Source organism: Gastrolobium bilobum, unplaced genomic scaffold (assembly GCF_033153095.1).
Source record: "Gastrolobium bilobum isolate Gb01-03AN ecotype WA unplaced genomic scaffold, APGP_CSIRO_Gbil_v1 utg1863, whole genome shotgun sequence".
NCBI lineage: Eukaryota > Viridiplantae > Streptophyta > Magnoliopsida > Fabales > Fabaceae > Gastrolobium > Gastrolobium bilobum.
Genome location: NW_026898976.1, coordinates 585,586 through 657,674, shown reverse-complemented (window position 1 = coordinate 657,674; position 72,089 = coordinate 585,586). Strand labels below are relative to the sequence as shown.

The following is a 72,089-nucleotide window of genomic DNA, read 5'->3' as shown; positions in this document are numbered from 1 at the left end:
TGACTGGGAATGACTTAAGACTGTGACTGAGATCAGGAGCTTTCTGGGTCTTGCTGCTTATTATCGCAGGTTTATTGAGGGGTTTTCTGCTATGGTATTGTCGTTGACCCGATTAACACGAAAGGATACTCCTTTTGTATGGACCCAGGAATGTGAAGACTGTTTTCTAAAACTTAAAGAGAAGTTGACTACTGCTACGGTGTTGATTCTTCCAGATCCGGAGGAGGAATTTGAATTATATTGCGATGCTTCTAAGAAAGGTTTGGGTAGTGTACTAATGCAGAAAAGAAAAGTGGTTGCTTATGCATCCAGGCAGTTGAAGCCTCATGAAGAAAATTATCCCACTTATGACTTGGAGCTTGCTGCTATTGTATTTGCCTTGAAAATCTGGAGGCATTTTCTGTATGGGATGAAATTTGCTGTGTTCAGTGATCACAAGAGCTTGAAATATTTGTTTGATCAGAAGGAGCTGAACATAAGACAACAGAGATGGGTGGAATTATTAAAGGATTATGATTTTGAGCTGAAATACCATCCAGGTAAAGCTAATGTTGTGGTAGACGCCTTGAGTAGAAAATTTGTCAGTGTGTCGAATCTGATGATGTGGGACAATGAAGTAATTGAAAAGTTCAGAGACTTGTGGATAACTGACTTCTTTGCAGGTAGAACTTGTGATATTGAATTGTTGCGAATTGAAAATGAATTGCATGAGAAGATTAAAGAAACTCAGATATGGAACAACATTATCAAATATTTGAAAGGGCAGAGTGGTATATCTTTGAATGAACAAGGATTGTTATTATATCAGGGCAGGATTTTTGTGCCCAAAGAGTTAGCATAGGAGGTAATGGTTGAGGCCCATAAGGGTCAGTATTCTATCCACTCAGGTGCCACAAAAATGTATCAAGATCTGAAAGCTAAGTTCTGGTGGCCTGGGATGAAAAAGGATGTTACTGAGTACATGTCAAGGTGTTTGGTTTGTCAGAAAGTCAAGATAGAACATCAGAAACCTTCTGATTTACTTCAGCCGCTGGATATACCAGAGTGGAAATGGGAGAGCATCTCGATCGATTTTGTTGTTGGTTTGCCTCGGACTTAGGCTGGTTACGATTCAATTTGGGTCATAGTGGACGGGCTTACGAAGTCTGCACATTTTCTGCCAGTGCGAGTGAATTTCTCTACGGAGAAATTAGGAAAATTATATGTAAAGGAGATTGTAAGGCTCCGCGGGATACCGGTTAGCATTGTCAGGGATCGGGACCCGAAATTTACTTCTCGCTTTTGGGGAGCCTTGCAGCAGGCTTTTGGCACTCAGATCAGGCTGAGCACTGCGTATCACCTGCAGACTGATGGTCAGACTGAGAGGACCATACAGACACTTGAGGATATGCTGAGAGCTTGCACACTCGAGCAAGGTAATGCTTGGGATAGATACTTGTCATTGGTGGAATTTTCTTATAATAACAGTTTTCGTTCCAGTCTGGGCATGGCACCGTATGAGGCATTGTATGGACAGAGATGTCGTACTCCTACTTATTGGACTGAGGTAGGTGATAAAGAGAGATTTGGGCCGAATTTTGTGCAAGAAACTACAACACAGATTAAAATGATCAGAGAAAAACTTAAACAGGCACAGAATCAGCAGAAACGTTACTATGATAATAGACACAGACCGCTGGAATTTGAAGAAGGTGATCATGTATTTGTGCGGTTATCTCTGGTTATGGGTGTTGGCCGTGCATTGGGTGTGAGGAAGCTGAGTCCTCAGTTTATTGGGCCGTATCATATAATGAAAAGAGTGGGATTAGTGGCCTATCAGCTTTCCTTGCTCCCATAGTTTTCGAATATGCATGATGTTTTCCATGTATCGCAGCTGAGGCGTTATGTTCCGGATGAATCACATGTGGTGATACCAGATGATATTGAGATTCGGGAGAATTTGAAGACTCATGTTGGTCCTATTGATCTCCTCGACCGCAGTGAGAAGAGGCTGAGAAGTAAGAATATTCCAATGCTAAAAATTCAATGGGAAGGACGTAAACCTGAGGAGGCTACTTGGGAACGGGAGTATGAGATTCTCTCACTGTATCCTAAGTTAGCAGACATGTATGAATTAATTTTGCGGACAAAACTTCAAAAAGGAGGGGTGAATATAACACCTCACATTTCTAAATTATATATTAATATATTAAACATGGATTAAAGGGGAGGATTAGTGAAAATCCTGAAAATTAGGTTAAAATACAAAGGAAGGGTAAAACGGTAATTAGCCAAACACGTAACCCTAGGAAGGTGAATTAAGTAGGAGGTCTCAAATGATAAAAATAACCCTGGAAATGGATTCAGAACAAAAAAAATGAGAGATTAGGCAAGTTTCAGAAAATTCTGTGAATAGTGTTTTTACCGGTAAAAATACTGCGATACAGTTGCACCGTAAAATGTGCCGATTGAGTTTTGAGCTCTAGGTTAGGATATAAGTTATAAATGGTGTATAGGACTAGGAAATATGATTTCTGGTGACATTTTACGGAAATTAGTGAGTTTGGAGAAGAATGCCTACGGCGCGTGTAACAGCTTAAAACTGCAATTTCTCCGAACGACCAGAAAACTCCGGATTCATCTGATCAAGGTTAATTAAAGGACAATGGTTAATGTTGAAAATTAGAGTTTCAAAATAGGTTATGAAATTATGGACGTTTAGTGAAATCGGAGGGAGTTTTGAATTATTTTGAAATCGCGTGAGGTGGCGGTGGGGCCCACCTCACTTAAACCACTTAAGCCCACATGTGTATGACTATTCATCATCACTCTCTTTTCTCTTTCTCTCTCCAAGGGCCGCAGGTTTCACCATGAAAGAGGGGGGAAGAACTTGGTTTGAATCTTGGCAATCTAGCCACCGATTTCAGCGAAGTTTGTCATCAAACTTCAAGTAAACGAGGATCTGGACTCAACCATACCATCAATTAGCCTTGAAACTCACTAGATTGGGAGGAATAGGGCAAAATCAGCCACAAGATTTGAGAGGATTTTTGTGATTTTGGAGTTGTTTGCTCAAGTCATTGCTTGGGGATCAATTGGAGGAGTCTTGTGACTTGATTGTGGGTAAGTTTCAACACCTTTCATGGATTGATTTGATGAATTTAATTTCATGAAAACCTAGGGCTTGCATGCTTGATTTATGGAGTTAGAGAGCTCAAAATGAGATTGTATATGAGATGAAAGTGACTTAGAATAATGTTTTAGAGTGATAAATGCAATAAAATTATTGGGAAAAATTGATGATAACTTAGTAGATTTTGAGTGTGATGCCATGAACTTGTGAAATTTGAAAGGTGATGTGATTGTGTAATTGAGTTGTTGTATGGTTGTATGAGTTAATAATAGGATTGTATGATGTGTGGAGTGGTTGGATTGAAATGAATAATCCTTGGTGTAGGCCTATGTACAATTCGGCCATTTAGGGGTATGTAGGGAGTGATGATGCAAAAATTGTGTAATTGATATTGTGTAGTGTTGAATGGTATTTTGAGGTGTTGATGGTGAATGTATGCATGGAAAATAAATGGAAAAATATTTGGATTGTGTGGAATTTGAAATTGAACCTAGAGTGGAATAAATGGTAAAATGATGTTAGGATGGTGTAAAATGAAAAGTGGCACCTAAAATGACATTGTGGTAGCCCTAGGATGATAAAGAAAAATGAAAAGAAAATAAAGAAAAATAATTGTGTGTTAACACTATAATGGCCGAACCTCACTTGGTAGGGGAGGAAAATTGACGTTTTGCGACTTTGGTGGGTTTACCGTGTTTTGATGATCCGTATATGGTCATTGTAGGTTACCTCCTGCGGATTTGAACCCTGAACCGTGAGCTCGGTGGGTTGCCCTTGGTCCCGGACCAAAAAGGATTGTGGTAAGTATTTTGAACCATGCATTTATGCTTGATAATTGGCATGTAACAAGTGAATGGAAATTAAATTGGGAATGTCTTATGTGTAGGCATTTCTGTTTGTACCTAGCTCGAGGAAGTATTGCATTGGAGCTACGTGAAGAAGATTAATAAGGTAATCCCTTGGTACTGGGGGTTTGATCTCCGTGTGTGTTCCACCATGCCCGTTGAGGGTAATGGTAGAAAATGTATGTAAATAATATAGGATAACATGATCATGCATATTGTATGTGTTGTGGTACATAGGATGTACCGTGTCTCTGGCCAGTAGACTGTTTGCCTTCGGGCGTTACGGACTTCCACTGGATAGGTCTCCGTGAGGGAGTTCCAGTTGACCTGGGGTCATGGTGTGTGATCCGTAGAGGAGCACACTAGGAAGTCTCGGGTGGTTATAGATGGAGGGTGCATTGGTTGATGTTCTGGGAACACGCCTTGGTTTGAAACCCGTAGGCTTATGAGGCCAATAGGATGGATGTTGCGTGGTTTTGGCATTGACCATAGTTTCGTTGTATTTTGTATCCTTATGCTTCCCTACTTCTCTAAATCCCTTGCTTTATCCCGTTTTCAGATATTATGTTATGTTATTTATATGCATCAAAGTGAGCCATTGGGCGAAGTATTCGCCAGAACCTCTGGGTTACTGAGATATATTCGTATATCTCACCCCTCTTTGGGGACTTTATTTCAGGAGGTAGCAGTGGTGTTGGGGCGACGAGCAAAATTCCCGTAGGTTGAGCAGGAGGACTTTTACCTATTTCGCATTTTGTTGGCCACTGGGCCTAGGCTAGACTTAGGTCATGAACAATGCATATGATTAGGATTATTGTTATCTTTTTGTTCATGATGTATTTTGTCTAAGTTTAGTCTTTGATTATCATGTTTTATTTTGGAGCATTTATTTTGTATACTTGAAGGAGAATTGTAATTTGTCTATTTGAGAAGTTGTAAATTGTAATATGGAGAATTGATGTAACAATGAAGTATGTAATATGATGAAATAGGCCTATTCTAGGATGTGAATGATGATTTATGATTTAAAGAATGCATGCAATTGGACCTTTGTGATTGAAATTAGTTAACTTGGAAAAGTAAGCATTGGTTATGTATTTTGAGCAAATTGGATATAAACTGTGAAGGGTTGTAAGAGCACCAAAGCATTGCTGGTCCTTGTGTGCCACCCATGATTATTAGGTACAATTTGAGGTTAGAGAACACATTTGCAAATTTAGGATTTATTGGAAAAATAAAGGAAACACTAGCGAATTTTCTAGAAATTGGCAGAATTTAGGTAAACTTTGGGAGAGCATATCTCCCTCCGCAAAAGTCTGATAGGGACTTTCCATACGCTGTTTTAAATCTTGAGATGTCCTCTATCTTGTGTCAAAGTTTGAGAAAATTCTGGGTTGGACGTCGACCTGTAGAAGGTAGAGAGCACAGACTGCTCAATTGGCCACTGCACTTGTGGCTGATCTGGAGCGAGTTTGGGAAATTTATTCCTGCTTTGTTTCTTGGTCAAATTAGGTGTATGATATGTCAAATCGAAGCTTGAGGTGTCTAGTCTACTGTATAAAACTTTGAGAGAAATTGGTTTAGTGGATTGTCCAGAATAATATATTTAGTGAAGACTGTTTGGAGCCAGTTTGAGGGTGGCTGGCAGATTAACTTGTCCAACTTCAAACGGCGATATTCGGAGCAAACAAGAACTTTATGACTCGTGTGATAGCTTCCTAGAAAGGTAATTAAGTCTAGAGTAATATAATAAAAGATGAGAGGCTTGTAGAATGCGGTTTTTCCGCAAAAATTCAAAGACCAAACCATGTTCGGATAGGTAGAAAACGTAAAAGTGAGATTTTAGCTAAGTGGGTTTATGGGAACCCCTTAGTCACTTGAGAGAAGTAATGTATGATATAAGAGTAGTATAAATAATTATTCCCCAAAGAGTTTATAGTTACGGTCACAACTTTTATTTATTACGCTTTATTATTGTTTTAAATACTCGCGTAATAAAACGGAAAAAGTTTACTCGCATTTTTATAAATGAATTGCTGTGATTGTAACTGCGCTTAATATCATAATTAATGTTAACAATACCGGTGTACAACGGGCTATTACAGGTTTAACTAATGCACCCAGCACCTTTATGAGGTTGATGAATCATGTTTTGCGTGCATTCCTTGGAAAATTTGTGGTTGTATATTTTGATGACATTCTGATTTATAGAAAAATCTTGAATGAGCATGTTGAGCATTTAAAACTTGTTTTGAATATTTTGAGGAAAGAGAAGTTGTTTGCTAATATAAAAAAATGTTCTTTTTGTACTAACACGCTTGTGTTCCGTGGTTTTGCTGTTAGTTCTAAAGGGATAGAGGTGAATGAAAAAAAGGTAAAGGAAATTCAAGATTGGCCTAGCCCTACTTGTGTGAGTGAAGTTCGAAGTTTTCATGGGCTGACTAGTTTTCGTAGACGGTTTGTGAAGAACTTTAGTAGCCTAGCAGCACCATTAACTGAGGTTATTAAGAAAGTATTTTTTGAACCAGGAGATTGGGTTTGGTTACATATGAGAAAGGAAATATTTCCAGCCCAAAGACGATCCAAACTGCTTCCAAGGGGTGATGGACCATTTCAAGTGATTGAGAGGATAAATGATAACGCCTACAAGCTTCACCTTCCAGGTGAGTACAATGTTAGTGCAACCTTTAATGTTTCTGATTTATCTCCTTTTGATGTAGGTGCAGATTTAAGGACAAATCCTTTTGAAGAGGGAGGTAATGATATGAATAAGGAGACAACACCTAGTGATCCATTGCAATTGCCAAATGGGCCAATAACAAGATCAAGGGCCAAGAAGTTTAAAGAAGCCCTTAGTGGGTTGATCCAGCAAATGTGGGCTAATCATGAAGACATCAAGTCCAAATTTATTCATGATCAGAATTTAGTTAATGCCATCAATGTAAGGGAGGTTGAGTGGAATGAGTAGAAATTTTCAATGTCAATTAATGCTTAGTGGGGCTGATAGCATTTTCTTAGTGGGGTTGATTCACATTTCCAAAGTCATTAATGTTTAGTGGGTTGATTAGAGTCTTTTCCTTTTTTCAAGTTGTCAACTTTAAATTAGTGTCTTTTTATTTGCTATTCTTTTCCTATTCTTGGAGGGATGTTCCAAGTATAAATAAGGGAGAAAATAACTCTTGTAATCAGATTTTGAAGTTATAATATAATTGAGAGATTTCTTCTCTTTTGTTCTTATCTGGAACTCTGAACTTATCAAAAAGCTTGTTCTTGTGGCGTCCAAACTAGACTTATCACTCACTTTCTTTTTTCTTGAGTGTGACATCTTTATCCTTCTTATACCTTTGGTTCTTATCTTCCATAGATAACGGGTCAAGGTTTTTTGTATTTCTTGTTTTAAATTTCTGATTGTAGAAATAATCCTAACTAAATTGGTATTGGGTCTCACATTCTTGGTGGGGTTCATATCGCTAAGGAGATCAGTGTAGACCTTTGTAAAATATCTCTAAGTCATAAATTAAGTAACCAATGCTTGTGGTCTTGGAAAAAACCTCAATGTTATAAATGGCAAAAGATAAAATTAAAATGAATGTTTCAAATTAGTATATTTGCTAATTGCCTTATATCTTTGAAATAGGTTGTGATTTTACAAAGGCTTATGGTTGTTGTAACATCCCGTGTATACCAGATTGTTATCATATTAAAATATTAAGCGCAACTTAATTAAATGCGGAAGCTAAAATATATTAAGCTTGCAACATGCAAGATCACTTTTTCTTTATTAACATAGTAATGTAAAATCCATCTATATCCTTGTGTAATTGCAAAACCACACATAAATTCCTAAAGTGCCTCAATATCATAAAGAAATACTAATTCATTAAGCTACATCGCATAGTAATGACCAACGTCCATATCTCATAGCATATACAAAACATACATGTCCAACAAAATACAAATATCAAATGAGGCATGGACAACCCATGCTCACAAACAAATACAACATAAGCATAATAGTCATATCTCAAGTACACTAATCATGTCCAAATGATATAAATAAAGCATGTATATAAATCAACTCTGCTCCGGTCTCTTACCTCGGGAAGCATCCATCTCATGGATGCCTACACCTGAAAATGTACCCCACACGATGTGAGATCTCTAAACAAAAATCTCGGTAAGCAAGGGTTCTCGAAGAGTCCCTCCGCCCCAAGCTCACTCGGTATAACAGCTCAAATATAACAGTTCAACAACAATAGCATAATCACATGATGCAACAACATATATATCATGCATGTGTGCTAACAAGTCTACTGGCCAGAGAACAATATGATTTACACATGTCTGCTACATACAAAAGAAGTATAAGGCTCTTGCCTCATATCGACACTCAGGGAATACAGTCTTGTGCAGCTCCACACTACACTCATGTATTAGCCATCTTGTGTGTAATACACCACATAACATACATATATAAGAGTGCATCATTTCATCATCTCAAATAACAGATAAGCATATATACCATATAAAACTACCATCTGCCTCTTAGAGTATAGTGGAACAAATGGGGATTAACCCTGGGAACACGAAACTTACTTGTCAAGTAGTATAATCAAGCTCAAGATACAAACAACAGCTCACAGATCACAAAACAGCAAAATCATAGTCTGTTTTATGCCAAAAATATTATTAATTTAAATATCCTAAAATTTCAAGTCAAATGGACTATGTTTTCTTTTTCGTTTAGTGGCTGCAGGCTTCTCCCAAAGCACCCAAGCACCAAACTGCGTTTAACTCTTTTTAAAACATTAATTGCAACAAACTGAATTTGGAGTTGTATAACTCCGGTTATATTTTTCGCAAATTTTCTACCACAAACTGAATTTCCAACAATAGGGTCGCGACTTCAAACATAAACTGCGATCCATCCACTCATCCAATGAATCTGAAAATTTACAGGGTTGTAGCCCTATGTGTTAGCTTCATGTAGGTCTAAATGTCACTCAATTTGGAGCTCTATAGCTCGAGATATTGCGATTTTACTCAACTAGGATGTTTCTGTCTCGCGAAGTATTCGATTACTACATTTTTCCAGAAAGTATTCGAATACTGCCCAAAAAATATTCGAATACTTCTTCGACATAATGCAGAAAAATGAGTTTTTAAGGTATAATGACTTTTAATGATCTCCCAAACTTTTTTAGTCATTTAATTAACATAACAACTCGTTCAAAACACAAAAACAACTTCAAGACTCAACCTTTAACCTAAATCATACTTTCTATCATGAAGAACAAAGTAAAGATCATTCTATTCACATGAAACACAAGATGAATGTTTGATGTATACCTTAGGCCCACCAAAACAGAGAAAGAAGAGGACTTTAAATGCTTAAACTCCACTCTCTACCACATCCAAGTGATGTGCACGAATTTGGGTCATCAAGGCTGGTTCTTTCTTTCACATAGGCTTCAAAACAAGGTGTGGTGATACCCCAACTCCTCCCAAAATGAGATGGAACCTTTCAAATCCCCTAAGGCAGCAACCAAGGTGCTATTTTTCTCCCCACAATTTGAACTTCGTGATGTTTATAAGATGAGGGTTGAAGGAATGATGGTTTGTGGGTGTTTGATGTTTTCCTCAAGAGATGAGTCCCACTAACCCAATTGAGCATTAATACACTTAAAACACCCGGTATTAGTTATATTACTTCCATTTATTATTTTTCTATCAAACTTCATATTCTTAACCTAGACATTTTTCTAAGAATTATAATATTTTTACATTACTTTTTTGAGACATTTTATGGGTACGCACTTTCTAATGCGAAATAGCAGATATTAGTTCTGACTTCACTGCTTACTATTTTCATCTCAACTTTGATATTCTTGACCTAGATATTTTTCTAGGAATATTTATATTTTTATTATAATTTTTCGGAATACTTCACCGGTACGCATTTATATCGCGAAGGAAAATCGGTATCTGCACTTTTCATCAGAAAAGATACTTAAGCATTATTCAACCTTCTAGATAATAATTTTACCATAATTATGCATAATCTTTTTTAACTGCATGCTCCGACATCGATAATGTTATTTATTTTTAATTATTTAGCGATGCGGGTTCTTACAGTCATCCCTCCCACCTTTTAATAATTTTGTCCGCAAAATTAGAGACATACATGTCCCTAAATTCGGGATATCATCGGAGAAGCTCGTACTCTCACTCCAAGTGTATAATATCCCTCACCATGAGATTTAATTAATTGCATGTAATTAGGCAATTAGTTTTATATTAGTAGGTTGAATTAGGTAAAATATCAAATTAAATAAATTGGGGTCACTTTGAGGTAAAAAGTGCAGTCAGTGAAAATTATGGGGTAAAAATGGGTGTAGACAAAAGTACCCAAAATATAAAAGTAAAAGTAGAAATATTCCTAGAAAAATATTCCAGACCTTTGAGTAAAGTTTGAAAGAGAATGGAGTTAAATAGATATATGAGCTTATACTCAGTTGAAATAACTAACTTAAGTTAAGTGTGAAAACACAAAGCAAACCACTCATTTCTTCATCTTCTTCGTGGAGCAAGGGAGGGAGAGGAGGAAACCAATTTTGAAGAAACTCAAAATCTTAACTTTCCTATTTCTCATCCAAATCAACTCGTTCTAAAGCCAAAGTCACTTCAAATCTTCTCCTCTTTCTTAACCCTAACTTAGTTTTGAGTGGGATCCATTGTGGAGTGAGATATTCTTGGTGGGAAGGGCGAAAATCTTGATGTTGGTGGATCTAGAGGTGAAGCATTGCCTCCTTGTTGCTTGGTTATCCTTCCTTGAACCCTTGTGGCGGTATTGTGGTAAGCATTTTCACCTTTGTTGGTGTTTTGAGGATATTCATATTTAGGGTTCCATTTATGAAAATGTGATTTAAGATTGGGTTGTTTGAGTTTGATTGAAGCTTATTTCCTTTACAAATATTGTTAGTGATGATAAAAAAAAGGGTAGAAATGAGTATAGATTGTTATTCAAGTTATGTTCAAAATCTTGGAAAAATACATGCTTGAAGTGTTGATTTTCTAGTAGTTGTAACGCACTACCAAAATGAAAAATGGGTTCTATAAGTGCCTCGTAACGCTCTGGAGAGCGTTAAAATGCGCTATCCGAAAGCAGCACAAACACGGTTTAGTAAAAATTGAATAACTTGAGCTACGGTGCTCCAAATTGAGCGCGGTTTGAACCCATGTGAAGATAACGAAGAGATCTATAACATAGTAGGAGATGAGAACTATAAAATAAGTACATAATTTCTATAGTAATAAAATAAATGAAGATATTGAGTAATGAATTGAATAAAATGAGTATTAAGTCTTGTTGGTCCAAAAGGACTATTTGGCACGCTGTAATAGAAAATTATGGATTAATAAAATAAGAATATGATGTTAAGCCTAGTTTTATTTATTCCGCAACTTCATTCAGTTATAGTCACGAAATTGGTTATTATAAATTCGATTTTCCAAATGAAGGATAAACATATTTACAAAAGAAAAATTTATCCGAGCTTTTAATTGAACCAATGTGATTGTAACCGCGCTTAATATCATAAAGCAATGTTAACAGTTCCGGGTGTACAATGAGGTGTTACATTTTATGGTATGAGAGCAGTTTCTCAGGGAAACTTGTGGATTATTGTTATGTCTGCTTGGTGTTTAATGCTTTATAGTTGTCTTGGTACTCTTTATGATTATTGCATCTGTGACCACTGAGTGTGAGCCTGATCAACTCATTTCTTTGTGTAACATGTGTAGTGTCATGACGAGGAACCAGAACAACTCTGAGGCATCGAATGTCAATGCTCAGCCAGATCTATTTTGGCTGCTTTAGTTAGGCCCCAAAGTGGTCGTGGGGCAATAGGTGGACAGTCTGATCCTGTGGCGGATACTCTGGCAGCTGTGCAAAGGGAGTTAACTGCTAGTCATCAAGCTAATGAGAACTTGATGAAGACTAATGAAGATGCATGGAATGCTATGACTGTGGTGATGAATGAGTTGATGTAACATCCCGCGAATGTAGGAATTTGGATAAATTTCAGTCAGGAACATGGGAGCATGGCTATAATTTGAATTGTCTACATATTGTAGGGTGGACTTACATTACATTAAGAAAATGATTTTAACTAAAATTATGGGTATATATATATATATATATATATATATATATATATATATATATATATATATATTAAGAGTGTGAAACCCTCCTGAAAAGGATAGAATTAATTTAATCATAGCATATAAGAATTTGGACTATTATTTAGTAATGACATGAAATAATAATTAGAAGCCTACATGAAGCAACACTCATTAGGAAATTAAATTGGACCCTATCCACCTCTCTAGGTGTCGGCCCAAATATTTTGGGAGGAAGGTCAAGTTAGCCCAAAACTATTAATTAATCCCTAGCCTATCTCAATGAAATCTGAATACATGTGTGTTCATTGGTCAAAATTAGAATGCATGTGTACTCATCTTAATATATACAAAGCAGAACCAAACTTTAGAAACTTTGCTGACGTGTCACTTCCTCCTTAATTCTCAGCTTTGTGTTCACACTGGAGATAGTTTGAAAAGTTACTTCTTTTAGAAATATTTTTTATTTCGTAAATAAAAAAATTCTACAAAGGAGGGAGAGTTTTTTTTAAATCATTATAAAATACTTGGTGGCAAACAGCTGTATTAATGATGTTCTCAATTCAAAATTCCAAATTGAAATTTGAAATGGGTGGGAAGTGTATTAATTGAAATTGAAATCAGTCACCTAACAATTAAGTTCCCTTCACTATTTTCTGCATTGGTAACGGTGAAGTGTATTCTACAAGCTAAATTTTTTTTAAATAAATAAATTACGACTTTGCCTATAAATAGGGAAGTGTTGCTTCTTTTTTTTGTCTTGCTTGCATTTTTTTTTTGTTCATGTGTGTAGGGATTGTTCTATTGGTATAATTTTCTGTTTCTTTATGAAGAAACCTTATGAATTCATTTTCATAAATTTTATACTAACTGATTTATTCATTTTTCAGGATGGAAGGATTCATAATACTGCCACCACATCTCATTGTTCCGTTTGGATTTGTGAATCTAAACTTTTTTTTATTGAATAATGTTCGAAGCTTTGCGTTCAAAGATTTTCGTGGATAGATCTGCATCTGTTATGGCTTTAAAGTGAAAACAGTTAAAAGGTAAAATCATAGGATATTTTTCTTAGATCTGATCTACATATCTACATCTGTTATGGTTTTTTTATTTTCCCACTTCTCTCTCATTTTTCTTTCGATTCTTCCAATTCATCTCTTGCAATCAATCTTGAACCTGAGATGGATCGGTATTTTGTTTATCTTTTGTTAGAGCAGGTTGGTCATGGAAGTAGATTTGATGATCATTTGTTCAGTAAACGAGCTTGGAAGCATATGTCCTCAATGTTCAATGCAAGGAAACAAGTGAACAATTGTCGTCCTTACGATGGGTTCACTTTCAACTATTATACTATTTAAAAGCGCATGTGGAGTTTGCAGATCTTCAGAGAAGAGCTAAACTTGTTGTTGTAAGCTGTGAAAGACTGAAGAAGATATGGGTTATCCTCTTTTGATTTTTCAATTTTGAAGCTTCCCATTTTTTCTTTTTCTTTTTCTTCTATTTGAATATGCATCACACAATTGTGGCTCCATAATAACGAAAAAGATATATTATTATATATTCTTTCCCTTTCTTATTTATTTTTTTATTTTTTATTTTATGTATGACTTTTATTATGTATCCTTTGTATATCCTTCTTATTTTCTTTTTATTTCTCTAGCGAAATTAAATGTGAATAAATTATTGAAATTAAATGTCTACGTTAATAAATGTCTATGTAAATGATAAATCATATTTCGCAATCATTCTTGGCTTTATAATGTCCGATGATTTTATCTAGCTTTCATTTGACGTATAATAAAAACTAAGTAAATGTCTACGTTAATAAAAAGTTTAATTTGACTTATAATAGCCTACCAAAAAAAAAAATTGACTTATAATATTCTTGGCGTTGTTATTGCGATTCAGGAAGAGTCTTAAAGTATGCATGTCATTTTGCGATTCAGGCAGAGAAGTACTGTTAGTTCTCTTTTGGTTTGTATTCTTTTTTCAATTTAATACATTTTTAGTATTAATAACAAAAACATTAATAATGTTTTTATAATTCTAAATAGTTAGTGCGAAAATCAGCATTAATTAGTGGTAGACAGGTGCATTAATATCCCACTTCTTTTTTAGAATTCAAAATTCAAAATTGTATAGGTGGGGAAAGAGTTTAACGTCTTTTAGTGAGAGATAGCTGTATTAAATTTCTATTATTTTCTAATAGAATTGTTAACTCTCATTTTAAAAAATATTTAATGCTTTTTTGCATATTTATAAAAAAACCAAAAGATCGCAAGAAAAGAGTTCAACATTAATTAGTGGCAGACATATGCATTAATATCCCACTTTTTTTTTGAAATTTCAAAATTTGAAATTGATATAGGTGGGAAAAGAATTTAACATCTTTTAGTGAGAGACAACTATTAAATTTTTATTATTTTCTACATGGGAATTGTTAACCCTCATTTTAAAAATCATTTAATGCTTTTTTTATATTTATCGAAAAACCAAAAGACCCAAAGAAAAGAGTTCAACATTAATTAGTGGCAGACAGGTTCATTAATATTCTCTTTTTTTTTTTGAAATTTCGAGATTTGAAGTTGATATAGGTGGGAAAAGAATTTAACATCTTTTAGTGGGAGACAACTGTATTAAATTTCTTCTATTTTTTACATGCAAATTGTTAACCCTCATTTTAAAAAATATTTAAAGTTTTTTTCTATATTTTTCGAAAAATCAAAAGACCCAAAAAAAAGGGGCTAATCGGGTATAATTACAATCTGTTCGAAGTTATAAAAACTGCACGAAACGTCATTTTAAAAAAGGACTTTTACATTACGCTAAAGTCCAATCTGTTGACCTACATGCTAATAGTTACGGGTAAGTGAAACGTCATTTTAAATGGCATTTAAGTAGGTAAAGATAACATATATGAAAATTTAATGTACAGATCTAATGAATATGTAAAGACATAAATCAAACAATTTTAATAGTTATAAATGTCATTTATTATCATTGCCACCTAAAACGTAATTGTCGTCGCCACTATAAATGGTTTTTCTGATTCTTGAACTGAAATGACACACTGTAATTGCTCAACACATTCAATGGGATCTTAAATTGCAAAATAAAGGCTAAACAGTTTAAATTAAATAAATATATAATTATTTACAAAAAAATAAAAATAAATAAATATATAATTTACTCTAAAAATCGAATTAAAATAAATTAAAATTTAAGTGAACCATTTGTTGGTGGCAGACAACTCATTCGATGTCCCACTGCTTTTTACATTGAAATTTTCAAATTAATAATAACTCATTATTTTCTGAAAATATTTATTTTAAATTTTGAATTTCATTTAAATTTCAATTTTGAATTTGAATTTTGAATTTTAAACTTTGTAGTGGTGGGAAAACATTTGGATAATTATTGGTGGCAGCTCATTTATTATACCATTACTTTCTACATGGATTTATGCCTAAGGTTTGGATGAGAATATGACATTTACACTATATAGGGATTGTGATATTTCTGTAATTCTTTAGAAAGCACTTTTAAGTTTGCACTTTTACATTTAATAATGAGTTGCCAATTCAATGAATAAAAATGGAAAATTGTTTATGCATATATGAATGGAATCCTAATAAATATAGGAGTTGCCAATGCTCATAATGATAAGATGGAAAATGAGAAATAATTATACGAGATATAGAATTTTAAAACAGATAATGAAAAACAATCATACGATATAGAATTTTAAAACAGAAGAATGAAAAATAATTTATTTAATTCAAAATTCTAAAATAGATATTTAATTCTTTTTTAAAATATTTAAACTAAATAGTTAATGCAAAAAGAGTTCAGCATTAAATAGTGGCAGGCAGGTGCATTAATATCCCATTTCTTTTTTAAAATTCGAAATTTGAAGTTGATATAGGTGAGAAAAGAATTTAACATCTTTTAATGGGAGACAACTGTATTAAATTCCCACTATTTTCTACATGGGAATTGTTAACCCTCATTTTAAAAAACATTGAATGTATTTTTTTTCATATTTATCGAAAAATCAAAAGACCCAAAGAAAAGAGTTCAACAATAGTTAGTGGCAGACAGATGCATTAATATCCCACTCCTTTTTTAAATTTCGAAATTTGAAATTGATATTGGTGGAAAAAGAATTTAACATCTTTTAATGGGAGACAACTTAAATCTAATTTTAATTTTTGTAAATACAAATTTGTAAAATTTCAAATACAAACGACGCAAATCCTTGCAAAAAATAATTATTTACATAAAATGCTGATAGTTAAAGGTTGCAAACTGGACTTGGCCCAGAGGGCCTGCCCGCCCCGCCTGCCAACACATTTTTATAATTAAATTAAAATTTCACTATTCTTCTTTTATAATTAAATTCCTAATAAGGTTACCAAAAAAAAAAAATCATAATTCATATTTCAATGAGGATGTAAATACAAATTTATAAAATTTCAAATATTAATGACACAAATCCTTACAAAAAATGACCATTTATTATTTATTGTGAATAAGAGCCTTTTTGTGAATAAATATAAAAACTTATTACATGCTAATAGTTATATGTAGCAAACTGGGTTCGGCCGGAGGGCCGGCCTACCAAACATTTTTATAATTAAATTAAAATTTCATTCTTTTTCTTTTATAATTAAATTATTAAATCTGATTTTAATTTTTGTAAATACAAATTTGTAAAGTTTCAAATACAAACGACGCAAATCCTTGCAAAAAATAATTATTTACATAAAATGCTGATGGTTAAAGGTTGCAAACTGGATTTGGCCCAGAGTGCCTGCCCGCCCTGCCTGCCAACACATTTTTATAATTAAATTAAAATTCCACTATTCTTCTTTTATAATTAAATTCTTAATTCATATTTCAATTTTTGTAAATACAAATTTATAAAATTCTAAATATTAACGACAAATTCTTACAAAAAAATAACTATTTATTATTTTTTGTGAATAAGAGCCTTTTTGTGAATAAATATAAAAACCTATTACATGCTAATAGTTATAGGTGGCAAACTGGGTTCGGCCCGGAAGACCGACCTACCAAACATTTTCATAATTAAATTAAAATTGCATCCTTCTTCTTTTATAATTAAATTCTTAAATGTGATTTTAATTTTTGTAAATACAAATTTGTATAATTTCAAATACAAACGGCGCAAATCCTTGCAAAATGACACTGAATTAATAGTGTTTTCTTATTATAGGTACAAACTGATCTTTTAATCCCATATTTGCTTTGTCTGTTTGTTACCTTGATTTTATTAGTGCTGTTATAGTTAGCAATAAGTTGTATGCATTTTTCTTTTTTTACTCATCCTCATTTTAACAGAGTCTACTGTGGCGTATTTATTTTTTACATAACTCATCGAGTAGATAACTGTATTTGATTTGCATAATATTGATCACTTTGGATAGCAGATTTTTGTTTATGATTGATATTTACAAAATTCTGTGTCAATGCTGTAATTTTTTCTACCTGAAATTTGTAAGTATAAGGTTTGCAGTGCAATTAACCAACCACGGCGGACAATAAATATTTTGTTCTTTTTCCCCCGAGCATCACACGGGTAATTCACTAGTTTATTTCAAAATTAAATCTATTATGTTCAACCAAATATTCTGATTTAATTTTCTAAAAATCTTTCTTCTCCTTATATTTAATACTTTATATTTATTTTTATCTTTATATAATTATAATTTCTCATATTTAATGCTTTCACATTAAATATAATAAACCATAACCATACAAAAGTGAAAATAAATATAACCATTAAATTAACATAATCGATCTAACAGTAAAACAAACTAGTAGTGACATTGATAATAACATTAATCGGTAATAATAATATTCTATCTCATAAAAAATTATCAACTTTTTAACTTACCTTCTTACGCTTATAAGGTAAAAAAAGAGAGAGAAAGCAACAAATGCAATGCAGTATATAATAAAGAGAAGTTGCAAGGGAACGGAATGAGATTGTAATATGTTACAACGAACCATGAAATCAAAACTTGAGTAGCTGAGAATACATCAGGCGACCAAGCAGTAAGCTTGTTCAACCAAAATCTTCGGGATCTTAAAAGTTCTCGAAACTGCTCTAGTATATAATCCATTATGAAGCACCAACCTTCTGAGCTTTATTTGGGCGATCTACGGCAGATTCGTTCTGTCTAGCGCGTGCATGTTTCCTTCCTCTACCATGCCTTCCTCCCCTGCAAAGAGATTATATAATTGATATTCTTAGCTCCAACCCTATCCCCGCGGCTAACAAAACAAGGGAAATCCGAAAAGAGAAAGGAAAAAAAGTATTAGTCAAGTAAAATTCAAGGCATCCTTGAATCAAGCTACTTACCTTCCTCCGTTACTCTTATATCCTCGGCGCTTATCATGATTACCGCGAAGCAGGCTCCAGTATTCTCTTTCGGCCTCACCTGAGATCATGACAAACAAGAGTAACTCTCAGCTTAACCAATCAAATTATCACTGTCAGCAGGTACCACTTCAGTACTAATCTCAGTAACTACGCTCTCTAAATCCCCTCGCCCAAAGGCCCCCACCTTTTATCTCCCTTCCCAAAGGTGCAAAAAATACTAAAAAAATGTCCAGAATAGGATTCTTAAAAACTGTTCCAGCTTATGTAATGAGTAATCACTGAATACTGATAACGGAAATTTAAAATAACTTTGTAGAAGTAGCTTTGCTCATCCAAAGCAAGTTTTCCCCATTTAATTAGAGAAAAGCTTATATCTTTAGAAACTGATGATGAGAAACAATGTTTTAAGACTACAAATGAAATCCAAACAAAAATTAGATAAATGTTTTTTTTTTAATGAAGGGGAACTAACCAGACACTGGATCTAGGGTAGCAATATAATTCTTCACAACCAAACCACCCTTTTCTGAAAGAACTGCAGCAGCACGAGCTTTCTGAGCAGCTTCAGATTCTTCAAACCGGATGTATCCTGACTCTTCTCCAATCTTGAAATCAATGTACTGAACAGGAAAACAAGAAAATTTAATCAATTCAAAAAGCTTATTGCCAATTATTAGTTGCACGGGACCAGGGTCTAGCCTGCCTCCGGGTATTGAAACAAAACTTAAGAGACAAAAGTTCCTTCTAAAAGCATGGAGGGAAAAGGTATGAATTGTAATAGACAGCTGTAAAACCTTAAACAAACTTCATCAAAAGGCATAAAGTCCCACCAGCTGGAGGAAGGTGTAAAGAACTTTGGGATACACCACCCCAAAAGCTAGCTCAAAGGGTGGGAGTGCCCAAAGCCTTATAAAGACCACATTATATATCTCAACACGCCCCCTCACACAAGAGCCCTTTGGGCTTGAAGGGTGGACAATGCAACAGGCTCAGCCTACCTGTGCTAAGAAACTCCACAAGAGAAAGTGGGGGACGGCGAGGCTCTGATACCATATTGAGGGAAAGGAAAATTCTCATTATGAATGAATAACATTTACAAGTTCAGTCTCATATATATACATGAGATGGAAACGCTATACAAAGTGAAGAAAGAAGCGGGAAAAGTGGTTATACATAACAAACTCTGGTTATACATAACAAACTCTAGAAACAGAAAACAAACTACAGTTCCTATCAGTTTCTATCGTGATTGGTTGCTGTGAAGGTTGAATCATCCACGTCAGCGTTATCGGACTGTTGATGCGAGTTTATGATATTTGGTTTTATTTTTTCTTTTATTTTTTATTTTTTATTTAGATATATTTGATCTTTTTCTATTTTTATTTTCTTTTTGGTCTTTTTTATTCTGATTTTTTATTTAGATACAGCTTCAGATTTTTTTTTGCTTTGCTATCTTGATTCTTGAACTTTCTCTTCCATGGAGTTTCACGATCCAGCCATGGATTTCAACACTAATTCTTCGAATCCATTGTATATGCATCCCAATAAGAGTCCTTCTCTGATTTTGGTTAATCCTCCACTTACTGGGAGTAATTACCAAGGAAGCACAGACACTTGTAAAAACAGGAAGAGTCGGGTCCGACACGCTCTGACACGGTGTCGGACATGCGGTTGACTTTTTCCGACACGTTGACCATTCCGACACGCGAATTTGACCGTGCCCGACACGGTCAAATGGCATTTTCGTAATTTTTTTTTTAAAATTTTATTTTTAATTTTATTTTTAAAGTTAAAATATATTAATAAAGCTTCCACCTGATTATATCAATTTTATCTTTTGTCTTTTTTCCCCTTAAGTAGATAAGAGATCATCTCAGCATCATTGTTGTCAATTCCTATCACGCTCTTGTTGTATTTTCTTCTCTCTGATCTCTCTCTAATATGATTTGATCTCTCTATGTGATATTATATCTCTCTCTCATCCCAGTTCTTATTTTTTTTATTAAAGCTTCCATCTTTATAACATGTTGATGGGTATTATTAATTTAGTTTCATTTTTTTGTTAAATTATTAAATATTAAATGAAATATACACTATATAAATTAAAAATATTATTTAATATTAAAATGTGTCCCAACGTGTCGAAATCCATAATTTTTTAGGATTGACGTGTCGGAGTGTCGTGTTGTGTCACGTGTCGCGTGTCGTATCGGTGCTACATAGGTAATTACCATACTTGGGCTCGTGGCATGACCGTATCTCTTCTATCCAAGAATAAGCTTAGATTTGTGAATGGAAGTATTGTTGCTCCACCTACTGATGATCCAGCTTTCTCTCAATGGCAGCGTTGCAACACAATGGTGATGGCATGGATTCACAGATCCATCTCTGAATCCATTGCCAAATCAATCTTATGGATCGAATGTGCTCATGATGCCTGGCTTGACTTGAAGCAAAGGTTTGCTCAATGTGATGTATTTCGCATATCCGATCTTCAAGAGGAAATCTATAGACTACAGCAAGGAGATCATTCTGTTACAGAGTTCTACACTCATTTGAAGACTCTGTGGGATGAGTTAGAAAATCTCAAACCGCTTCCCACATGTGAATGCCCTTCCCCTTGCAACTGTGGAGCAATTGATAAGATGCGTGCACATCGTGATAGAGACCACATGATACGCTTTTTGAAAGGCTTGAACGATTAGTACACTTCTGTGCGATCACAAGTAATGTTGATAGATCCCTTACCTAATGTGAATAAGGCTTTCTCGATGGTTGTGCAACAATAGAGGCAATTCAATTTTGATGCTGGAAGCTCATCTGTAGCTAACTCACAGGCATATGCAGTTTATAACAATTCTGGTAATGGATCTAACTCTAACTCCTTTAACAATGGAAATCGAAGGATGTTCAATAATCAAAATGGAAGAGGTAATAGAGGACGAGGCAGGTTCAACCAGGGAGGAAGAGGTAACCGAATTTGCACCCATTGTGGTAGGAATAACCACACCATTGAAACATGCTACCAATTGCACGGTTTTCCTCCTGGATACCAACGTGACAGTTTTTCTCCCGGTTACCAACGTGGAAGAAATGCACATACTGCTAATAATGTGCTACAGCAAAGTGCTTATGAGCCTGAGTCCAATGATTCTGTGCAGACACAGCCACCAGTCAATCAAAGTCCATTTTCAGCTCAAAATCCGTTCTCAGCCAACCAGTATCAACACATCTTATCACTTTTGCAAAATTCCACGACACACATCAGATGTTGAGAATCCATCACATGCTATGAACAATGCACAAGTGTCCAATGCACACACAATTGCATCAGGTATCCCTAAAACCGATTGGATCATAGACACCGGTGCTACTGATCATATGTACATGTCATCTTGTTTTTCTTCAATGCATAAAATTGAACCTATATCCATTACTCTTCCTAATGGTACACACGTAACTTGCAATTCCTCTGGTACAGTTAAGCTGTTACCATCTCTCACATTGCTAAATGTTTTGTATGTACCTCAATTCTGTGTCAATCTTATTTCTGCTTCCAAATTAACTCAATCCATGCAATGTTGTCTCACATTCTATAATTCCTTTTGTTTCATAAAGCAGATGCAATTCCAGGAGACGATTGGTACTGCTGAATGCCAGAACGGCCTCTATGTGATAGTTCCTCAAGTTGAAGATTTTCATTCTCAAAATAAAGTTGCTGCTGCTACAACTTCTGCAAATAAATTGGTCCATGTCATAGACAAGTCTATAGACTCTTCTTTATTATGGCATAGGCGTTTAGGTCATGTTTCAGAAAATGTAATTCAATCAATGTCAATTCAGTTTCCTTTCATTTCAACTCGAGTTGTAGGTCCTTGTGATGCTTGTCATCTAGCTAAACAAAGAAAATTACCTTTCCAGCCTAGCACCACTAAAACCAATATGATTTTTGACATTCTGCATGCAGACATATGGGGACCCTTTAGTGTTCCATCCATACATGGACACAAGTACTTTTTAACCTTAGTTGATGACCTATCTCGATTTACTTGGCTAATTCTAATGAAAAATAAGAGTGAAACTCGCATGCATATACGCAATTTTATTGCATTTGTTGAAACACAATTCCATTCTGTTGTTAAAATTTTTAGAAGTGACAATGGCAAAGAGTTTATGATGGATGAATTCCTTTTATCCAAGGGTATCATACACCAAACTAGCTGCGTTGAAACACAACAAAACAAGTGTTGTTGAACGCAAGCATCAGCACATCTTGAATGTGGCTCGTGCAATCTTATTTCAAGCTTCATTACCAATTCCACTTTGGTCATATGCTGTTACTCACAGTGTTCACTTAATCAACCGTGTATGTAGTCCAACTCTTGCCAATAAGACTCCCTATGAAATAATATATGGTGAGTCCCCATCACTTCTTCATTTACGTGTCTTTGGGTGTCTGAGTTATGCATCCACTTTGTCATCACATCGCACCAAGTTTTCTCCACGAGCACGTCAAACTGTTTTTCTTGGCTATAAACCAGGAACAAAAGGGTATTTGTTGTATGATATCCACTCTCATGAACTATCTGTCTCACGCCATGTTATTTTTTATGAACATATTTTTCCTTTCAAGACACCACGTCCAAGTCTTGACAATAACCAATTAATTGAACCTTCCTTACCACCAGATCTTTCTGATTTACCATTTTCACCTAATCATTCTCATCACAATGCAGCCCCTACCTCTCATATCCCCACACCATCCTTGCCAATACCTTCCCCTGAGTTTGTGATAGGCTTATCTCCCAGTGCCACTCTTGATACTTCTACAATAGATGCCTCTCCAAGTTCTGATTCAAATGTTCCCCTTATTCGAAAATCCTCACGATTAAGATATGCTCCTCAATATCTTCAGGACTATCACTGTGGTCTTTCTACCAGTCAGCAGCATCCATCATCCTCAGGTATATCTTGCTATCCTTTAGCTAATTTTCTGTCTTATGATCAATGCTGCCCTTCATATAAAAATTTATGTTTGAGTACTTGCACACACACAGAGCCACACACATATTCACAAGCTGTCAACCATATCGAATGGCAACAAGCCATGCAGGCTGAACTCCAGGCTTTGGATCAGAATCATACATGGACTTTAGTGCCACTCCCTCCTAACAAACATCCCATTGGATGCAAATGGGTTTACAAAGTCAAGTATCTCTCCGATGGGACCGTTGAGCGTTATAAGGCACGCTTGGTTGCCAAAGGATTCACTCAACAAAAAGGAGTGGATTACTTTGACACCTTTTCACCCGTGGCCAAGCTCACTACTGTTAGAACACTCCTTGCTGTGGCTGCTATTAAGGGCTGGCATCTTGCTCAATTGGATGTAAACAACGCTTTCCTTCATGGGGAACTTCATGAGGAAGTTTACATGCAATTGCCTCCTGGTTTATCTGTTTCACAGCCAAATCTTGTACGTAAATTGCAGAAATCTCTGTATGGGTTAAAACAGGCCAGCCGGCAGTGGTATGCGAAATTGTCTTCTGCCTTGCTCAGTCTGGGCTATTCTCAAACCAATGCTGACCACTCCATGTTTGTAAAGCAGTCATCTTCCAATTTCACCATACTTCTGGTGTATGTTGACGATATAGTTCTTTCTGGGAACTGTATTACTGAGATCAATCGGGTCAAGTCATATCTTGATGACCAATTCAAGATCAAAGATCTTGGCCAACTCCGCTACTTTCTGGGCCTTGAGGTAGCACGGTCTAAATCTGGCATTTCGTTGAATCAAAGGAAATATGCTCTAGATCTAATCACTGATGCTGGTCTTCTCGGAGGTAAACCTGTTTACACACCACTTGAAGCCTCATCCAAGTTGTCACGTACTCAGGGTACTCTTCTACAAGATCCAGCATCCTATCGACGTCTGGTTGGTCGTCTCCTCTACTTGACCACCACCCGTCCTGATATCAGTTTTGCTGTGCAGCAATTGTCCCAATTCGTTTCTCAACCTACTGACATCCACATGGCTGCTGCTCTTCGTGTTCTCAAGTACCTTAAAGGTTGTCCAGCAACTGGGCTATTTTTCTCCGCTGCATCCTCACTGGATATTCGTGCTTTTGCTGATGTTGACTGGGCCTGTTGCCCAGATACACGAAGGTCTATTTCTGGTCTCTGCGTTTTTATTGGTACTTCTCTTGTGTCATGGCGATCCAAAAAGCAATCAATCGTTTCTCGTTCGTCCTCTGAGGCTGAGTACCGCGCTCTGGCCAGTCTCTCTTGTGAGCTGCAATGGCTCCAATATCTCTTCCAGGACCTTCACTTGCCATGGACGAAACCAGCTTCGGTCTACTGTGACAACCGTTCTGCCATTTACCTGGCACATAATCCTACTTTCCACGAACGGTCGAAGCACATCGAGATTGATTGCCATGTCACGCGTGAGAAAATTACTTCTGGGTTACTTCGTCTTCTTCCGGTCAAGTCCTCCGATCAGCTTGCTGATGCTTTCACGAAGCCCCTGAGTTCTCTTTTTTCTCAGTTCATTTCCAAGATGGGCCTTGTTAACATCCTATGGCCATCTTGTTGGGGGGGGTAACACCAGGTATCCAACGGCCCAATTCGCAGCAACGGCCCAACTCGCATCAACAGTCCAATAACGCTGATGTGGATGATTCAACCTTCACAGCCACCAATCACGATAGAAACTGATAGGAACTGTAGTTTGTTTTCTGTTTCTAGAGTTTGTTATGTATAACCAGAGTTTGTTATGTATAACCACTTTTCCCGCTTCTTTCTTCACTTTGTATAGCGTTTCCATCTCATGTATATATATGAGACTGAACTTGTAAATGTTATTCATTCATAATGAGAATTTTCCTTTCCCTCAATAGAAGGGGAAAAGTCAAGTACCTTCACTGTACCAAACTTCTGAAAGACACCCTTCAAATCCTCACGCAAGACAACATCCATGTTGTCCTTGTAAGCTGCAGCTGTAATTTTTTCATCAGTTTCTTGACTCTTTTCTTCACCTTCAGTTTCCTTTCCTTCTTTCATCTCATCATCATCGTCAACATTTCCTGATACCTTTTGGTCACTTTCCCCAGAAGTAATTTCAGAGGGATTTTTTTCATCTGTTTTGGAGACAGCACCATTGCCATTCGCTTGTTGATCAACACCATTTTGTTCTGATGGAACTACATCTGAAGTGCTCTTTAATTTGAAGGCAATAATTAAGCCTTTAGGGTAGCTGTGATAAACATGAATTAAAACTATCAGTTTATATATATAAGTGTGTGTGTATATTTTGAGGGGGATAAAAAATTGGCAGCTTCTTACTTTTCTTCTGCATTTGAGTTATTCTGACGATCTGAACCCATAGGTGGTCGAGATTTTTCATAATCTTCTAATTCTTTTTCTCTCTCTGCATCAAAATCCTTTCTGAAATGGATATAAATATAAACATTAGACAATATCCATAATTCCATATATATTATCAAACACTGAGCATTGGTGCATTTCTGTCTGATTGTCTCTGTACCAAAATTATCATAATTTGTGACGAAAGCATCTCACAAACAATTCACAGAATTAAAACTCTTCATAAAATGATGCCAGGAAAACCTGGCGCTAAAGGAACTCGTTATTTCCATTTCACAAATATTGGGGGGGGAGAAAAAGCAATTCCTATTGCAATACTTTCTTAGTTTCTTTTACACAAAGAACCTTTCCTTTCAAATATTTTAAAAAATTATTCTTTATAAGGAAAAAATTTAAACTTTGTCTAGTAAAATTCATCCTAGGTAATTGAATTGAATGGTTATAAGCATTCTTACTTTGGTTTTAATTCCAACTCAACCCCAGCATAGACTAGTTTTTGCTTCGTAACTTTTTCAACTTCTTCCTCTGATGAGAATTCAATAAGGGCAGTGCCACAGAAGAATTTTTTGTCTCCAACATGACGAGGCAGCCGGACACTATTAACCTGAAACCAAAGAATTTCTTCTTTTTGTTATACAAAATTTAAAAAACATATAAAAAGAACTCACAAAGTACTTTGTACTTGATAGGAACTGTCATCTAAACAGTTTCTCATTAAAGGTAATCCATAATCTAAAGCACTCAAAGATTAACCATTGGAATAGAATCCATGGTCTTTTTGGTACAGTAGGAAATAAAAACCCAACAAAACCCCGTGCAAGACCATCAAGTGGAGTGCAAGACCAGTAGGAGGGGAGTATATAGTGAGGAGCTTGTTGTCCATGGAAGCTCCAAGCTTAGCCAGAAAGTCCATGCAGCTGTTACCTGCTCTTAGTGTATGTCAAAGACATACTTCCCATTCCTTTGAGGGGGAGGAGCACAGGTGATCAGAGAGTAAGCATCTTTTGAATCAGAGTAACATATAACCTTCTCAGTTCGGTGTTCCAAGCCACCTTAAGAGTTAAGTCCATGAAGAATGGCAAGAAGTTCAGCATGCAGATTGTAAGAATGCCCAATATATCCAGTAAAACCCACAAATTAGGATCCATCCAGTTGATGCAGAAGGATGCTCAATCCTGCTCTAATAGGGTCCCCAAGAGAGGTTCCATCTATGTTGAGTGCAACGAATTCCTGAGGTGGAGGAATCCAACTCAACCATCTTTTCATGGATAGAATGAGGGGCAACTGGGGTATGCATCAGCAATGGTTTTGGATATGGATCCATGGAACACAATGTCCTGGTTTATCTTTAAATAATGAAGAATGTCTTAGATTATAAGAAGCATTGGAGCTAAGCCCTTAATTCCCAGTCAAGAGCTATAACAAACTTTTTTATGCAATTTTCACTCCAATTGGCTAACACCATACATTGAAAACTCAGAGAATAAGTAGAAGAAACATAATGCTTTTTAGCTAAAATGTTAGAATGTAATTCATGGTACTGGTCCCTGGTGCTATTATTACCTTGGCATATTGACCAAAGAATGTCTCCACATCTTCAAGCTTCAGATCATATTCAAATGGTGATGCAGCAAGTGTTCTTATCTCCACCTGCTCAATTACCTCTTCTGGCTTTGGAAGTTCAGTTGCCCTACCAACTTTTTTCCCTGAAACATACAAATAAAGAAGGAAGACATGCACTATAACTTATAAGTGTTCATTCTACATAGAATTAGCATCCAAAAATAAATACAAAAGATATTTTTATCCAGTCAACCATCAATTTGACAGAAACAAATATGCAGTTCAACTAATGTCATTTCATTGTCCCCCTCACGGAACGCAAAGTTCAAAAATGAAGTTATTTGTATTTATGACCACGTGCTTCCTAAACTACTCATCTCAATGACCAAAAAAATGTTTAAAAGAAAAACAAACAAACAAACAGGATAATTTGTAGCTGTTAATAGCACTAAATGCACTAATGCATATAAATTATATACCAATGTCTAAGCCAAGAAAACTTGAGGGGAAAGAAACCAATATTTCCTGCTCTAAACTAGCTAGAATAAAAAAAATACATTGCATATTCTCACAAAGACAGAAAGAAGTTGAGCAGAGGAATCTGACCATCTTCGGAGACCTTGAGTGAAGCCGAATTTCTCAAAGCTTGAGCAACAGCATTAACAGTATCTTCAGTCACTTCATCGGGCTTTATATCACCCAAATTAAGGTGCTTTCGCATTCGATTAAAAGAACAAATCAGCGCCAAACTAACCACTGTGCGGTCACAGTCAAGAATAACAATGAAAACTCCAAATTACTTTTAACAAAACACTAGAGTTACACAAGAAACAGCTAAAATAAAAAAAGAAGAACAAGGATACTTCCATCTTCGCTTTCGCTGACAGTTTTCCTCATAAAACTGTCAATAGGAAGGTTACTATCACTGAAATAGAACTCCACCTGAGAGAAAAACAAGAATTGGATAAACGATAATTACAGAAAAGTTTTAAAAAAAAAAAAAACGATTTGAATTAGAAAGCAAGATTGAAATATGATTCGTACTTGTCGTATCACATTCTTAGTTGTTTCTTCGTCCAACGACGGCGTCGCCATTGATGTACAACGAGAGAAAGAGAGTGTCTATGTTCGTTTAGGGTTTTAGCGAAGTTTGCTTAGACCCCTTTAACCTGCGTTTTTAAAGAACGAGTTCAGCTATGAAAACAAAATAGGACGGGTTCGGTTTCCCACCGGTTCGCGGTCCAAACTCTTGCAATTCCTTTTCTTTTCTTTTTTTCGGAGAATTACGAGGTAGATATTATTCGTTTTCAATTTATTTTAATCAGTTATTAGTTAAGCGACATTGACGTTAGTGTCAAATTAAAAAATTTAATGCAAAATCTTAATTATAAATTTTTGTCAATCTAACAGCTTTAATTTATCGAGTCATATTTATTAATTAATTATTAATTTTTAATAAATTATAATTATTATATTGACAAAAATTGATAATTAAGATTTTGTGTTAAACTTTTAAATTTGACACCGATATGAAATGATTATGTTCCATTAGTTAAATATTTGAGGGGTGAGCTAGAAGAGGTTCTGGACCTTGAAGAGCAATTGTGGTATAAAAAATCCAGAGCTACCTGGGTCAAAGACGGGGGGGACCGCAACAAAAAATTCTACCATGTTTCTGCTATTGCAAAGAGGAGACGAAGTAAAATTATGGCTCTTAAAAATGATGTGGGCATTTGGATAAGGAATGAGTCTTCGCTTAAGTCCATGGTCACCAATTTCTACATTAAGCTGTTTTCTGAAGATCAATCTGTCAGGAACTGGATAGCCACGAAGGTGAACTGGCCTCAGCTGACTGAATTGGATAAGCAGGCTCTTTGTATCCCTTTTTCTGATGAGCACATAAGGAATGCTATTTTTCAAATGGGGCCTCACAAAGCCCCAGGACCAGATGGTTACCCGGCTGCTTTCTACCCACGGAACTGGAACTTTCTGTCTAAGAAGTTTTGCTCTGATATCAGATTTTATCTTGACAATCCTCACGAGATCTCTAGTATTAATGAGACACTTCCGGTCCTTATTCCCAAAGTGGAGAAGTCAGAGAGGGTGGAACAGCTTAGGCCTATAGCCTTATGCAATGCGATTTATAAGTCAATCACCAAGATCATAGTCAACCGGTTGAAACCCTTAATGAACACTTTGATCTCCCACTTTCAAACTAGCTATGTTCCTGGGAGAGTGATCCACGATAATGTTATTATATATCAGGAAATGACCCACTCTATGAATAGGTTAACAGGCAAGAAAGCGTTTATGTCTATTAAGATTGATCTGGCCAAAGCTTATGATAGGTTAAGTTGGGGCTTTGTCAGTAATGTGCTTTTAGAAGCTGGGATCCCTGTGAATCTGGTCAAAATCATAGAATCTTGTATCACTTCCTCTAAATTCCAAGTTATGTGGATTGGAAGCTGCTCAGATCAGTTCACTCCCACCAGAGGAATCCGCCAAGGAGACCCTATATCTCCCTACTTATTCGTTCTCTGCATGGATAAGCTCTCCTGTCTTATAGCTAATGTTGTCCGGAACAATAAGTGGAAGCCCATGAAAGCTGGAATAAATGGCCCTGCTATCTCCCACCTTATGTTCGCAGATGACCTTGTTTTATTTGGTGAAGCTAACCTGGACCAGTTAGAGGTGATGCTGGGATGCCTTAAAGATTTTTGTGATATTTCAGGTCAGTTAGTCAGTATTGAAAAGACTACGATCTACTTCTCTAGGAATACAAATCTTAGGATCAAGGAGGAAATTGTTAGGGCTAGTGGATTCTCTGCTGCCAGTTCTCTGGGGAAGTATCTTGGTTCTATGCTTTATCATGGCTGGGGGAGGAGGAGGAGGAATTTTGCTGGAGTGCTTGAGAGAGTAAAAGCCCGTCTCTCAAACTGGAAAAGCAATCTCCTATCCTTTGCTGGGAGGGTGACCCTAGCAAACTCGATTTTAAGCTCTATTCCAATCTACCATATGCATCATGGCTCGCTCCCCATCACGGTGTACAAGGATATTGAGAAAATTCAGCGCTCTTTTATTTGGGGAGACAATGCCGAGGCAAAAAAGGTTCATCTCATTACATGGGAAAACTTGTGTAAGCCCAAGAATTTGGGAGGGCTAGGCATTCATAACTTAAAAGTGCATAATGAAGCTTTTCTTCATAAAGTAGCTTGGAGAATGGTCAACAATAAGGAAGATTTATGGGCTCAGGTTCTGTATGGGAAATATGCTAGAAACCAGGATATTAGAAGGCAAGCCAAAGTCAAATCTTATGATTCGGCCCTCTAGAAAGGATTGAGTCGAATTTGGAATAGATTCCTAGACAACTTGCATTGGGATGTTGGCAATGGAAATGATACCTACTTCTGGCAAGATAGGTGGACCAATCTTGAGAAACCCCTGTGTGAGTATACCTTGCCCAACCAAATGGCTACTGATTTTGAAACAAGAGTGGTTGACATGGTGAATCCAAACACAGGAGATTGGCTTTTACATAATATTTCTGATTTCCTTCTTTTGGAGGCTGTGAACTCAATTCGGGCTACTCTTCCTCCTTCTATTGATCGTGGGGATGATGAATTGGTCTGGAGTAATGTGATCGGTCAGAAGAATGTTGTCAAGCTTGCCTACAATAAAATAAACTGATGGAGTTTAATGCTCTTGATCCAAATCCAACTTGGAACTTAATCTGGAAATGGAAGGGTCCTCACAGAATTCGATCCTTTGTTTGATTAGTGTACCATGGGCGTCTTCTAACAAAGGAAATAACTGCGAATTGGGGTAGGATTTCGTCCTGTCATGCATGTGTTTCTCTAGTGGAGAGCATCATCCATGTTATGAGGGACTTCCCAAAGGTTGTTCAGGTATGGAGTGCTTGGTTCTTGGGGTATCCTCTGGGTGACTTCTTCCTAGCCCTCTTCGATGTTTGGTTGCAGAAAAATCTTCATAAAGGGTGGCCTAATTGCCAAATTCTAGCCTGGAAGGATATCTTTGTTACTACGATTTGGTTCCTGTGGAGATGGAGGAATGGGGAGATCTATGACCCGTCCTTTGCCAGGCCCAATGATCCAATTATAGTCATCTTAGCTTACATCAGAGATATTAGAAACAGCCTTCCCCATCTGGTTCATATGAAAAAGAATACAGTATCAAACTTTAGTGATAAATGGAAGGCCCCTCCTCAAAGCTGGTGGAAGCTTAATGTTGATGATGCGGTCAAGGAGAACTTAGGCATAGCTACTTGCGGGGGCCTAATTCGAGATGATCAGGGTATGTGGATAACGGGATTTATGTATAAGATTGTGTTTTGCACCCCCTTGATGCAGAATTGTGGGCAATCTACAAAGGAATGCAGGTGGCCTGGGAGTGTAAAGCCCAAAAGCTCATTGTTGAGAGCGATTGCATGCAGGCTGTCCAAGCCATTTCTGAGGAAGACGTCGGCTCCTGCCATCACCAGATAATTAGTAGCATAAGGAGCTTGTGTAATAGGAGCTGGCAAATCAAGTTGGTCCATGTGAAGAGGAATGGAAATATGAGTGCAGACTATCTGGCTAACTGGACTGTCTCTTGCCAAGAGCCTTTTTGTGGTCCTTAATATAGCCCCTGATAGGATGATTACTATCTTGGGAGCTGACTCTTTCTTCTTGTAATTTCTGTTTTGGGCATTTGCCCCGTTGTTGTACTAAAAAGAAAATATTTATTTATATATATAGTTATTTAATTTTTATTTATAACAAAGATAGTCTAAAATTTTAAATTTTTAATCAAATAATGGAATTTTTTAGAAACAAGCATCAAATTTTGTGTATAAAATATCAAATGGTGTTGTAATTAATTTTTTTTTTTTTTTTTGTATAACCTGTAAGTATCTTCATTCAATCTCCTCCGGTCATCTTGTCCTTGGAATACAGCCCTGAAGGCTACCCATTATTAGAACAACGGATGCATTGAGCTTCGCAGGTGTTGTAATTATTTACTAAATATTATAGATGACTTATTGTGCATATAAAGTTATTAATAATATTGAAACAAATATCACATATTAGAGGTTACAAATTTTTTTAAAAGAGTAAAGATAAAAAAGAAATTATGTGTTGAAAAAAAGAAGTTAAAACCTATAATATATTTACTTTGGATTAAAATATTATAATGCACCAATTTTTCTGGAGGCAAAATGACTAAATAAGTTGCTTTTTTTTAAAAATAATCTCAAATAATATATTTTTAAAGATAACATCAATGTAATGCTATAAACCGTGATTAATTTCGTAAGATAAGTCTTGCATATAGTGTGTGATTTTTATTTGTTTAAATAAGCAGAAGGAAATCGCATATCGCAAGCGGGATTTTTTTTATTTTTTTTTTGAGTACTTCTTTCGTGGAAGATATTTAATTAGTAATGATTTAAGCAAATACCTCACAAAGTCACAAGGCACGAGCAGATCCAGGAAGGGAGATGATAGTGTCGTCACTTCCTGAATTTTAATTTATTATTATTATTATTTGTATAAAATAATATTTTCATAATAAAAATATATTATTAATGGCAATTCTTTCGAGACATGAAAAATGAATTAAAAGTTGTTTACAAAAAAAAAAATTGAATTAAAAGCTGTCCTTTTAATGATTTTCCTTTTTATTAAGTTTGTTAAATACACAATTTAATTCGTCAGAGATATGGCTCTAGTTTTTGGAAGGTTGGTTATTTGGTTATGTACAAAATAATATCTAAATTTCTGTAATCAATCTCAAGCTAGATCTTCCAATAGTTGATCTTCAAAAACCCCAATGAAAGCACACACATGGTGTATTGCGAGGGATACACGCGTGCATTTAACTTAACGATTCAACTTCTTTGTAATAAAAGGATTGACTCATTAATACTTGCACAAATTTGGAAACTATTTTATACACAACCAAATTTTTTGAGACTAAAAGCGCACAAAATATATCTCTTAGAGTGTTTGATATAGGAGAAATTTTGTTTTTATCGAGGAAAATAATTATTGAAGAAATTGTAGGAAAGTAAATTTGCTGATAAAGTTGAAAAAAAGTTGTTTGGTAGGACAAAATATTACTAGAAAAATTGATTAAAATTTTCTAAGTCTATGTTTGGTTGAGATAAAATAATGATGAAAAAATGATATAAAATTACTAAAGTAACCCCTTATTAAGTGGAACTTTGGCGCTACTTTATCTGTTCATGAGAGTATTAGAGTCAGGTCCTTCTTTCACTTTACTCCATTTATCCGATTATATTAAAATACCACATCAAGATTGGCATTATTGCCCGTTGTTTCTCGTTCCTTTTTGCACACAAAGTGAAAGAATGAGCAAATCATTTTGCTGCCATATTTTTTAAATGACTTGTACCAAACATGGTCAAGTTAAAATGCCATGGTATGATGTCTAGGTATCCCATCAAAAAACCTGAACCAAACGCCACCTTAAGGAACAAATTATATATTTATTCATGATTCTACAAACTCAAAGTGATATATATTTTTTTTTGGACACAAGATGAAAAGAAAGAACAAAGACAGAAAGAAACAAAATAAACTAAGCACAAAGCCTAGGCCAGTAAGTTCCCATGAAGTCACTCTGTAACTGATGCATGCACTCCTGAGGAGGAAGATCCAAGAACTAAATATTCCAAGAGAAGTTACTAGCATAAGCAGCTAGCCAATCGGCCACTGCATTCCCTTCACGATGGATATGAGCAATAGTAACATTCCAATCCTTGGCCAGAAATTTCTTGATGCGACTAATCAAAGCAGAAGATGGGTGAGAGTGACTACATCCTCTAAGGACCAGCTGTTGAGCCATCTGAGAGTCTCCTTCTATCCACACATTTCTAAAACCTTTGCTCCAAGCTACCTCTAGACCCACCAATAAGTCCCATAATTCTGTGTTCAAAGCTATTCCGTTTTCCAGATTCTTACAAAAACCAATAACCCAGTTACCGGAGCTATCCCGAAGGACACCACCACGGCCTGAATATAATCCACCAGTAGAACTAGTCCCATCAACATTTATCTTAATGTAATTCAAATAAGGAAAGGACCAAGCTATAAGTTTCTCCGTTCGAATGCTTGACTCCACTCGGGTTACCGAGAACATATCCTTGATGTTATAAAGCTCTACTCTTTACGGGGCCCAAAGAAGAGCCTATGATAGATAGTTTTACCTTCATTAACAAGAGAATGATTTTATTAATCAACTAGGTCACATTACAACACCACCACCAGTTATTTAATTTATAAGAATAATGAATTAATTGCTTCTTTTATTTTGGAATGATCATGGAACTTGGTAAGAACCAAAATACTTAAGAGCAATTATTGCAAGATGTAATTCTTTGCAGACAAATACTACCGTTTCATCCTAATGAGATGCGAAATGATAATACTTGTTTTTGAATATTTTCTGAGTTTCATCATCATTCAATCATTATTATAATCTTATGCCACATTGACTTCTAGCAATTATAATATAAATAGATATAAGTAAAAGAGAACAAAATTAGTAGTATAGTTACATTCAAATTTTGGATAAATGAGATCAGAGATTGTTCGCTTACGAAAAATTATTATAAGTATATTTATCAAAATTCTACTATAATAGCAGAAATCGTCCTATTTCAATTCAGTTTCTGATTCAGCAAGGTGTAAACTAACAAAATATCATCATGCTGTTACAACAGAAGAGTTTATTGTACGATTCAACTATGCAAGCATTCATATATAGTAGCAGATATTTTAGTGCATGTACGTTAATGAGTAAATCTTACAACATAAGGTCGCCCTAAATTATTGTTCATCATTAATCTTAATATAAGCAAGAATGAAAAGCTTCTCTTCCAGTTTCATAAACACTACATAATTTCCAAATAATTTTCACACACAGTGAACATCAAGCGCAAAAAGGAAACCAAATTCTAAACCGGACAAGCAACAAGACTACTATGATAATTGTATCAAGAAACTTCAGTTTTTGACTCGACTGCCAGAAAATTAATTTAAAACACCATTGTCTCAAGCAAGGTCATAAATCATGTATATTGCCATCACCAGGTACAAAAACCAAGCATTACATTCACTCCCGTTTTTTCTTCTCTTCTCCTTTAATCCCTCAATCACAGTTGTGTACACACCATTTGGTTTTCTTAACCAAGACAATGCAGTTTCAATTCCAGGAGTTGGGTTATTTAATCAATGTAAATCCGCCAGGTAGCAAATTGACCACCAGCCATCTGCCTATAATCCAATAATCAATGCTTACATGAAATCCTCCTCCAATTCCTGCAATGATTTGCTTCCTGATGCAATTTGTTTGTTGGATGTCATATTTTCTGTGACCATCAAACCCTTGTAGCTCCTAAGCTCTGATTGTTTCTCCTTTTCAAGTCTTTCCATTTCCTCACGGCGTTTCTGCACATAGAAACATGTGGTTAAAAATAAATAAAACAATTGTCCAATAAGAATATTTTCACGTTTGATTGTGGCATTTTCTGTGATATGCACATTGAACTAGAAATCAAGGAAGAAGACAATAAGACATTTTGCCAATTAAAGCATAGTAATTGAATTCCACATATGCTACACCTCAAAGAAGAGGTTTCCTTTTTATCAGACAAATTCTGCAGAGGCAGACATCCTAGAAACCGTAGGTTGCACCCTCGAACTCTTAACAAAGTTCACAAACAAGACATGCTAAAGGGCAAGCTGCAAGTGAGTCAAAGAACTCAAGCAGTACATGAGGCCAAAGGAAAAGACAATTTAGAGAACTGTGCCCCTAAATGGTATACAAGATGACGGTTCGAAAGACAGTGGTGAACATGAAAACAATCATTCATCAATTCACTTAGAAGAATGACTGCAGCTCAAGTTCTAGTAACTGTCATACAATATATTATGAGTCTAATTTTGATGTACTGTCAGTGTAAAAAGTCACACATCCAATGATACGATAACACATAATCTAATGAGTACATATGTTAATAATTACATAAGGTGTCAAACTCATTAAACAATGTGGAAATAGATATTGGGATGCTAGTGTGAAAAAATTTTATACTGACAATGCATTAAAATTAAATTAATATTATATATTTAGAATCTAAGGCTGTTGCATAATCTATACCATGCAGAGATACTTAGGATGATAACAAGAACAATTGGTTTGGGCATGAATTAAAATATAAATAAATAAATGAACAATTCTGCAATACTCACTTTTTCTCTCAGCTGTTGTTTTCTCTCCGCTCTTTCAGCTGCATTAACTGCTTCTCGCTCAGCTGCAGTGCAAGTATCCATATATATATCAAGATCAGATAAGTCAAATCCCATTTGCAAGCATACTATACATAAGACACAACAATGGGTAAATGGGTAGATATGATAACAAAAATTATTTTTTGAGAAAAAAGGTGCACATTTGCCTCCTTATCCAGCAAATAACATTTTTAACTTTTAACTCAAATGTCCAAAGAAATATATATGCCAAAGAAAGAAAACTTATTAGTTACCTTTCAAATCAGGTTTTTTTTCCGCTTTTGTCCTGTTTAGCCTGTTAACAATCTCATTGATCCGCTTCTCCACTCTAATAGTTCGAACCTAAAATGTATGAAAATTATTTATTGAAAACCAGATAATGATACTTGAAAATGGAAGCTCAAACATCTACTCACCCACTGCGAAAGAAAGGAAAAAGACAGAGAACTGAAAAAATGAGAAAGAAAATGCAAATTATCCAAGGGTAACAACATTCACCATTTTTGAGTTGTGAAAACCAACTTGACCAACATCCATCGAAGCAGTTTTCTTTAAATTGGACCAGGGAGTGTAAACAACATCAATGTTGTTGACTTTATTTCCTGCCAAGAATAAAGAAAGAAAGATAAGCACTAAGCACATAGAATTAGAAATTGGAAGGAAATACATATATTAGTAAAGTATAACTATATATCTTTGTCTTGAAGCCTAGTAAGATAGATTTAGTCTTCCTGACTTCCAGTTGTAAATAACTGAAGAAACCTCAATAAGAGCAACGTGAAGCTTAATATATATGCTTGCAAGGATACATAAAATTGGCTTTTAAATCAATCGAACTAATAACCACATAAATAATCAGTCAGGCTTTTACCTTGAATTGAATTTGCTTTGACAAGCTGAGCACAGTCTTCCAGTAACGTTTGACTCATGTCATCAATAGTCTGACCTTTGTGCAGCCTGACATAGACGTGGGCTGAAGACATTTTATCAACATGGAACCTACAATAGACAGATCTTATCATTAAAGAGCCTTAGAAAAGAGCAAAAACAAAAATCTTATTCAACTATCTACAAAACCATCAAATCATCAAATCAAAATATAATTCAATCAAAATTTCAGGCAACGAAATTTAGAAAAGGGTCTAGTTCTGGGTTGAGAACTTGGCCCGGAATCCAACCATCAAAGCAGGTCAGACATTCCATCATCTTGGCTGATGTCTCAGTATGGGCCCACAATGCACGACCCATTATCACATTCGCCTTCCATGGCAGGAGTGGCGGCATGGCCCTGACTGTCTATGTCCCATCACCTCCGGATGGGTCCCAAACAAGGATCCACTAGCTTTTCCTCCTATAAATACAGAGGTGAATCCCTCATGTATGCATCTAACACTTATTGCTCCACTCTCTTCATATTACTAACTTGAACATCGGAGCCCTTACAGATGCACCACCACCTCATCCGGCTGCACCAGCCAGAGAAGTTCACCACCATCTTCCGTTCAGCCCAAGTATCCCTGACTGAACAGATCTCAAGGGGACTTATATCTTCCAGAAAGAGCAAGTCTGCCCCATGCTGGGAGATAGGGAAACTGGGAGATAGGGAATAGAACAAATAGTCTACCGATAATATCACATTGCAAGAGTAAATTGCTTCTTATATGAAAACGACTCAATTGTAGTCACAGCATAAAGATAGTATTACTATAACAACAGAATTGGCTGAATCACAATCCTGAAGAAACCTGACTGTTAGCAACAAAAACAGCACCAGGGTTTCAATAAAACACAGTGCAAAAAGATTTACCACCAAATTATTACTTAATCAAATTCAAAGCATAACAGAAAGCTTCGCTACACAAACAACTGATCATCAAACCAATCATAAAGGAAACACACAAAGGACATATCACATATGCATTTTTATTTTTTTTCCGTTGCAGAGAATTTCTGAAAACGGAGAATAAATACACAAAATAGAGGAATAAGAATATAGAAATATTAGAGTTAGAAATCGGTTAGGGTGACCAGATGTCTTCGGGAAAACCGAATTTGATGAGCTCCTCGTTCTCGAACTTGTCAAGGCCCATGAAGATGGTGTAATCGCCAGATTCTGGGCGTGCTTGGAAGTAGAACACCATCGAGTTGCTTTGCTTTGTTTTCACGCACGCACGCACACGAGAAGAAAGGGATTGCGTTAGGGTTCTCAGTTTGAGACCTGCCCTGTTACAATTACAAATACCATTTGGGGAATAGCTATCCGAATCACTGCATAAAACATAAACACGGAACCCTCCCTTTCGTCTTTTTCCAACATTGGGGTCAATTTACAAATACAATATTTGGTTGGGAATTTTAAGGTTCTAATCAAACGCAATTAACTTTCACCCAAAACAAAAAAAGGCCAATAAGGGGGAAAGAAGCCCGAAACGTAAGCCCGTGAAAGTTGGAGCATTGTAATGTGTTTATATTCCGGGGTTTATAATTGTTGAACATATCTGCAGCAATCAAATATTTGTTATATATACTCAATTTTGATCATTGATTCACTTGTATCCAATGACTCACATTACTAAAAAATTTAAACCCTTAGATATAAGTGGGATCAACGGACAAGATTGAGAGTGTAATTACACTGGTGTAAAATGATCCTGACCCTATATATATATATATATATATATATATATATATATATATATATATATATATATATATATATATATATATATATTTGAAAGCATTAAATATGAGGAATTATAACTATACAAAAGATGAAAACATTAATTGTGAAAAATCATAACCATACACTTACCGTTGTTGTACGTAAAACGACTGCAGAAATGATTTTTCCTTATATTCTCCTCTATAACATACAAGTGCAAATAAGTTATATGATGAAGATGCGTGTAATTATATGATGAAGATGCGTGTAATTGTAATATAATTATTGGTTAATCTTTTTTACAATTAAATGTAAATAAGTTATCTATATTAAGTTCAAAACGACGTCATTTTAGGATAAAAATCAAGATATTTTAATAATTATAATTTATTTCAGGATTATGATAGTCTTTTTATTATAATTTTTTAATTTTTCAATTCAAAACAATATCATTTTAAAAGTGAATATAAATAAGTTATCTATATTTATTGTAGAAACATTAAAGCCCATAATTAAAAGGTAAAACACTTCTTCTTTAATAGGAGAAGTGAGATCTTATGTCACTGAAACAAAATTTGTGAGTCCCCCTAGTAGTGAAGAAAAAAAAAAGATTTCGAACAAAAATTGATTCTAAAACAAAATAAAATTTCTAACACCGGAATGATTTAAGGGGGCGTTTGGTAAGAGTTTTTCTGAAGATACCTAGGCATTTCAGAATGGTATTCCAAGTTATCCATATTTGGTACAAGTTTTTTAAAAATTCAGCAATAACTGATTTGCCCATCATTTCGGAAGAGTGACCATTTTGTCACGTTTGGACAAAAAAATTACCAGACTGCCACGCCAAGAGTAAATTTTGCTAAAATGCCACGCGGCATAATTCGCTACACAGTATAGCGAATTATGTATGCAAGTAATTCGCTACACAGTGTAGCGAAATATGCTACGTCAGAACCAAAAATGCCACATGTCAAATTTTGCAAATTTCGCTACCCTATGTAGCGAATTTTGTAAAATTTGACATGTGGCATTTTTGGTTCAGTGCGTTCTGGCGTGGCATATTTTGCTATACTGTGTAGCGAATTACTTGCATGCATAATTCGCTACACTGTGTAGCGAATTATGCCGCGTGGCATTTTGGCAAAATTTACTGTTGGCGTGGCAGTCTGGTAATTTTTTTGTCCAAACGTGACACTTTAGTCACTGTTCCATCATTTCTCGTTTCTTTGAAAATTGTGATGAAAAACATTGTTTACGAATACCACTTCGAAGATGGTATTTTGATATTACAGGCAAATTGAAAAAAGGAGCACGAAGTAAATGACGAAAATGACCCTCTTTTGATCCTATTCTGATCCTGTTCATGTACCGTGTAATATTATTTAGTCAAGGGTTATTTTCGTAATTTCACCTCATTTTTTCAGTAATATTTTACCTTCAACCAAACATAAACGCAAGAAAGTTAAATTAATTTTCCCCTGATACGGTATGACTTCACCCAACCCATAGTGTAAAGACCGCGCTTATTAGAAAGAAAAGAACAGTACCATAAATTCTATGCCCGTCAATATTGGAGTTCGAGGGCTTGAGTGTTTGTGCCTGAATTCACTTTGGTGCTAAAAATGACTCAACCGACTATTGCTGGTGACATATTTTTTTAACTATTATAATAGCAGTGATTGCATCTTATAGTACCCAAACTTAGCTGATATTGCCTCCGAAGAAAGTTAAAAATCCAATCAAACCATTTTATGATATGCACTCTATGAAACTAATTATTTCTGCGCCTTCGAGCTGGAGCTTTCCTTGTGACCAAATAATCTAAGTTGTGCAAGATATTTGTCGTTTAATATTTTATATAATTTTTTATAGCACATAAATTTATCTGTACGCAAGGTTAACTGGAAACTTACCTCTTTTAGTGAAGATATTAGAAGTGGTGTAAAGAAAGTATGACAAAAAAAAAAAAAAAAATTGGTTTAAATATAACTACACTTTCATAATCTATGCGTAATGATCCTGTGTGTGAGAGGATATAAAGCATCGTCAAAGTAATTAATAACCGGTTTCCACATCAATTTTGTTCAGAAGATGACCCCAAAGTTTTGTTTAAACTATATAAAGGGTTGGCTTCCCCTTCGTTTACTCTTATTATGATTGGTATTTTAATATTGAGATTATTGTCAATTTGTCAATAAATAACACAAAAAGGATTTAGACCACACAATTTTCATTAAAAAAACTAGATGATAGAAAAGCTTGAACACAAAGAATATACGGAATATAATTCAGTTTCTGAATTTCCTATGGAATCAGTCCATGACATGGCAACAATAAAAAATGACCCTTTCTAACAGGATAGAAGCCTCGGCACGAAGCAGAAGTCAATTTTGGCGACCTTTCGCTCCAGGCTTTGGTACGGAACATGGATAATGTAAACACGACAAAATAATCTTCGAGAATGTGCTATGACCCGTACTTGCAGATATTCTCAAATCCCATATACTCATGATTCTGAATCTTGTGCACCATATTTGAAATGCCAACTCCCCCTAACAAATGAATGAAAAACGTGTCAGAATTCGTAAGCATATCAATATGATGCCGCCCCAAGTAAATTTTTGAGATGTGTATATAACCAAACCAAACCAAACAAGAGAAAATTGTGAGGCCCACCTAGTGAGATTGCACTAACAAATATTGTAGAGGCCAGAATGAAGATGATAAGGGATGCTCTTCCGAATAAGATGATCAGCTTTCTCACAATATGTTGTCCAACCAGGGCTGCAATAGTAGCCACCAGGGTAAAGTAAACAGCTGTGCAACATTTCACAAAAACGCACAGGTTAGAGGCAATCAAGTAATTAACTGCATCATATAGGGAAGGAGGAAGCTAAATAGATAGTTAACTAGAAGTTTTCGGGCACCAACCATAAGGAACTGGAAAACGTTTCAGCAAGTAGTATTCTATCACAGACATAGATGAGGAGAAGGCCATGGCAAAGGTGGCTGTGGCGCTGGACACCTGCACACAAGACGTTGAATCAAGTTAATAGCAGAAGTTCAACTCCTAAACCCCGCTTTCCCCTTAAAGTGCAAATTAATTCTACACTCACCAGTACCAAATAATTTCACACAAAAACACTGCGATGGGGCTGAAGGTGGGTGAACTTATGCTATCAATAGTTTTTGATTTCTACACAATAATGACCTTTAATAAAGCATATATATATATATATATATATATATATATATATATATATATATATATATGAGTTAAACATTTCTAAGTCACTTTAGGTTGTCTACATCTATTTTTTTTAACTAAGTCTGACCAGTAAGACATAAAAATTGCATTTTCTCTTTCCGCCACATCAGTCGATAATGTCTGAAGAGAGGAAAAAAAATAAAAGAACGGCTTTGTTGTATAACTATGTCTTAGTGGTCAGACTTAGTTAAAAAAAGATAGTTGTAGATAATGTTATCTAAAGTGACTGTAGAAATACTTTTTCATATATATATATATATATATATATATAGGGATATGTTATATTTACAATTTTTTTTGTTTACAAACTGCACTATGTAGGACCGGTCCTACATTAATCACACAGTGTACCACTGGTCCTACATTAGTGTAATTGCAAAAAAGTTTGTAAACGGATCTTGTCCCATATACATATATATATATATAGGGAAATGTTATATTTACAAAAAATTTGTTTACAAACTACACTAAGCATGACCGGTCATACTTTAATCAAGAGTGTACTTAGTTTAATTTATAAAAAAAATTTGTGAACGGATATTCCCATATATATATGGGTTTATCATCTATTATTTAACATGACCACAAAAAGTTTCCTACACTCACAACATTTTGTGGGGCCCGCAGCAAAAAAAAAAAAAAAACTTCGACACGTAAAACGAATCTCTATAACATAACACAGTCACTTTTCCTACAACATAACTCTTATAAAACCCTATATATATATATATATATATATATATATATATATATATATATATATATATATATATATATATATATATAGGGTCAGGATCATTTTACACCAGTGTAAGTTACACTCTCAATCTTGTCCATTGATCTAATTTATATCTAAGGGTTCAAATCTTTTAGTAATATGAGCCATTAGATACAAGTGGATCAATGATTAAGATTGAGTGTAAGACTTCTAACTCTTACACCAGTGTAAGAATATCCTACCTCATATATATATATTTTCAAGGGATATCTAAAATAGCAATAACGCCCTCTCTTTCTTTCTTTCTTTCTTTCTTTTATTTTTTCTTCCACCTTCTTCCCATGTAAAATGATAAGTATATTTTATGATTCTATGATTCTAGTTTCTGTGGAGAGCAAATTTCCTGAATACTTATCACAAGCATGGCCTAACAAAATTTCTAAAACTGCAATTTGAAACTCACCTGAGGTGGGACTCCCAGTTCTAGAAAAAGTGGACCCATAACAAAACCTCCTCCTAGTCCCAGCAAGCCCCCAACTACTCCAGCCAGTAAGCCAAAGATACAATAGATAACTAGCTGGAGAACAGTGAAATCTTTCCCTTGATTTCCCGTGGAAGCAATTACTCTACGTCCACTGAACAAGGCAGCTGCCTCATACGAAGTTACTCCAACTGCGACTGGAATCTGCATAACATGGAAAGCATAAGCATCCTTCAAACAGTTTCCAGTATTGTTGTTACAGACATTCGTATACATTTTCAGAAAAGTTAAGTACTAATAGAATATCATCTGTAATCAAGAAAAGCAAAAAGACTTGTAAAAAGGTAATGCTCTGGAGGCAACTCCTGAACAGAATTACCTGTAACAAGTTCAGTACCCAATATGCTGTGGAACAAGTAGTTGTATAGTATTCCTGTCAAGGGAGATTATTGGTCTAAAGTTAGATAATTTGCATGTATAAACTGTTCTTTTGTAGTAGATATGAAAGAGCAAACCTTGGCAATCTGTACAGCAAGGAATGAAATCCAAACAAATGCAAGAAGTCCAAACTCCTTCCAGTATACATTTTCAAGAATAGTCACCTGCAAAATCCATATTATTAGATATTTAGATATGAAAAATCACCCCATTCATAAGAACTCGCAAGAGAGTAATGACCTCATGTTCCTTGGTGGCCTTTTCTGTGCCACCATTTGGTCCACTGGGAAGAGGTTTGTATTCTATTTCAGCCCCAGAACCTACCAAAAGGAAAGTTGCATACACTCTGACATCAGAACAAAAATGATCCAGGACAAATCTATTATGTTTTGGTAAATGTTAAAGAATGGTTTCTGAGCTCACCAGTTGACTCTTGTCGCCTAGCAGCCGCCTCCTAATATGAAACAAGACAGGTTCAGACAGTTAGCAATAAATATAGTGTTTTCCATTAAATAGGTGTCCCCAGATTAAACGGCAAAACACTCATCATTATACAATTCATCAGAGAACCTTCATAAATGAGTTTTGATGGTCAATAAATTCAAAGAGACAAAGTTATTAACAAAATATTATTTTCTTCTAGTTAAATTTAATATATTCCCTTGTTTGCTATAGTAAAAATGTTAGGGTTTACTGTATATCCTTTTAAAGAATATAAATTGTGTTCTTTTAGTATTTTACTCTATGTAATCTCGTAATACATAGTTATAACATGAGAAGTTAATTTTTTTCACTTTCCACGTCAGCTGATGTGATTGAGAAGAGAGAAAAAAAATAATTTTTCATGTTATAACTATGTACTACTAGAAGTACATATAATAAAAAATTTAAAATGACACAACTAACGAAACCACAAATAGTTTTTCCTAGTTCTAAATATGCAGTAAAATAGTATATATGATAAATTAAATTAAACCTTTTTCATTATGGTTTCCTTTTTCCATGTTTCAACCCCCTTAAAGAATGCTTTCGTTGATGTGCCTGCAGACCATTAAAATCAGTCAGACATGTAAGAAAAAGAAGGCCTAACTGAAGTCACAGTTAAAATAATCCTTACCGAAAAAGAGAACAATAAGCAATATAGTCACCATCCAATCAGGAAATACAACGTTGAAGGCCACTCCAATGCTGATACCAAGCATAAGCATTGGTTGAATGAGAAGTGCCAAATCGTAGTCAATGATGGGCATATTCAACGTAGGATGCCTTAGCTTAAGGTTGTAGTAAACAGTTGACGCAGCTGCGCCCATGATCATACCTGTCACAAACAGAATGCCTAATAACTAAAGGTAGTGGGCAAGGATATATCATATTAAGTTTTTATTCTCTTTCGGCAATTAGGTGATTCAAAAGAATTAGTTGAAAATAACAGAAGCCTATGAAGAAAAAATTATTGTGAGCTGTGGTAATCAGTAATCACATTTAATACGTGTCTTCTCTTACATTTTGAGATAGCTGTGGATGATTTTGGATCAAACCCAATGATGAGGCTAAGCATAGGAACGAATATGCCACCGCCACCAACACCACCTACACTTCCAAATGCCGCTCCACAAAAACCAATAAAACTACCCAGAACAATTTGCCACCCAAATTCCATATCCTGCGTAAGTAACATCGAGTATAACTTTTCCCTGACATAATTTCCAGTGACAATAATAATAACACATGCAAGATAACAATAAGAAGCTCCACATTAAAAGCACTGACAAATTCAACAGAAGCACTTTTTTAGCCAAAGCTACACCATTTAAATATTCTAATTCTCCCTTTATTTCCCGAAAACATGTCTCAATAAAGGGGAGGGAAAATACCCATCCATAGAATCCAAAAAAGTCAATGAAATTATCCCCTCCCCCAAACCAAATCCGAAGTCTTCAATCACCACTCACAAACAAACATAAAAAGTAAAAAAGAGAAACAAAGACAACCCAAAATTTTTCTTTGGCTTTGGGTTTAAGATAAACAAAGATAGCCACAAAATCCAGTATGAAATGAAGATCTTACCGGCCATACGTGTTGATAACCCGATTCCCCCGATTGCCATAAGAAATTCACAGCTCTGTTGAGGAAACTGTGTTCAGGCTCTTGGGTAACATTAAATCTTGCCATTTCCATTCCCATAACCCTTTTTTCCGCCGAAACAATCACAAAAGCCGATGCAAAACCAAACAACAACACCATTATGGATCCCATTCTCAGTCCAAACTCAGACATCATTTTTCCCCCCAAAACTCCTCCCTCTTTTTGATAATCTCTTTCTACTGTAATAGAAAAACTCTGTGCCGTCCAATCTTTCACCTTCCAATGATAAAATCTCTTCAACAATGAACAGAGCCAATGCGTGCTCTGTTTTGCATGCAAGAAAACTCAGACAAGGAAAACAAGAACCAAAGAAAAATGTGGGATTGATATTTTATGAAGCAACGTAATTCGGGTGAACAAAGAAGATGTGCACCGAAAATAAATGAGCGACCTATGAAGAACTTCACTTTGGCGTGAAGGAATATATAAAACAAACACAAAAGATAACAAAAACAAAAAACAAGTTGTTGGGTTGAAAAAAACGAGATGAAGATGAAGGATGATGGGAACTGAACATAAAAAAATTACAGGGTGTGGCTGAGTAAAGAATAGAGCGCGCGCTCTCTCTCCGCGTGTGATACTCAAACTCAAAGTCACCTTTACTCCTTTAACAACACTGTTTATAATAGGTTATATTTATCTCATTTAATATTCAATATATGATACAAATTAAATTTTTACACACACATAATAAAAGTAGATTCCACCTCTATTTTTTTTCTTTTCTCAATTATTTGTGAGTCTCTATTATAATTTTGTGTCACTAAGACGAGATAATCTATCTTTATTAAGAAAAATATTTTCCAATTATAAAAGACCAAAATAATTGAGATTCATCTAGTCACCTTTTTTTTAAAAGAAAAACGACAACTCGACACTGGTGGCTCAATCTGTCGTGTCAAAAATCTTGCTTCTTAAGTTCTTATCGTTATATTGCAATTTTTTCCCTCTCTTGTTTCTTGGGTGGGGATTCCACATAGATAAGATAACAATCATCAAAAGAAAGTTGACTATGGGTGAGGGCGGTTTGTTTCGTGTCTATTTAAGGAAAGAAAAATATTTGTATTTTTCATTAAAAAAGTGTTTTAAAATTTTTTAATTAATAAATAAACGAAAACTATTTGTCTTTTTAAATAATATAAGATTATGTATTTTTACCCTTATGATTATGTATTTCAAGAAATACATAGTTCTAATATAATTAAAAAAAAATTCTCTCTTTAAAAAACGTGAAGAGAAAAAAAAATTAACTTTCATATTATAATTATATACTCCCTTGAATACATACTTATAAAAGGTGAAAGAATATAAGTTTATATTCTTTAAAATGACACACATTAATCTCATAAAAAATTTCATAAAAAACAACTAACAAATAATTTTAATAATTTTTCATAATATTTAGAAAAAAAATTTAAACAACTGTATCATAAAATTAGTATTTTAAAAATAAAGGATCTAAACCAACCATTAAAAGTGATTCATGATGGTCGAATAAGTTCAAGTAATGCATTTTTTTAGTCAGGGAGAAAATATTTTAGAGATAATAATTATTTAATATCAAATAATGCACCTTATTTTACTTTCATATATCAACACTCAAAGTATCCTGTTTTTATTGTAAAATAGTAGGAGATTAAGTTGTAAATTAGGATATTATTATGGAATAATTTAATTATAAAATTTAATTACTTTAAAGAAAATGTTGTGATATCAAAAATATATTTTAAAATAATTTAAAATGCATTATTGAATTTCTTAATTAGAAATTAATTTTTCTTAAAATTATTAATATTATCTCACTTATCGGCCAAGGTTCTTTGAGGGGTCCGTTGAATATACGAATATAAATCATTAATGTGGTCTCATTTTTCAATTTAAATTTATACTTTATAATTTTCTTAATTTCTTAATTTCTTATATTTTATAACTTATTTTCTTATTTTAATATCCCTTTTTTTTATTTGATGATACCTTATCTGAAATCAGTTTTCTTAATCGATTCTATATTTAAAATTCTGGGATTAGAAGCATACAAGTACATCCCAAGAGATATAGCTATAAATTTCGGGTCTGTTGGATTTTTGTTCTATTTTTTTTCTTTCTTAAAACTATTTTGTAGAATAGTTAATGAAATATATATTTCTTGTGTTTTTTTGTTTTGAAAGTTAAAAGTCAAAACACAAAACAAAAATAATTTACATATGTTCTTTAAATTTGATTCTAGAAATAGAAACAGTTATAAATTTTTAAGACTATTTTTACAAAATAGACATTATCAAACAGGTCTTTTTATTTTTTATTTTTTGAAAATATAATTCAAACAGGTCCTACTGCTGTATATGCATGAATTTCAGAGTAAATCTTCTATTATCAATTAGAAATTAGTATTACTCATTTGACATTAATAGCAAAGGAGTGGATAAAATAAAAATAACTAACTTTTTTATATTTTTAATAAATGATGTAGTAATGCAAGAACAATGAAAATATATTCCAATAATAGAGCTAATGCTTTTGTAAGTCTAAATGATGAGAGTTACTATAGTGCCTTCCTGATCCAGATAAAACAGCTTTCCATAATAAAGCAACCATTTTGATCCATCAGGTATGGTCGATTTTCATGTGACTTTTCCGCAACAATATTAAAATATGGCCACTCTTTTTGTACTCATCATCAAAATAATTTTCATTGATGGATCCACATCCAAAGGTGTTTGTTCAATTAAAAAAACAAAAGGCATGGATCTGGAAGACCGAATGACATGTAGACCTGTGAGACAGCGGGACCGGGGCATAAAATGAACCACCTTTGCTTTCCGATTCACCCAAAGCAATAATTCAAACATGTGGGGAACTATTCAAAAATTCCTTGGGAAAAAATCTTATTACATCTTTAGTACGGTGGAAAACTTAAAGAAAAACGAAAATATATATTATATTTTTATGGGTAATACTTTTTTCATATTACAAGATAATATTATCTTGTAGAGACATAATTAGGTGAATCTCACAATTAAAAAAAGAAAAGAAAAGAAATGTTGGTTCGAATTTTTATGGGTGTATAATATGGGATAAGTTTTCTCATGTAACATGAGAAAAATATTTTTCTATTTTTATTACAGAAAAAGAAAAATGTATAAAGAATAATTGTTATAAGAAATAATATTTTAACTTTTATAAAAGGGAAAAATGTGTATCATTTTAAAGGATATAAATGTGTGTCATTTTAAGTGAGAGAAAGAGATAGATAAATGAGGAGAGAGAGTGGACAAAAAAATATAAAGATGTGGTCTCACCTCTTTGTGAGAGTAAGAGAATATAAGTTGTGTCATTTAAAAACACAAACATTTTTCCCTTTATAAAATATTTAATTACCTTCTTTTTTACCCGCTCACCAGATGTTCTCGTATTATCTGAGTATGAAACTAATTATCACTTCTTCTTTTTTGGTTCGGGGAATTATCACTTAATTAAATAAATGATGAAATGGCTTTGAGTCTTTTGACTATAGTTTTCAATGATGAAATGTTATAGATAGAATTCGTTCATAAGAAATTCAAACTGCAAGCTGAGTCACATTTTATATTTTATTTATTTATTTCTACGGCTAAATATTAACACGAATAATTTTGAGTTTAATTTTAATATATATTTGATGAATAGTCAATATAATTTTTTTTAAAGGGTTCGCTTTTTCTATCGTCAATGTAGATAATTTATCTACATTGAGCTCAAAACGACGTTATTTTGAAGCAAAAATTAAGGTATTTTTGTAATTATAATTTATTTTAAGGTTATAATAGTCTTTTTTGTTATAATTTTTTAATTTTTCAACTCAAAACGACGTCATTTTAACAGCGAATGTAGATAACTTATCTACATTCACTTTAGAAACATTCAAGTCTTTTTTAAATGTTATAATATAAAAAAATTTACTTGCAATGGATCAAATATAAAATTGATCATGTATTATTTAAAAACATATATACTGAGTTTAAATTATATTTTTCATCAACGTGGAAAGTCATGTGTCTATCTTGTAAATACTTTTTTAGTTTGGTTTTAAACAATTTGTAAGGATTAAAAATCTTACACTATAATTTAATAATATTTTTACATAATTATAAAACTCTGGGGAAAATTAAATTATTCATGTATTTTTTGATAATTTGAAGGAAAATGATATGAATGGAGTAATTAAGACATGAAAATGATTTTGCATTGTAATTAATTCCTTGTTATGCTAAGGGAGGTCAGAAATTCATAAAATTTAATAATAATAATAATAATTATTATTATTATAATGTTCAAAAAAACAATATATGAGTGAGGAAGTAATGGCTATTGACTAATGAGACTCATTGATATTTGAACTTCGGATTAAATTTCTTGCCGTAAAATATTGAGCGTTACTTGATTATAAAATCATGGAGTTTTATTTTTTTATATTTAAAAATTAGATATAAAAAAATGCAGTCAAGGATAATCTAAATACTATTGATTATAGGATCATCGTTACAAAGAGTTTTGTCGTTTATGTTGATTATAGGAAAATGGATCAACTATTGATTATAGGATCCACCGTGAAATTTTGAAATCATTAAAAACAGCACGGCAGCCTCGGATCGAAGACTCCAAAATTGGGATAGTTGTCTTAGAAAATAGTCTTGACAAGTTGAGTTGCACTATATTTTTATTTTATTTTTTGGTTTGCAGTTGCACTATTTTGAAATATTGCTAACATAAGACATGGTGCAATAAAATTATATTTTTCGTGAATATATTTTTTTAAGAAAAATTGTTGATAGATGTTAATCATGCAGCAGGATCTAATCTATACTTTTTGTTTTTGTTTAAGATGCAAGTATATCAAGATAATATATAGCATTATAGCTTTTAAATTTCATTATTTTCTTTTAAATAGTAATATAACATACATAAAGCCGGATTAGGAAGTTGGTGTTAGTAACCCGAGTAAGTTGGTGTTTAAACATAATTAAGTAATTTAAAAACAGCGCCGCCGCTTGCAATTTATTTTAAATTACAAGGGATCAATATAATACTCACATGAAAATAGATTCTCTTACTTTAAAAGTATATGATATAGTCATGGGAAAAATTATAATCATATAAAGTAAATTAATAATAATAATTTTATAATTATTTATTTAATATTTTTTCTCTTTTTTTTTCGCTGTTAATTCATCTTTAAATAATTATATTTTTTTATATAATCATATCATTTTTTATTAACATGAAAGGATCTACTCCTAATAATTTTATGCATTTATTATAATTTACCGAAGATTTTGGATAGATAGGACCAAGGGCACTCGCGTTAAAGACCAAACCATCATTAATTGTGGTGGAAATAAACTGCAGTTTCCGGACAATTTTTTTAAAATCTGAAGAGAATATCGACGTAACCCCAAGAATTTATTCGCTCTGGGACCGTGAGAACACTGATAAGTGATAACCGGAGGTATCTATCAAAACGTGGCATATCCAAGTGCATTAAAGGACCAAACACATTATAAAACTTATATTTGTGTTTTCACTGTGACGTCTGACAATGACAACGCAACATAACTCTTTTCCCCCGAATTTTCAGTCTAATCACTAATGTTTTATAAATAATAAATGATATATTTCTGTATTATTACATTTATTTCAATATTTATGTCACTCTCACATTATTATTGTTTTATTTCACAAATGTACGTTATTAATTATGGTTTTAATATTTTTACAGTAGTTCACTCTCAAAATGATGTTGTTTTAGGTTAAAAAATTAAAAAATTATAATGAAAAAGATTATTATAACCCTAAAATAAATTATAATTACAAAAATATTTTGATTTCTGCCTCAAAACAATATCATTTTGCGCTTATATTAGATAAGCTATCTACATTGACCGTAGAAAAAGCGAATCCATTAATTATATACATTCTCAAGTGTGAATTTGACAATAAAAAAGATCTTAATGATTTTAAGAAAAAAATTATTTTATTATATCTATATTACATCACGTTAATTATAATGTTAAAAATAATAAAAGTTTCCATTCAAGCATCTTAATATTTTATTAAAAATAATATCAATTTTTCCTTACAAAATATTAATTGATGTTAAAAGATAATAACAATAATGTTATGAAAGGATATAACAATATGATTTCTTTCATTATTAACTTAAGGGGGCGTTTGGCTAACCTCTTTTTACAGGTTTTCTATGCAAATGCAACAAGGTTTTTTGAAATGTCTTGTTTGGTTGAAAGAAATTTACTTAGAAAGCCAGCTATTCAATTTGCATGGCTTTTTAATTTTTGTCATAGAAAGCCATCCATCCTCACTGTTTAGAATGTGTTTTCTGAAGTGGGTATTTGTTAAAAGCTGAGAAAAGTACTGTTCATCGAAAATTTTCACACCCTTTATACCCTCTGAAAAGGCAAGAGAGTGAAGATAGGATTTTTGCTTGTGTGGTCAGCAGCTTAGTGGTGAGTATTTTTGTTATTTCAGATTATTTTCTCATCTATATCTTACCTCCAACCAAACATATATTTTCTAAAAGTTACCTTATTTTTCCAGTAAAATTTTTCCCCACCAAACAACTTTTTTTTACATTTTCTTATTTATCTCACTTTCTTACTATTTCCCTATCAATTCTATTTTTTTAGTATTCAAAAAATTTATCCTCAACCAAACGCCCATAAGGGTTGAACACAAAAACCAAAAGCAGATTTGCTGATGCTAAAGAAGTTGAATTGGCTGTTATATCTTAATGGATGCCCTATAAAAAGTGATTATTTGAATCTTAAGTTGGGAAATTCAATTCTTAAATAATCACTTTTAAGGAGATTTTGAAGTTCACCACATTCGAGGTAAAGTTATATATCTCCAAAAAAAAAAAAGTAAAATTATTTTATAGATTTTTTTAATTAGAAAAATTGTTAAGATTTAATAATATTTATTAAATAAATTTAAGTGACAAAGAATGCTTATTTTATCAAATAGTCAATAACAATATTAATTTTTTATGATACATTTTTTTGAATATGTATAACTCATTAACTATTTACTATTTTGAAGTCCAGTTAAATAATTTTATAAAAAATTTAGCATACAGAACAAGAATGTTATTAGAATGAAATAAATCTATAATATAATATGTCAAGTCACTCGTTAAGTAGTATATAGAACTCTACCCAAAAAAAAAAAAGTAGTATAGAACAAACCATACCATACCATTCATCCTGTAAAACAATAAGATGATCAGTCGTTAGATTCTCATGACAATATTGTATCTTGAATATTTTTATATTTTTTCATTATTAAATTATATCTATATTTTTATATAAGAGATTCTTTCATTTTTTTAACTTTTTTAAATATTATTATTAATCAAACATAAATATAAAATACATAAAATTATAAATAATTTTTTTTTGCGGTTAGAATTACTTCCAAGTGCTCTTTAAATTCTTACTTTGTAAATATAATATTTTCGGGGTAAATAATATATTTCTTTGTAAAAAAAATAAAATAATGGATATTAAAAGGAATGTAATTTCCGTATAAAGAAATCAATAATATTAATGTAGAATCTCATTACAATTCAACAACGACAGAAAAAGACAAATCTAAGAAGATAATAATTGAATTTGATAGGCAAACATTATATTTCATTAGACATGTTTTTTTGACGGAATAAAATTTTCAAGGATGAAATTTTAAAAGTGGATGATCAAGTTTGACTACCTGACTCAGTCCACAACGAGTAGCGAAGCCCGCAGATTCTTACGTGTGAAATTATGGAACGTGATTGATGCCAGAATCAACGTGTTATTTTATTGTCAATAAAGTACGGCCTTACACATTCACATGGGGCACAACTCAATGTAGACGCGGCTAGCGTGAATTCCGAGGTGAGATTTAGTTATATTTATAAAAATAAAATTATAAACTCTTATAATAAATTTTTAATTGAATTTATTTCCAAAAATACATAATTGAATTTATAAGAGTTTGTAAATAAATTTTTTTATATATAATATTTCTCAAATAAATTTTAAACTATTCAGTAAAATTTACGTGAAATTTAATTTTATTACAAAAATTACAAATTAAATTGAAGTTAACTCTTTATTAGTAAAATTTAAATCAAAATTTACTTAATAACTAAAAATATACAAAATCAAAATTTAAACTGATAATTATCAATGACATCAGACGAAAGCCTAAAAAACAACAACATTACAAATAATCAGCGTTAAATAATAAAGAAAAGAGCAGAATAATAGAATAACAACAGCTCGCACCTTTCTTTGAAGTCGACAATCTCTGGTACACTGGGACCGATAATTATCCTCGTCATATACTTTGTATTTGTTATTCCAATTTTTCCTTTAAAATTTATTATTAATTTCAAAACCATAAGGAGAGAAATAAACTAAAACATTCCATTATGAAATCATAATCAAATATTTATGTGAACTCACCCCTGAAACCCTTTATTCTAGCAAGCTGAACTATCATCATGTTTGGAGGAGATTGGTTACTCGCCAAAATTTGTTGCACCTGGTCCACGTAGTCCTCCCAGAGAGTGCACTCGAGCTTGTGACCCCTACTTGCACAGTTTTTGCAATAAATCACAAAATAGAATTTTACATTAAATGAACATAACACGTAACAAATAACCAATAGATACCTGAGGTTATCAAGCTCCACGACAACCATTTTTGTCTTCCTACCGGAGATAATATGCTCACGAACTTCCCCTATTCCAGAAACTAAACCGATGACATCTACACATTAAGGATGGTTAGACAGATGATATTGTCACACAAACAACAAAAGCATGACTTAGCGGACAGTTCAAAATCTACAAACCTACTAAATAAAGGGAATCAGAAGACTCTTTCTCTATAACGTCAAAATCTACAAAATCAAATCCATTGGTGGGAATAACAGAATCAATAGTGGATTTTACATCAGTCCTCAAGTTGAAGGACAAACGATAATCATGCTTAGTTGGCCTGAAACTCCCACTATTCAAACCAACTCCAAAATTTTTTATGAAATAAACTTCTCCTTCGTGAATTTTGTTACGGATATTTAAAGAACCCTTGATAGTAGCGTGGACCCTTCCACCCTACAAAACACATGCATAGATTAGTACATTTTAAAAACATGGACCGCAAACCAACAGTAATATAAAAAACAAAACAAAAACAAATACCTTTTCATCTAACAGAATCATCTCTACGTTGCCGTCCAAATTTTTTTGCTGAAAATTAGGAACCTTCCATGTTCTAACAACTCTAGCCTTAATCCTTCACTCCTCCTTAGAAGGATAAGATCCTTAATAAAATCATACTTGGAATACATAACCAAACGTATATTAGGTAATATTGGCTCAAAGCCTTTGAGGACAAAGAAAAGAACGAAATAGAGACGCTTCCAAATACCTATTTATACACGAATATGCACTATTCGATTTAAAAAAATTAAAATTAGATTTTTTAAAGAAATTTTTTTCCCACCATCCATATTTAAATTCAAAATTTTAAACCATTTTGAATTTTGAATTTTAGATCAGATGACGCATTCCAACATAAAAAGCAATTAAATAAGCTGATTTCTTTTTGGATACCAATGTGATGGGCAGTGAGACATTCAATGTCTTGTCTGCCACCACAAATGGTCATTTAATTATTCGATTTAAAGATTAAAATTCGATTTTTAAAAGAATTTCTTTTCCTACCATCCATATTTAAATTCAAAATTTTAAACCATTTCAAATTTCGAATTTCAGATCAGACGACCAATTCCAACATAAAAAGCAATTAAAACACTTGATTATCCAATTAAAATTTCGAATTTCAAAACCATATTTATTAATTAATTATTCTTTTATGTCCGCCACCACAAACGGTCATTTAATTATTCAATTACAAAATTAAAATTCGATTTTTAAAAGAAATTCTTTTCCCACTATCCATATTTAAATTCAAAATTTTAAACCATTTCAAATTTTGAATTTCAGATCAGACGACCAATTCCAACATAAAAAGCAATTAAAACACCTGATTATCTAATTTATTTTGTCTGTCAGCTCTCTTTTCTTGATTGTTATGATATTTGAATCAATTATATAACAAAGATAATGTCTTTGTTATATCATTATTGTGTATATATTTTTTTAAAAATAACCATAACGAAATTGTGAATTGAATGACGATCAGGTCTTCAACAATTGTGAAATTTGTTTTTGTTTCTATTGATCTCCATGAATAGAGATCACGAATGCATGTCCGTGAAAAGAGTTTTCTTTTATTGAATTTAAAATTTCGAATTTCAGATTGTGCAAAATAAATACATAATTTCGAAATTTAATTGATAAACCATTTAAAATTTCATTTTGAATTTCAGATCAGACGACCAATCCCAACATAAAAAGCAATTAAAACACTTGATTATCCAATTAAAATTTCGAATTTCAAAATCATATTTATTAATGAATTATTCTTTTATGTCTGCCACCACAAACGGTCATTTAATTATTCAATTACAAAATTAAAATTCGATTTTTAAAAGAAATTCTTTTCCCACCATCCATATTTAAATTCAAAATTTTCAACCATTTCAAATTTCGAATTTCAGATCAGACGACCAATTCCAACATAAAAAGCAATTAAAACACCTGATTATCTAATTTATTTTGTCTGTCAGCACTCTTGATTCTTGATTGTTATGATATTTGAATCAATTATATAACAAAGATAATGTCTTTGTTATATCATTATTGTGTATATATTTTTTTTAAAAATAACCATAACGAAATTGTGAATTGAATGACGATCAGGTCTTCAACAATTGTGAAATTTATTTTTGTTTCTATTGATCTCCATGAATAGAGATCGTGAATGCATGTCCGTGAAAAGAGTTTTCTTTTATTGAATTTAAAATTTCAAATTTCTGATTGTGCAAAATAAATACATAATTTCGAAATTTAATTGATAAACCATTTAATATTTCGAAAATTCAATTTTTAAAAGAATATTGGTATGATAGTTTATCTGATATGATAGTTTTGGTTTTGGGATTTAATTTATTTTGTCTGTCAGCTCTCTTGATTCTTGATTGTTATGATATTTGAATCAAATATATAACAAAGATAATGTCTTTGTTATATCATTATTGTATATATTTTTTTAAAAAAATAACCATAACGAAATTGTGAATTGAATGACGATCAGGTCTTCAACAATTGTGAAATTTGTTTTTGTTTTTATTGATCTCCATGAATAGAGATCGTGAATGCATGTCCGTGAAAAGAGTTTCCTTTTTATTAAATTTAAAATTTCGAATTTCAGATTGTGCAAAATAAATACATAATTTTGAAATTTAATTGATAAACCATTTAATATTTCGAAAATTCAATTTTTAAAAGAATATTGGTATGATAGTTTATTTGATATGATAGTTTTCGTTTTGGGATTTTATTTATTTTGTCTGTCAGCTCTCTTGATTCTTGATTGTTATGATATTTGAATCAAATATATAATAAAGATAATGTCTTTGTTATATCATTATTGTATATATATTTTTTTAAAAATAACCATAACGAAATTGTGAATTGAATGACGATCAGGTGTTCAACAATTGTGAAATTTGTTTTTGTTTCTATTGATCTCCATGAATAGAGATCGTGAATGCATGTCCGTGAAAAGAGTTTCCTTTTTATTGAATTTAAAATTTAAAATTTAAAATTGTGCAAAATAAATACATAATTTCGAAATTTAATTAATAAACCATTTAAAATTTCGAATTTCAGATGAGATGACCAATTCCAACATAAAAAGCAATTAAAACAGCTGATTTTTTTTTTGATACCAATGTGATGGACAGTGGGGCATTCAATGCCTTGTCTGCAACTATTATTCGATTTAAAAATTAAAATTCAATTTTTAAAAGAGTTTTTTTTTCAATTTACCCAATAAAGAAAGTTTGTATATAACTAAATTGTAGAATTAACCAGGGAGTGACACTTGGCAAAACTTTCCAGCAGTGAACTCTCCTTTATATATATATATATATATATATATATATATATATATATATATATATATATATAGTGTCAAGAGTCCTTAAGGAGATGCTTGATTTATCTATGGATGGAATTAGTAGCCTAATTAATATGATCTTCTGGATGTGAAAAATATTTTTAAATTTAGGTTTTATAAAATTGTTGTGCCAAAAATAAGTAATAAAATTAAAAAAACTATAATTTCAAAAACATGATATATTTGGTTTTATTATATTTAAGTATACCTTTTTTTAGGTTTTTCATGTACTCAATTTTTTTTTTTAAAAAAGTCCATATAAACAGTATTGCACTTCGTGCACTTAATAGCAAAATAGTTTTGGCAGAATATTGTCTTTTGTCAAAAAATTTATAAATATAATTTATTTTAATTTATTTTTTATAAGGATTTTTTATGGGATTCATTTTTCGTTGAAAATTTTCGACGAAAATTAATTTATTTCAAAAATTTATAAATATAATTTCTTTTAACATAATTTTTTTTTTAATTGCAATGGAATTTATTTTTTGTCAAAAAGATTTGAGGGAAAATTATTTTTGTTGAAATTTTTTGACGAAATACACTTTCCGTTAAAATTTCTGTTTTTAATTTTGACCAAGTACACTTTCCATTAAAATTTTTGTTTTTAATTTTGATAAAATACTTTCTGTTAAAATTTCTATTTTTAATTTTGACGAAATATTTTCCGTCGAAAATTTTAAAATGGAGATGACATTTAAAACGTATAAACGTATGAATCGATTTTTAAATATTGTACAAGATAAAATTCGAACCTGACACTTGAGGGAAGGAAAGTAAAATATTAATCACTAAATCACATCAATATGGTTATCAAATAATTTATTTATATATTTATGGGATAAGTTATTCTGCCTACTCGTATTTTACCTACCTTTGCCTACTTCTTTTAATACCGTTAGACTACAATCTCATCTAATGATGGAGATTTAGAGAATAAAATAAACAAATTTCCTCTTTCATTCTCCTTACTACCTCCCACACTCTTTCTCTCTCCTCCCCTTTTTCTCTGTCGATTTACATAATTTATAATCTGAATTTATATTTGAATCTAAATCCAATCAATGATTAATGAGACAATAATAATGCTGGATCTTGAATCTGATATAATTAAACATGGCAGAAACCACAAAAATACAAACAAACAAAAAATGAAAATCACGAAGAATATTTTCCTTTGAATTAATCCACGATTACACAAACGTTTCTATTTTGATGTTGAAATTTGAAATCGAATCAACTTATCTCCTTCTTCTTATCTTGTTTTTCACCATTGATGTTCAACAGACGTACATGATCATATAACATAGGACATCTGGGTTTGTTTCTTCTTGATATCCTTTTTTAATTTTTTTTGTAGATGCTCATAACAATAACTGAGTTGGATGAATTGAGAAAAAAGTTTGCACCTTTTTTTTATGTTGAAACGCCATTAAAGAGAGAAAAAGGAGAGGAGAAAGAAAGAATGAGAGGCAGAGAGAGAAATGAGTTAAAGAGTTTATTTTATATAATAAATCTCCACCATTGGATAAGATTTGTAATCTAACAGTATTGAAATGGGTAGACAAATGTAGGCAAAATAAAAGTAGCCAGAATAACCTATCCCTATATTTATACATATCTCTATATAAATTCAATTTAATCGGTAACTGCTTGACCCATTACCACAACTTATTGATGATTGATTTGGGTTTAATAAGATTTTCGAATCTTCCAAGAATGCGAATTGCAAATTACAAATAGTTAACGAAAATTTTCCATAGATTTAATTAATATTATTAATTTTCGTCAATTGAGTAAATAAATAAAAATTATCTACTAATGTTCCAGAGTGACTCGCGACCTTCTTATGGATGTCTAGGTTTGATAAAATTCCTAATCATTCCAGAACAAACAATTGGTATCAAGGGACATCTATTTTTCCCTTGGAATATTTCGTCGATGAATCAATCATTATTCACTTAGTCTATAATCTTTGTTTTTTGGTCTAAATTATTGACATAATTTTTTTTGGTCAAAAAAAGTATGTTCATAACAATGACTTTTCTAGTAGTGTGACAGAGTGAGTTAACTATTTATTTTTAATACTGTATAAATTTCATTAGTAATATGAAATAATATTAAATATGAAATTCTCTTCTTTTTTTCGGTAAACATAGTAAATCCTCTTTAATCATTGCATGTATTTGTTAACAAGACAATTTCATTATTATAAAAAGCTGGTTAAATTAGAAAGAAAAATCAAAATGATCACGAGTTTATTTTTAATACATTGTTAATGTAAAAAAAAACTATCATCTAAAGATTCATTATATAATTCAATATATTCAATAACATATAAAATAATAAATTATTAAAAAGATATAAAAAAATCACTAAATAATAATATATTTGTTTATTTTGACCGTATATACAAATTAACTTTTAAAATTATTACAATGTTACACATGAAAATAATTATTTTAATTGAAAGGATGAGTATTGTGTAAAATAACAATGCCATTAATGTTAAAGACGAGATACAGATTCTCATATTATATTAGATAATAATAAATTATCTCATGTAATATATAAAAAAATAGGTGAAATTTATCAAAGCAAAGAGAAAGGAAAAATGAGGGAAAAATGTATATCATTTTAAAGGACATAAAATTGTATCATTTTAAGTGAGAGAAAGATAAATCATATGAAAGAGAGTGAGTGAGAAAAGTTTTAAAGATGTGATCTTATTTCTTTATGAAAGTGAAAGAATATAAGATGTGTCATTTAAAATGATACACATTTTTTCAAAAAAAAAAACAAATAGGTTTGATTGTTTTTTTGGTGTTACATAAAATAATTTTATGTAATGCAACATAAAAAATTATACTTCCTCTTTTTAATGGGCGTTTGTTGCTGGTGCGTCAAGATAGTCATAGACTCATAGTACTGTATCTACAAGAAGTTGTTTGACAAGTTTTCCTTGGGATTCGAATCATGGATATGCATGTTCATTTTTATTAAAGGACAATGAGATGCATTGCGACTTAGTAGTTAGTGCCTTAGTGGTACAGATCAACCAGAGAGTAATCTATGACAAAAAGAATACATAATAATTCAAGATCTTGAGTCTTGAGAGACACGTGGGTCACACTCAAAGACGTTAACGCGTACTTAAAAGATTTATAATAATGATAAAGATAATTTTTTTTAAAAAAAGAGAGAGAGATGTATATAAAGAACTCAAATGAGAAAATATAAAAAAATAATATATTTATACAAACTAAAAACACATTTAAGCTAAAAACACATTTAAGCTTATAATTATCAACTTTTATCCCATCATCTTACACTGTGATATTCTATCCTACATTTTTCGGTGAAGTGTGAACAACACAAGTCTTTTTTTTGGATAAGTGAACAACATAAGCTAAAAAAGAGCCTTTTGACTTTAGTAATATCATTTTCATAAGATTTTATCGGAATAATTTCTTAGTCAAACGTATTACTTATATAATACATAACAACGCGGTACTGTGAGAATCATTTTATGACGTGACACTTTAGCAACCGCGTCCCTTACATTTGTTCCTGATCACTGGAACGTGATACCCCGACAATGTGAATTCTTCTTGAGAATAGGACGTGATTGTCAGGATATCACGTTCCAGTGATCAGGAACAAATGCAAGGGACGCGGTTGCTAAAATGTCACGTCCTAAAGTTATTCCTGTGTCTTTATACATTATATAGATAATACGTTTGACCAAAAAATTATTTCAATGAAACCTTATGAAAATGAGACTAGTAAGGTCAAAAATCCCTAAAAAAAGGGAGAAAGATGCAAAAAAAAAAATTCTTGGAAGAGCTGCGCTATCTTGATGTGGATATTTCTGACATTAACAAGATTATTTTTCATTAAGGGATTCCTGTGGTTTATAAAAGAAAATATATATATATATATATATATATATATATATATATATATATATATATGAGGAGGCAGGATTCTTTGACACCAGTGTCAAATTTTAAATTTGACACCTCATCTGAGAGTCATCGGATCAAAAAAGATCAATAACTCTGATTTGTAAGCGTGTGATACCAAACGATCCTACCTCATATATGAGTTAGTTACAACCGAGTGATATGTAATATGCTACAACAAATTAAAGCAATTGAAAATCCGAAAAGAAAACGAAAAAAAGTATTAGTCAAGTCATTTTCAACGTATCGTTGGATACAGCCACTTACATTCCTCGATTCCTCTTATATTCCCTGTGCATGCTTGTCTTGATTACCGCGTAGCAGGCACCATTATTCTCTTTCGGCCTCACGTGAGATCATAACATACAAGAGTAGCTCTATCAGCCTAACTAATCAAATTTCACAGCTGGCTTTTTATATATATATATATATATATAAATACAGAAAAATATTTCTGCAATTAATGCAGATAAATTATCTGCATTTATTTTCAAAATAATATCATTTTGAAATTAAAATATTAAAAATTATAATTATAAAGACTATAATAATCTTAGAATAAATTAAAATTACAAAAATATTATAATTTCCGTCCTAAAATGATGTCATATATGATTTCCGTCAGATTTTCTTTGTGCTTGTTGTTCTGAATTAGCTTTTGTTATTTTCATTTTTTTATTTTAATATTTCTATTTGTTTAGCTTATTTTCCTTTTTTCTTTCTGTTAGCATATATCCTTCAGATTTGCTATATTTCTTTCATTGATAGATTAGTCTTTTTCTTTTGCTATTTTTTTATTCTTCCTGTCATTTTGATTTTTGTTATACACTGTTCTGATAAATGATGCTGTTAGTTTAATTTTTAGATTTTATTTTTGTTGGTATAATTTTACTGTTATCATTTTGTTAATTGTTAATTTTTTATTTTTTTAGTTGTTGATTTTCCTTTATTTTTTTTGTTATGCTTGTTGGTTTGGTGTTGATATTTGATTATAGATTTTACTTATATATATATAAAAAAAATGATAGTTGCTATTTTTTTATTCTTACATTTCCTCTTGCTTTTTAGTTTTCTTTGTTTTTAAGTGTCTGCTGTTTGAGTTAGTTAGTATAGGTTAGAATTCTTAAGTTGAAAAAAAAGTGCATGAGTGTAGCCACTCAACTCAATCCTTCATAGAAGACCTTGATTTTTTAAAGCAAATGGATCAAAATTATTTCCGATGGTATGGTGAAAGGGCCACCCAAATGAGTGTGGTTGGAATGCATCAAGTTGATTCCTATGCAGCCCTCTCTGCCAAATTTGATGAATTCTCAACTTTCATTAAGACTCAAAATCAAGTCATAGAGACCAAACAAATCCAACACCAAGTTGTCCAACCAAGCCCACGTGTCTCTTGTGTTTATTGTAGTGGTCCAAATATCTTTCAAAACTGTCCATCCAACCCAGAGTCTGTTTTCTATGTAGGAAACTACAATAGAAATCAAAATAATTTTTTCAATAATTTTAACCAAGTTTGGATGCAGAATTCTGGTTTTCACTATGCACAAGGACAGGGGCAGCAAGATGGCCCCTCTAGTACACAACCCATACCTCATTTTCTTTCTCAAAACTACCTGCAACAGCCCCCCTATGCAGCAACCTACATGCCAATACTCTCAAAACCAGCAAGTGGAGTCACCTTCTTCATCCTTAGAAATCTTGCTTAGAGATTTTTTGGTCAAGAATGAAGCTAAGCAAAATAGCTTGGAGGATGTTATGCAGAGTACATCTTCCTATCTTAAAAGTTTAGAGACTCAAATAGGTCAGTTAGCCATTGCTATAAATAATGAACCTCTAGGTACTTTCCCTAGAAATATTGAAGAACCTAGGAGAGAGGGTCATGAGCAAGACAAAAGGCTTGAGCTAGGAAATGACAGGTTGGTCATCCAACCTGAAGCTGTAGTTAAGCCATGTGCACTAAAAATTCTTGCCAAGATGAAGAAGAGGTAAAAAAGGAGCTGGTTGTACCTCAACAAGCTGCCCAGGAAAATTCTTCTCAAGAAAAAGAGCAAGAATCGTCCATTCCTATGCCTAAGAGTCTTGCAATGGAAAGCCATATGCAAGGGGTAGAATCTGCAACATCACTGCTTAAAACAAATTTAGCAAGCATTAGCAACATGTCTCCCCCTCCATTCCCTTTCAATATAAATGATGAAAAAGTCAGCTCTAATGTGTTGAAGGCCACAAAGTATCCTAGGGAGATGGAGGACTGTTCTCTTATGGGTATAGTTGACCACAAGGTGAAAGATAGGTTTAAAGAGGAGAATGACAAGGACCAATAGAAGTGGCTATTTTAGATGAGTGTGAGCTTGATAAGGAGAATCTAGAGGAGAGTATAGGTTGTGTGGAATTTCAACTTGCATCTTTTTGGAAAGAAAAACAGTTTGTGTCCTTAAGTCTGAATAAAAAAGAGCTAAAATTCCCTTGGCCATCCATAGAGGTCCCACAAATCATTGAACTAAAGATTCTGCCCACCAATCTTAGGTATGCCTATTTAAGAAAAAAAGACACATTGCCTATCATTGTGTCTAATTTCCTTAATATTTTTGAGGAAAAACATCTGTTGAATGTGCATAAATTTTTTTTAAAAAAAACCAAGAATTGGATCATAGTAGATGATAAGGGAATCAGCCCAACCTTAGGCATGCATGAGATTCTGTTGTCAGACCCAAAAAGCAACTTCATTGAGCCACAAAGAAGACATAATCCAATCATGCAGAAAGAGGTCATGAAGTGCTGGGATACAGGGAAACTATCTCTACCTTTTAATTCACAACTAAGGCTATTTTATTAGAAGCCAAAGTCTAAGTGGTTAGGCACCTTTAATGTTGTTGAAGTCTTTTTGCATGAAGCTGTGGAAATTCTGGTTAAGCTAGATGGTGAAAAAATCAAGGTTGATGAAAAAAGGGTCTAACATTACTGGGGAGATGATAGGGACAAGGTGTCTATCTTCTCAAGAGAGCTTGATTGAAACTGATCAGGACAATGAAGCAAAAAGTCTAGCTAAAGACTATAAACTAAGCATGTTAGATTTATTTTTTTTAGATTTTTGTTGTTGTGTGTTTTATGTGACTTCTTTACTTGCATGTTTGCTGCATGTTGTCTAAAAAAAATTAGTTTAAATAGTCTGCAAAATAGCTTTAAAAAAAAAAGAATTGAGTTTAATTGAAAATTTAATACATTGATATGGTTTTATAGGTGCCAAGTGAGTGAGTCAGCTGATACATACTGCAGTGAGTGAAATCTGAGTTTGGGGGGAAATTGGACAACACCTTTCAAATGGAGAGCTTCTTGATTTTGAAGCAAATTAGAACCACAAGCTCAGTAATCAAGTGCTCCTCTTCCATATGCAACACGGTACCTCAAGTTGCAAAGGAATCCACTCCATCTACATCAAGGAAAAGAGGAAGATTGCTGAATAGGGCCAGAACCTCTTCTGGCCTCAGGTTACTTGTTCCTAATTTTGTTAATTTTTTTCTTGGTAACCTGTTTCTGCAACAGTGAGGACATTGTTCCTCTTAAGTTTGGGGGTGTGCATTTTTGATTTTATGTGTTGGTTGTCTGATGCTTGGTGCTGTATATATGGATGTTTAGTTGTTTTGATACTTGTTTTATTTCTTTTGTAGTCTAATCTTTTTTGTTTTCATTAAAAAAAAATGAAACAAAAAAATGTCTCTAGTTGATATCTGCTGAGCTGTGCTTGGTGATGAATCTTTGCTGTTTTTAGAGTTGTAGGATGTTTTCCTGTTGTTTATTTGGTTGTTCGGAGTTAGGTAGAGATTAGTTGCTATTTGAAGTAGAATTAGGAAAGTAAATGTAGGATGGACTTGCAATAATTCAGCATTTTTTTGGTGGATTAATTAGAGGATTGGATTGAATTTTTGTGTAAAAGTAAAAGAAAAATTCAATGCAACGTGTGATGGAAGTTAACAAGTGGATTGAGGGCAGTGAGATAATAACATATGTAGATTGAGTGCTTAATTGAATAAGGCAGAGAATGAAGTTGAATCAAGAGGCAAGTGAGTTGGTGAAAGGCCTAACCTAGTGAGGATTTGATTCTTAAACAATTTTTTTTCCTGAGATTCCTTTATGGGATAGAGGAGACAGAATTTGATTTAAGGCTGGGTAATTAGGTGAGACACAAGTTAAGCTTCAAGATGAAGAGGACAAGTTTTTTTTTTCTGATTAACCCCTATAGCCAAAAAAAAGCCAACCTTGAATTTTTGTCTTTGTTAACCCACTTTGAGCCTATAGCTTAATTTTTGGACTCCCACATTATCCCTCATCCCATGACTACCTTCCCACTTAGCTATGATGGAACATGAAATTTTGAAGTAGCAATCTGTTGAAAAAGAATTAAGTTCCATGACGGAGGATAAAAAAAAAAGGAAAAGAAAGAAAGAAAGCAGAAAGCAAGAATGCAGTATAAAAAAATTGAGAAAAATTGTAAAAAAAAAAAAAGAAAAAGAAAAAGAAAGGATTAAAAAAAAAAATTGGCAGTCATGGAAGTGTTTAGTAAAGTTTGCTGATTGCATCCATTGTCCATCATAACTGAGTTAGCCATTCCTCCATAAATTTCCCACCTTAAACCAAGCCAAGATACAGCCCATGAAGTCCCTCTGATTAAAGTCTGATTTGTGTGTCATTTAAAAGCCAAAGCATCTATCAAGCCTATGTTGAGTCTATTCTTAGTAAAGATGTAAGTTAAATAGCTCCCTGCATTATTGAGTGATGTACATAAGTGAGGAGAGAGTTGATCCATTCTCATTTGCCTTTTGTGAAAATGTAGTTCTCTGTGTTATGAAATGATGAGCCATGGTCTCCCTTGTTATTGTTCATTTGCCATTGATTGCACTTTAACACTAAAGTAACACTGATCACTGATTTGTTGATGCTTTAACTGCAATCCTTTTCTCTGATTGATGAATAAACTTCTGTTGAGTTAATTGCAAGTCTTGTAGTGAAAGACAAGAATTGATTCTATGAAAGTTTTGAGTTGAGGATTGACTGATTTGAGGAACTGCTCATTTTAGCTAATGCTTGTTTTAAACTTCTGTGAAGTAAAAAGAGCAGTTGATATTTGTGAGAGATGATTCAGAGTTGTGTTTGAATTAAAAAGTTAGATTCTGAGAATTGTGTTGCTTATGCATATCTGGTGTGAAATGAAAAGCTTTGTTTGTATGTTTCTCATTTGTAGGTTGCAAGAACTTTTTAGTGTTGTAATGTATTTGTTACTTGAGGACAAGCAACATCATAAGTTTGGGGGTGTGATAACTCTTTATCAGAAGACTTGTTCACTGCTATTTATGCATCATTTCTAGTGTGTTTTGATTTAAATTGGGCTGTGAGACTTGTATTTGGTTGTTATTGCAGAATATTGAAGGCCCAAAAGACCAAGTCCAAAAGAAGCCAACACAGAGAGCATGGCATACAAAAATCAGCCCACGTCAGTGACCCAATGCAAGGGTAGAAAGGTAAATGAAAATCAAGGCTGAGTAAAACAAAGAGCAGCGATCGTAATAAACTAAATTAACTCCAAATCAAGCTTAACCAAACCCTAACCATTCTTAATCTTTGGTTTATTGAGTCACCCAACCTCACTTGTCCCTGAGTGTGTAAAAGCATTGAGCCATAAAACCTTTTGGTGCGCTGATTCTCACCCATATAGATCAACCAACCAGCCACATCATTGAAAAAATAGAAAAGGAGAAAAATACAGAATCTTTAGCTTGAGGTTGTTATGCGATTGCAGGTTGTTGCAAGGAGTGGGCGTGGAAAGAGAAGATGCTTGCGCAAGCTTGCGCAAGGGATGATCAAAGCGTGAGAGTGAGGACACGTGGCTGTTGATGCAAGGGTCATGAGGTTTTCACATGCAAAAGAAGCAGATATAAAAGAAGGAAGAGCGTCACTGTAGATATCTTCTTCTTCCTCTTTTTTATTTCTCTTTTCCATTTTTTTCTTTAGTTTTAGTTTCATTTTTCTGGTACTGTAATGAGTTTTTATTTGGATTTAAACCCGTCAGTACAACACTGCGGCTATTCCGGTTATTAGGACTCGTGCTGTACTTTTATTTTTCTGCACTCTAAGTTTCTGTACGTTTTAATTTCGTTTGCTGTTTGTAGCTCAACCCTCATGGGTATGAGCTAAACCTTGCAAGGTTGGGTGTAGGTTACCCGAACCACAGTAATGGATGCTTGTTAATTACTTTTGTTAAACTTTGATTCTCAGTTGTTTAATACTGTGATTTTAATTAAATATTCTGTCATTGAGGCCTGATGGTAGATATTATGTTAGGAATTAGTCATTGAGAGGTGACTAATTTTGGAAATGTGTTAAGCACATGGGCTTGAGTGGGAGAGCATTCAAGGGCTGTCACTCAGAGATGAAGACAACCACCATGTAATTTTGGACTTGTAATGTATGAGTCCCTGCTTCATTTAGCACAAAGATGTGTAAATGAGTGTGGAGGATAAATGAGTGTGGAGGATAAAATAATTTTAAGAGAATAAAACCAACAAGAAGTGATCCATTAACTGGGAATTGAATTTTAATAATCTTTAATTGACAGTCATTTTATTGCTGTTGGGAAAGGTAAACCGAAGCTCAACCTATTTTTCCAACCTATTTTTTTTTTTTTTTTTTTTTGTAATAATTCCAACCTATTTTTCACCAACTCATATTTCTTTTCCTTTGATTTTTAATATTTCAATCATAGTTCTGTTTACAATTTCTTTATATAAAAATCTTTTTACATCAGATACCTAATCTGTTTTCCTTCCATTTTTCACTCTTTAGCCCAAGAAATCAATTCTGAAAATCCTAAAAAATAGAATCACTGATCAGTAATATTTGAAATTAGTCTTGTGATTATTGTGTTTTTATTTTTACTCTTTTTTTAGATTAGATTCAGTTTTAGCAATTGCAAATTTTAGTCAAGTCAAAAACGTCAAAGATCCTTGTGAGAACGATATTAGGGTCTCAAATACGCCCTATATTACTTGTTGTCGCGTATACTTGCGCGCATACTTGCATAACTGTTAGCAAGGCAACATTGTTTTTTTATGTATTTGACGATTTTTAAATAAATACAAAAGATAAAATTTTAGATAGATATGGTTACTAATTAAAGATAAAAAAAGTAACTTAAAGATAAATATAAAATGATAAAATGGTTAATTCTTCATACTCACCTATTATAATTGGTTTTAAACAATTCTCAACTTCTCACTGTGATTGTATATTTCATTTCATTTTTTAAGAAAAGTCGAAGTTAACGTATGATTTTCTCTTTTCCAATATTATAATATGGCAAATCGTTAATATTGAGGATTTATAATTATTTTACAAGTTGCATACCAGCCAAAAAACCGTGAATTTGATCATGAGCATAATATCATCAACTATGTGAACTAATCCTTATATTGACTAATTGTACTTGCTTCTAATAAAAGTTTTTAACAAATGTACCATATAAACCATTAATAATATAAAATCTTTATATGGTCAATAAATCTAAACTTTTTTTTTGATACATAATAAATCTAAACTAAATATTTAATTTTTATCAACTAAATTCACTAACAGTATAAATACATTAATTCAAATTGTGTTATGGACCAGTTAAATGGTTCCAAGTTTCCAACTTCATCTCTGCCTACATGACATGCATTAAATATCTCACTATACCACTCTCTCTCTCTCAACTTTCCTCCACTACATGTAACCACCAACTAAACATAGCATTACTCCTCTAGTCACTTGCTAAATCAGTCAGTATGTGTACAACCTCCCTAACTATTAATGCACTTCATTTATATATGACCTCCCAATAACAAATGAGGTCATATGTTCTTCAATATTCACAATACTTACTACCATGGTTATAACCTTTACATTTGTACATAGAACATATTTTATCCACTTTGCAGGTGACTCTCTTGCACACATACCTAATTCATACTAGAGATATTATTTTAGAAATAGTATACACTAAAATATGTGATTTTGTTTTATTGTATTTTATATAATTGACATTTGATAATGGGTATTTTGTATATTGCTTAGCGAAATAAATAAATTGAATAAAAATAAGATGACAAAGACCCGTTCATTTGTGATTTTTTAAGAAAAAAACGTTAATTTGGAATTTTTTAATGAAAATTATATAATTTTATGAAAAAGTCATAAAAGGATAATTATAGTTCTTTATCTTAAAAAAGGAGTGACTTTTGAAAAAGCACTCAAACAAAATTATACCATAAAGTATTTTTTCTCTCAAAACTTATCTGAATGTATTCTAAATTAGAAAGCGAAATAAAAATGATTATGAGTTTAATTTTGATATACTTATAATATAAAAAGGGTGCATCGGATGTCCTGTTACAGGACATCATGCAACTCATTTTTTTTTTTTTTTTATAACATCATGCAACTCATTTTTAATTTTATACTTTTGTTGGTTGTCAGGGACGTTGCAATAGCAACCAAGTAGCGAGGGAAGAAATTGGTAATACGACTGCTTAGTATTATAGCTGAATGATTTGTGTAAGTCCAATAGTATAAATAATAATTTGTAAGCTGAGAAATGCATGAACAAATCAAGTTGAATTTCTTTTCCTTATCTGATTTATCTCCTATTTATGTGAGTCCATATTTACATACTTAACACATTTCAATTAAAACATCACCTCTTCCTATCCCTTAACAAGTTCAACACGCGTACACAAATATATGAGTTAAATTTTTTTATAGCGATGTAAGAATAATAAATATTACACTAAATCTTAATTGTTGAGTTTTGAATATCTGACAATTATAATGTATTAAAAATTAATAATTAATTAATAAAAACAACTCAACTAATTACAATAGTTTGATGGATAGAAATTAATAGCTAAAATCAAATGTAAGTTTTATTATTTTTACATCAGTGTAAATTGATCATATATATATATATATGTGTGTGTGCAAGATATTATTCCACGTGTCATGTAGCACCTTGCAAGGCTTAGAGCCTGTTTGTTTCACCTTTTAAAAAAAAGTGACTTTTATTTCTTCTTTATTTTAAAAGTGTTTTTTACAAAAGTTTAGCTATTTATATTTGGGGAAAACATCTATCCTTTTAAAGGATATAAGCTTATATCCTTTAAAATGACAGATGTTATTCCCTTTATATTTTTATAAACGACCCTAATTTAATAAATATTTAAACTGTTAAATGAAAGCAAATCAATTATTAAAATTTGGTGTAAGACTTCTTATTTTTATATTAGTATAAAAATATCATGCCTATATATATATATATATATATATATATATATATATATATATATATATATATAGAGGTAAGATCCTTTGACATCAGTGTCAAGTTTCAAATTTAACACTTCATCTGAGAGCCATTAGATCAAAAAAGATCAATGGTGTTACATG

The 72,089-nt window shown here is 32.9% G+C and overlaps 5 protein-coding genes across 6 annotated transcripts; 1 reads left to right on the top strand and 4 right to left on the bottom strand.

Moving 5' to 3' along the window:
* Positions 1–6,097: 6,097 nt before the first annotated feature.
* On the top strand, positions 6,098–12,009 carry LOC133286021 (uncharacterized). The gene is made up of 3 exons (XM_061483354.1): positions 6,098–6,620; positions 6,678–6,795; positions 11,817–12,009. Exons 1-3 carry the CDS (start codon positions 6,098–6,100, stop codon positions 12,007–12,009), a joined length of 834 nt encoding a protein of 277 aa, XP_061339338.1.
* Positions 12,010–18,068: 6,059 nt separating this feature from the next.
* Positions 18,069–28,662, bottom strand: LOC133286001 (la protein 1-like). Its single transcript, XM_061483333.1, has 10 exons — positions 28,544–28,662; positions 28,363–28,441; positions 28,106–28,255; positions 27,500–27,642; positions 26,392–26,540; positions 25,895–25,996; positions 25,469–25,805; positions 19,026–19,173; positions 18,533–18,611; positions 18,069–18,392 (listed from the first exon to the last, which is right to left on the bottom strand). Exons 1-10 carry the CDS (start codon positions 28,592–28,594, stop codon positions 18,293–18,295), a joined length of 1,338 nt encoding a protein of 445 aa, XP_061339317.1. The 5' UTR covers positions 28,595–28,662; the 3' UTR covers positions 18,069–18,292.
* A 6,715-nt stretch (positions 28,663–35,377) lies between these two features.
* LOC133285994 (uncharacterized) lies at positions 35,378–39,147 on the bottom strand. Its single transcript, XM_061483324.1, has 6 exons — positions 38,842–39,147; positions 37,685–37,812; positions 37,312–37,415; positions 37,068–37,155; positions 36,775–36,836; positions 35,378–35,970 (listed from the first exon to the last, which is right to left on the bottom strand). Exons 1-6 carry the CDS (start codon positions 38,952–38,954, stop codon positions 35,818–35,820), a joined length of 648 nt encoding a protein of 215 aa, XP_061339308.1. The 5' UTR covers positions 38,955–39,147; the 3' UTR covers positions 35,378–35,817.
* A 2,553-nt stretch (positions 39,148–41,700) lies between these two features.
* LOC133286008 (sulfite exporter TauE/SafE family protein 3-like) lies at positions 41,701–46,884 on the bottom strand. 2 transcript variants are annotated; one of them, XM_061483340.1, is made up of 12 exons: positions 46,448–46,884; positions 45,884–46,043; positions 45,498–45,698; positions 45,357–45,421; positions 44,804–44,834; positions 44,621–44,700; positions 44,458–44,544; positions 44,322–44,375; positions 43,925–44,146; positions 42,407–42,500; positions 42,152–42,292; positions 41,701–42,027 (listed from the first exon to the last, which is right to left on the bottom strand). In XM_061483340.1, the coding sequence occupies exons 1-12, from the start codon at positions 46,658–46,660 to the stop codon at positions 41,942–41,944; spliced, it is 1,434 nt and encodes a 477-aa protein (XP_061339324.1). In that variant the 5' UTR covers positions 46,661–46,884; the 3' UTR covers positions 41,701–41,941. The 2 variants fall into 2 exon arrangements, with proteins under 2 accessions (XP_061339324.1, XP_061339325.1); XM_061483341.1 differs by having other exon boundaries at positions 44,804–44,831.
* Positions 46,885–55,012: 8,128 nt separating this feature from the next.
* LOC133286020 (replication protein A 70 kDa DNA-binding subunit C-like) lies at positions 55,013–55,787 on the bottom strand. Its single transcript, XM_061483352.1, has 4 exons — positions 55,767–55,787; positions 55,418–55,679; positions 55,236–55,332; positions 55,013–55,151 (listed from the first exon to the last, which is right to left on the bottom strand). Exons 1-4 carry the CDS (start codon positions 55,785–55,787, stop codon positions 55,013–55,015), a joined length of 519 nt encoding a protein of 172 aa, XP_061339336.1.
* Between the last annotated feature and the right edge of the window lie 16,302 nt (positions 55,788–72,089).

Excerpts from the sequence above, each read along its gene's own strand:
- LOC133286021 (XM_061483354.1), top strand. The coding sequence starts at position 6,098 with ATGAATCATGTTTTGCGTGCATTCCTTGGAAAATTTGTGGTTGTATAT. Across the intron at positions 6,621-6,677 it reads CTACAAGCTTCACCTTCCAG|GTGCAGATTTAAGGACAAAT; the intron begins GTGAGTACAATG and ends CTTTTGATGTAG. Across the intron at positions 6,796-11,816 it reads ACAAGATCAAGGGCCAAGAA|ATCTATTTTGGCTGCTTTAG; the intron begins GTTTAAAGAAGC and ends ATGCTCAGCCAG.
- LOC133286001 (XM_061483333.1), bottom strand. The coding sequence starts at position 28,594 with ATGGCGACGCCGTCGTTGGACGAAGAAACAACTAAGAATGTGATACGA. Across the intron at positions 28,442-28,543 it reads CTAAGAATGTGATACGACAA|GTGGAGTTCTATTTCAGTGA; the intron begins GTACGAATCATA and ends TTTTTCTCTCAG. Across the intron at positions 26,541-27,499 it reads TCTTTGGTCAATATGCCAAG|GTTAATAGTGTCCGGCTGCC; the intron begins GTAATAATAGCA and ends CTTTGGTTTCAG.
- LOC133285994 (XM_061483324.1), bottom strand. The coding sequence starts at position 38,954 with ATGGTGTTCTACTTCCAAGCACGCCCAGAATCTGGCGATTACACCATC. Across the intron at positions 37,156-37,311 it reads GTTTTCACAACTCAAAAATG|GTTCGAACTATTAGAGTGGA; the intron begins GTGAATGTTGTT and ends CATACATTTTAG. Across the intron at positions 35,971-36,774 it reads AACAACAGCTGAGAGAAAAA|AAACGCCGTGAGGAAATGGA; the intron begins GTGAGTATTGCA and ends TTCTATGTGCAG.
- LOC133286008 (XM_061483340.1), bottom strand. The coding sequence starts at position 46,660 with ATGATGTCTGAGTTTGGACTGAGAATGGGATCCATAATGGTGTTGTTG. Across the intron at positions 44,701-44,803 it reads TAGGCGACAAGAGTCAACTG|GTTCTGGGGCTGAAATAGAA; the intron begins GTGAGCTCAGAA and ends TCCTTTTGGTAG. Across the intron at positions 44,545-44,620 it reads AGGCCACCAAGGAACATGAG|GTGACTATTCTTGAAAATGT; the intron begins GTCATTACTCTC and ends TGGATTTTGCAG.
- LOC133286020 (XM_061483352.1), bottom strand. The coding sequence starts at position 55,787 with ATGATTCTGTTAGATGAAAAG. Across the intron at positions 55,680-55,766 it reads TGATTCTGTTAGATGAAAAG|GGTGGAAGGGTCCACGCTAC; the intron begins GTATTTGTTTTT and ends TGTGTTTTGTAG. Across the intron at positions 55,152-55,235 it reads GTGGAGCTTGATAACCTCAG|GGGTCACAAGCTCGAGTGCA; the intron begins GTATCTATTGGT and ends CTGTGCAAGTAG.